This window comes from Lactuca serriola, chromosome 8 (genome assembly GCF_051521515.1).
Source record: "Lactuca serriola cultivar US96UC23 chromosome 8, Lser_US96UC23_V15, whole genome shotgun sequence".
Taxonomy (NCBI): Eukaryota; Viridiplantae; Streptophyta; class Magnoliopsida; order Asterales; family Asteraceae; genus Lactuca; species Lactuca serriola.
Genome location: NC_136415.1, coordinates 145,521,293 through 145,580,853, shown reverse-complemented (window position 1 = coordinate 145,580,853; position 59,561 = coordinate 145,521,293). Strand labels below are relative to the sequence as shown.

At 35.3% G+C, this 59,561-nt stretch overlaps 1 protein-coding gene, 1 long non-coding RNA gene and 1 other non-coding gene across 3 annotated transcripts; 1 reads left to right on the top strand and 2 right to left on the bottom strand.

Moving 5' to 3' along the window:
- Nucleotides 1-9,870: 9,870 nt before the first annotated feature.
- Nucleotides 9,871-9,951, bottom strand: TRNAL-AAG (transfer RNA leucine (anticodon AAG)). The gene has a single exon. It is a non-coding gene; the product is annotated as a tRNA-Leu (tRNA).
- Nucleotides 9,952-20,447: 10,496 nt separating this feature from the next.
- On the bottom strand, nucleotides 20,448-24,551 carry LOC145069757 (uncharacterized). The gene is made up of 3 exons (XR_013689665.1): nucleotides 24,105-24,551; nucleotides 20,627-21,021; nucleotides 20,448-20,546 (listed from the first exon to the last, which is right to left on the bottom strand). It is a non-coding gene; the product is annotated as an uncharacterized LOC145069757 (long non-coding RNA).
- Nucleotides 24,552-25,311: 760 nt separating this feature from the next.
- LOC145070835 (heat stress transcription factor C-1-like) lies at nucleotides 25,312-26,414 on the top strand. The gene is made up of 2 exons (XM_079017793.1): nucleotides 25,312-25,595; nucleotides 25,711-26,414. Exons 1-2 carry the CDS (start codon nucleotides 25,392-25,394, stop codon nucleotides 26,317-26,319), a joined length of 813 nt encoding a protein of 270 aa, XP_078873919.1. The 5' UTR covers nucleotides 25,312-25,391; the 3' UTR covers nucleotides 26,320-26,414.
- Nucleotides 26,415-59,561: the final 33,147 nt, after the last annotated feature.

Below are 59,561 nucleotides of genomic sequence, written 5' to 3'. Positions count from 1 at the left end.
CTACCCACCAAGCAGAATTTGGAAGGAATATGATTAAAAATGGCAAAACTAGCAACACCAAAACTGACCATTACCGCCCCTGCAACAAGATACTCGCAGAAATCAACACCACAAGCATAAGCCCACAGACTTACTAAGATACCAAGATAAACCCAAGGCAGTAACATATTCCTATTATTTTGTCTTGTTTCCAAGTTGAGAAACCTTTTTAGTAATCCATCGATTCATCTTCCACTAATACCTTAGTTGCAAATGAATTTCAATAAGATGCAACCATCACTCCTCTTTAATTTCTTTATTTCTCAATCGAAATTTTGAAGCTACCCATGATGTTACCATTTACCTTACATAAAAAATACAAAATATCAAACAATTACGCTGAAATTAGGTAACCCTAAATTCCATAGTCCAAGAGCTCATAACCCTAGCCAATCAAAGAGAATAAGGATTGCAAGCAGAGTAGACATGATGCAATGATAGATAAGATGAAGATGAAATACAATGGCAAACTATTCATATATCGTGCGAAGACAGGATGTAGAAGACACAAACCTGCAACTTCAATTTTAAGGAGACGAAATACGTCATTAGGAACGGAGAAGGTTGCACTCGCTGTAAAAAACCTGACGTGTAATTTAGTAAATGTGGAATTTCAAGTAATTAATGTAAAGGGAAAAAAAGACAGATGATTGATAGAGAACCCTATACCTGTGAGCTCAGATTAGCTGAATCGATTGCAGATGGCCTTGTGCTTCCAGATAAAGAACCCTATACCTAAAAATTTGAATTATTTGGGGTTTTTAAATTGCATATTGCCGAGGTTACCCCTGAGCAGGAACCACCATTGTTAGAAGAAGTAGAAGAAGATGAAGTGGAAGAAGAAAAGTCGGTTGAGATCGAGAGTATTGAATTAGAATAGAACGGGTCCCGTTCTAATTTCGAAAGTGAACAAAACCCGAAAAGGAATCTGAAAAAATACCCGATGATCCAAAGTTGAAATGGAAGATTGATTGTTTGAATTCACTCAGTTATTCCGAACCCTCGCACGTACTGGGTTGAGAGAAAACGAGAGAAGCGGGAGCTTGAAAGAAAATAAAACCCTAACACGTGCTAGAGAGAAGGGGGGTGGCGATGGCTTAGGGTTTATAGAGAGACGAGAGGTAGAGAATGAAGGGGGATCTAGAGGAGAGAGTATCAGAGAGGGGAGAGTGGATTGCAAGGATGAAAGATAGATAGAAGATAGAAAAAACGAGGCGGGTTTTCAAAATTTTGGGGATTTCGTTTCCCCCCTCGTCTACTAAATGCGTGTTTCATTAAAATTATAAAGCGACAAGTACAGACGACGCGCGTTTAAGATAAAGTGACCTCCGTTTTTTTTTCTTGAGACACTAAATTAAGGGCACGCAATAATGCGTGACGTAAATCCTTAAATTTTTTGGAGAGATAACACTATTTTAAGGGCACGTCCTTTTGCGTATCATTAATCAGTGCGTGTCATAAAAAGCGCGTCATTAAAGGTCTGTTTTCTAGTAGTGAATAAATATAATACTAGGTTGAGCCGTTGAATTATTGGTTTCTTGCGACCTAGGGATGAGTAGTTTTTATCAGATCTTGATCACGTATTGGTACTGTATCGAAACCAGTACCGAACTGAATTAAGTTTGTGAGTTCATAAGGATGTTTGTAACTGAAATCTGATATTTGTTCCTTGTAAATGTAAGTATGTTTTTCCCAGAAAATCCTATATTTTCTGTTGTAATATGTTGTACTCAAATCGTATAAATGTTTTTGTACTCTGAGATAGTAAAATGTAGTTTTAGTTCACATGAAACCATGAAAAGCATGTTTTCTCTGTATTGGAACAGTATTATGTATTTGTACTTGTATGAAAATGGTGTAATTGTAAATGTCTAATTTACCAGCTGTAATTGTAAAGTACTATATTAAACTTTTATTATTAAATAAAACTATGTGAAGTTGTTTACTTATTCATACACTAATCGAATTGTTCAATACCAAATTATGAGTTATCATAACCATGCTTGATGATCTAAGATGGTCTGAACATGACGTTCTTCAGGCGTCGTAATTGGTATGACATTTCTCACCTCAGGCCCGCCGGCCTAACTGTAGCTAACAGTTAAGGTGCGGGATTGTCAGTCTCGTATAGATCTATATACAAGTGTCACGCTCTCCCTCCAAGAGACTCTGGTTATAATTTTCAGGGCTTGGTTGGTACTTTAGATAAGTACTTGAAGTATGTCTCACAAAGCTATATTGACGGTTATGGGTAGAATAATGAAAAGTTACTTTGTATTGATAAAATCGTATGTATGACTCATAAACTATACCTATTATAGTTTATATATTCGTTTTTGTATGAAATTTCGAACTAGTAAAGTAGTATGTTTATTTTAGTAAAACGACAAAGGAAAACTATTTGAATAGTTTTTATATTAACACAAGATTTCCTTATGTTTTACTTGTATTTTCCCCCTTAAAATATGGAAAATAGTGAAAAAGTAGGGGTATGAACTCACTTGAAAAGGTGGTGATTCGAACAACACTTTGTTACTTGAAATTACAAGTTTCTGTTAAATATCAGGTTCTACGCGAGCAGAGCTTCGGACCGAAAAGGCTCTTTTCTCGGGGACTTCGGGGGCTCCGATGGCTTTCTTCGGGTGCTAGGGAGGTTCCCTAAGCTTTAGGGGGGGTTAGGTTGGCTTGAGAAGGTATAGAGAGTGAAAGAGATGGTAAAGTAGTAACCAAAACAAAGAGGGCAAGCTCTCTACTTATAGTCCGAGATTTTGACACTCACGTTGTGAGCCATATAAGCTCACGTCGTGAGCTTGGTCCTGATCAGTACGTAGACTTGCCACATGTGTTTCTAGCTCTGAAAGGTGTCCAAGTGACTTCTCACGTTGTACGGATCACAAGAGTTTGAGATATCTTATGAATCAGCCAAACCTGGACATGAGGAAGCACAGGTGGCTAGACGTGGTCAAGGATTATAACTGTGAGATCCTTTACCATCTGGGTAAAACGAATGTTGTAGCATATGCTTTGAGCCACAATTTAGTCGTGTCTTTGTTCGGGGAGGTGTGTATGAGGATATTCGTTGACTTTCCTCTTTTGAGATTGATCAAAGAGACACAGGCAAAGGGAGTTCGGAAGGAGAACTGGAAACAGGAAAGGATCAAGGGTGAGATCGACAGGTTTGTCACTGATAGTCGAGGGTTATTGACCTGCTGTGTTCGGGTCTGGGTTCCAGTTTCTGGTGGGATTAGGCAGACAATGTTAAAGGAGGCTCATAAGTCTCACTTTTCTATACACCCGGGAGCCACCAAGATGTATCGGGATTTGAGATTGAGTTACTGGTGGCCGTGTATGAAGAGCGAGATAGCCTGATATGTTGAGAGGTGCTTCACCTGTAGGATGGTCAAGGCCGAGCATCAGAGGCCGCATAACAAGTTGTAAGTGTACATTCCCATGTGGAAATGAGAACATATCATCACGGATTTTATCACCAAGTTTCCAAAGAATGCAAAGGGTTTTGATGCTATATGGGTCATCATGGATCAATTGACCAAGGGTGACCACTTTTGGCCATCCACAAGAGCTCTTCAGCCGAAAAGTTGGCTGATGTGTATGTCCGGGAGATTGTTGCTCGTCCTGGGGTTTCGGTATCTATTATTTTCTGACCGAGATGTTCAGTTCACTTCCCGTTTCTGGCAGAGGTTTCATGTGGAACTGGGCACGAGGTTAAATTTCAACACTTCTTATCATCCGCAGACTGATGGGCAGAGTAAGCGGACTATACAGACCTTTAAGGGTATGTTGCAGGCCTGTGTTATTGATTTTGGTAGGAGTTGGGACTCCTACCTACCTCTTGCGGAGTTCTCCTACAACAACAGTTATCACTCCAGCATTGGTGCTCTGCCTTTTGAGCTATTGTATGGGCGGATATGTCGTACCCCGGTTTGTTGGGGAGAGGTTGGTCATAGGGTTATGGGAAGGACCGAAGTAGTCCTTCACACCATGAAGCTTATTCAACAGATCAAACAGAGGTTGCAGACCACTTAGAGTTGGCAGAAGATTTGTGCCGACCGGCGCCGATCTGAGTTGGAGTTTCAAGTCGGCGATATGGCGCTCCTGAAGGGCTCGCCCTGGAAGGGTGTGATACACTTCAGGAAGAGGGGGAAATTGGGTCCCCTGTTTATTGGACCTTTTCGGGTGATTGCCATGGTTAAAAAGGTGGCTTATAGGTTGGATTTTCCGAGTTAGCTCAATCAGATCCACAACACTTTTCATGTCTTTTAGTTGTGGAAGTGTATGTTGGACAGCAAGATAATGGTTCCGTTGGACGGTATTCGGGTCGATGAGTGTCTGAACTATGTTGAGAGACCGATGGCTATATTGGAAAGGAAGATGAAGGTCCTGCGTAGCAAGGATGTACCCTTGGTAAACGTATAGTGGCAACATCGCAGAGGCTCCGAGTGGACCTGGGAGCTGGAGGCTGAGATGCAAGAGCATTATGCGGAGTTATTCGCTGCAACCGACTTTGAGGACGAAGTCTAGTTCAAGTGGAGGAGAATTATAACATCCCGATGATGAGGTGCTTCTAAATTTGACCTTATAATCTTATTATATTGCATTTTTGGTCCCTAAGTGTAAGGAAGAGTGCAACAGGGCACATAGTGGCAATTTGGTAAAAGATGGGACTGGAGGAGTATGTTGTGCGTACGTGGGTACACTAAGCATACTAAGGCGCGCCTTAGTATGCTGGGCGTACACTTCGTACACCGGGCGTACGTGGAAAAGCATGCAAACCCTAATTTTAGGGTTTTGGCTCCTATTTAAGCAACCTTATGGACTCATATCCTCTTCTTACCCAGCCTCCTTTTGTGATTTCGACCCTCAAGCAACCCTATAGCAAGAGAGAGCAAACTTTGAGCTTAAAAGTAAGTTTTGGAGTGGTTTTGAAGAAAGAAGAAGGTGGTGAGAAGATATTGGAGTTGAGTACACTTTGGATCTGGAATTTCTTCTTGGTTTGCAACATCTTGAAGGTATAAAGCTTGCATCTTTCTCACTCTATCTTGTAGATCTAGGTTTTTGCTCTTTAAGTTACCTTTTTTGCCCCAAAATATTGATTCATGAACAAAGAATGTTCTTGACCCATTAAGTTATACTTTCAGACCCTTAGAAGGGTTTTGAGTCATAAAAATGGGTTACAAATGGTTGATTTTGCTCCATGCATCATTTAGAAGGTCTTAATGGATTAAGAAGTTGAGTTAAGCTCTTAATGGACATGCAAAGTCATAAAGTTGGAAATTTTATGACTCTTGAGGGTATTTTAACCATGGATCTGAAAAATGGACGTGAGTGCTTAAGCTATTATGCACTTAATAAGAAGTTTTGGACGTCTGGGATTAGGCCCCGCGTACCTGGAGTACGCCCTGCATACGAGGTCAACCACAATGATGATGGTCAGCATGCGACTACGCCCAACTCACCTTTGAAGAACGCCCCACGTACTCACTTTGAGGTGACTCGACTAGGTTGACTCAGTTGGTTTGACCAGTTTGACTTTGACTTTGACCAAGTTTGACCTTAAGAGTATTTTGGGATTTGGATTGAGACTGGTCATTTGGTTGGAATAGGTGTTGATTGGAGCTGAGATTCAGAGCCGAGACCTCGTCAGCTTTTGTCCAGTTTGCGAGGTGAGTCTTCCTCACTGTACTTGTAGGTCGAAAGACACCAAGGCCGGCCCATCGGATTATATATATATATATATATATATATATATATATATATATATATATATATATGTGTGTGTGTGTGTGTGTGTGTGTGTGTTGAAAATCAAGATTTGGTGATATATGGAAATGTATCCCAAAAGTGGAACAAGTGTTAAAAGTGTATTCAATTGATTCGACATCGATGAATTTCAAAAAGAAAATTGAAGATTTGAAAAAATCTATAACAAGAATTCTTGCAATTCCTTGGGTATTCTTGATTGGTGTTTGAGCTAACTACATATGTGGTTTTCACTTATGACATATGTGACTTGTACATCTTAGCACATTAGATACATTTTTATATGTTTTTTGTGTTTATGTATGTTATTTGGTTAATGAAAAAAAATCATATTTTTTTCAAATATATATGCGTTTTTCGTAGATGACATCTAAGAAAATGTGAGCTATATCAAAGAAAATGTATAGTTTCATACATCAAATTTGTATATTTTCTCATATCCTATATAAGAAAATTATATATATATATATATATATATATATATATATATATATATATATATATATATATATATATTTCAGATTTAGTTTAAGAAAATATACATTTTAATATATGAAAAAAAAATGTACTTTTTTTAATTATTTTAATTATTTTTATTTTTATTTTATTTTTTTGCAGATTGTGTCTAAAAAATATTAGATATAGCTCCAAAATATTGTATTTTCTCAAATAGATCTAACATTTTTGTAGATCCATGTGTAAAAATATAATATTATCATGCATTTCCTTACATGTTCTTTAACACTTCATTTGTTAATGTAGCATGAACAATCATTTAGTGAGTAAATGAATGGTGAAAGCTACTACATATAATGTTAGAAGAAATATATATATATATATATATATATATATATATATATATATATATATATAGGGTTAGGTTCATTTGAGACCACTTATATTTTGTGAGACCGTGAGACGCATTTGTTTATTCTTTTTTATTTTTTTTTATTTTTTTTTAGTTAATTCATGTTCCGAAAATAATATTTAAAAAAAGAATTTTTTGATTTTTCCATTTATTTTGCATTTTAAAATTATTTTTAGAATATGTACAGTGTAATATTCTATTTAGAATATTTCACGTATTTTTCAAAAAAAATAGAATTTTTTTTTTTATTTTTTAAAATTTTTTATTTTTATTTTTTTTAGTTAATTCAAGTTCCGAAAATAATATTTAAAAAAAGAATTTTTAGATTTTTCCATTTATTTTGCATTTTAAAATTATTTTTTAGAATATGTCAGTGAAATATTTTATTTAGAATATTTCACGTATTTTTAAAAAAAAACGGATTTTTTTTTTATTTTTTTTATTTTTTTATATTTTTTTAATATTTTTTTTAGTTAATTCAAGTTCCGAAAATAACATTTAAAAAAAGAATTTTTGGATTTTTCCATTTATTTTGCATTTTAAAATTATTTTTAGATTTGGTCTCACGGTCTCACAAAATTAGAATGGTCTCAAATGAACCTGAACCTATATATATATATATATATATATATATATATATATATATATATATATATATATATATATATATATATATATATATATATATATAGTTTAACAAAAAGAGGGTTGAAGTTATTACGAACCACAACCTTTGGATATTGGGCAAACATACCTAAGACCAAGGGGCCACTCCTTATTTATGGGTTGACGTTATATTGTTGTACGAGCTTTAACCGAATCTTGACTTAATTAAATAGAGTGTTTATGATTTTATTTGGCGACCAATTGATGACCTTTAGACGGGAGGAATTTTGTTCAATAACCAGATTCAATGGATTGACTTATTTATAAGAATTTTTTTCACATATCATGATAACATTGCAAAAGCACGTTACATGTTAATTGGACCACAGATTTTCTTAGAGCACCCTCATTAATGATTTTTTAGGCATAAATTTCTGTGCATTTATAATATCAATAGCTTTTATGATTACTAATTTTTTTTGAAACTCGTATTTATCATTTAATTACTATAAACTTTTTATTTATTATATATTTTATTTTTTTATAATCAAATAATAATATAACATGTCAACGTTTTCTATATATTTTAATATTTTATATATTTTAATATTTATATAAACCAAAAAATAAAAATAAAATGATATTAAATATTTAAATGAAAACTAAGTATTATTATTATATCGTATTTGAAGTCACTTATTATTATGCTTTCATATAAAAATGATTTTAATAAATTGCACTAAAAAACCAAAAGTAAATTAAAATTTTTTGTTTAAAATATTTTATTTTATATATTTGAAAAAAATAAATATAGTTTTATTTAATACTTTTTTATGAAAATAATATTTTTTTTCTATAAACAAATCTTTATATTGAACCATTTTATTATGTAATGATTAGTTTTATTTAAAGTAAAATATAAAATAATCATGGGGATCTAATATTATGTAATGATAATTAATAAAAAGATAATTATTTGGTAATGATTAGCTTATTTTAGTAAAAAAGTTAAAGTAATTATTAAATGGTCCTTTAAGAAAATAAAAAAGGTCCAAATAGTTGAACCCTTTACATTATCCGTTAAGGATTTTTTTAAAAAGTAAAGAAAATTTGTTACGACTGACTTTTAATGGTCGAGTACTTAGAGAAATATAATGGGTATGAAACGTAAGGTTCATATATTTATTGAATTTGTTATCTATATAAATTCTATTTTAATTTTTTGTACCATATATATGCATGATAATTTTTTTGTGGTCGTGCACTTATGGTGAAATGCACAAATATATAAAATTTATAAATACACAAATGATGATAAATCGTTATATAATACACAAAAATTATTATACTCACATGAAAGAGGGATGATACACAAAACAATGATATAGAATTTCCCATACACAAATCGTCTTACATATAGAATTTCCCGTACACCGTCTCTTGTTTTCTTTCCTATTGAAGATTTGATTTAAATAATTTATGAGCATATGCGAAAATAAAATGTAAACAATGAGATTTTTTTTTTTCGCTTTAAATTAGGGGACCACATCAGACCTATTTTCTCGACCTATTTTCTCGACCTATTTGGATAATTTTTACAGCCCACGAAATGATGGAGTGACGTTTTTTGCAGCCCAACAAAACGTACAACTTTTTTGCAGATGGATAAATTTTTTTTTCACATGAATCTATTAGCGAAAAAGATGGCTGTGGGATTTCGACTATTTTTTTTGTTAAAATTTGAAACATAGTAAATAAAATCAGACCTACTTTCTTACTATTTACAATTATTAGGGACTACAAAAATCCAATAAATGACCTGGAATTCTCTTCTCCTATAAATAATAGATTCATAGTTATTAATAAATTATACAAAGTCAAAACAAAACATTTATCATGTGTTTGCTGTAAACCCCATTAAATCGCACTGCAACACATTGGTCCAGCCACTTGCAGGTTTCTTTAATATTTTTTTTGCCGTTTTAGGGAGAGAAAAAAAAACCTAATTAGGTAAATATAACCACATATACATATACAATAAGTTGTCTGCAAATTAAATATCATCAAACATTCCAATAATTATATGAGTATGTATAATAAACATTATTTATATGCATAAAATCACAAAATGTCACATGAAGAAGTTGTACTATAAGTCGATTTTGGAATGTTTTATATGAGTTGAACTAAAAAGATGGACATAGTAAAATATAACAAATTGTTGTTTATCTATTGCTAGTCATTATTTCAATTTGATAATACTGATTTAGTGCATATTTGATTTTAAATTTCTTAAAGTTGATTAATAATGTATCACGTTATATATCACATTATTGCATTATGTTTCTAATTAGATATTATATTTTAATAAACAGGGGGAGTTTGACAAAAAGACAAAAGTTTGACTTGATATGTGTTATGTAACCTAAAGTTGCCATTAATTGGTGATTAGATATTTAAAATATTTATTACTAAAGGTAGAATAAATAATTTATAAACAACGGTCATAATTGTTAATTGAGAGCAATGATCACCTACGAATGAGATGATAACGTATGACAAAATAAAAAATTACAATTTGTTGAGAGTGGGATTTGAACCCACGCCCTTTCGGACCAGAACCTTAATCTGGCGCCTTAGACCAACTCGGCCATCTCAACATTTGCTTGCAAAATCAAAGGACATTTAGATAACACCAAGTAAAACTATTTCATTGAAAGCGTTTAGAGGAAAAGTTAACTATTATAAAACAGCTCAAAAGGAAAAAAATAAATAAATAAACTGAATATTGTTTTTTTTGTCATAAATAAATTTTCATGTCACAAAGTACAAATCACAAGGCCAATATTTCAAAAAGATCAATATTTTCATTTCTATATATGACAAAGGGTGTATGGAGGAGTGCTTTATGGCAATTTTGAGACCGCGCCTCCATTTCGTAGAAGTGTTTCTTCGAAGAATATCAGTTATGACTATCACTGATGTATAGTGATGGTTGTCATATAATGATCAGTAATTACCACTAAATATATAAGATATGAGATACTTATCATTAAACACATAATTTCATCTCATTTTTTTAATTAAATTTTAAAAAAATACATAAAAATCATATAATTTTTTAAATACTAGTTTTTCATTAAATTTAAATACCAAATTACATTAAATAAAAACTACATTAATTAAAATAAAAAAATAAAAAACATTAAAAATAAAAATTATATTAATTAAAAAAACATTAAAAATAAAGAACCTAAAAATACCAAGCATAACTAAAATAAACTACCCTTATTCCTACGTTGGGCTCGAACCAACTCTTTCATTGCGAAAAAAAAAGCTCTAAATCTTCGTCGTCAAAGTCGTCCGCTTTCATTTTCAAGATTTCTATATCAATTTTTGTTTAAGTGTCCTTTGTGCCTCTTGAAATAACGTTCGCGCTTCAATCATTTTTTGTTCCAACCGACTCGGAATCTCGGCCTTGCTCTTTTGAACTTGCACATATCGATCAAATTTCTCTCCAAAATGATCCATAACACTAGATCTCGTAGATGTCGAACTCGATTTTTTTGTTTTATTTCTTCCAACGGGCTGGCGAAGAGGTTGTTCGTTTTCAAGATCGAGCGGATCATCGTTAATGTCGATGTATGTTCGTTTGTCTGATTGTTGGGATGTAAAGTCTGGTTCCTGGTACACATTTAATCATAATTTATTCACTTTTGTAGAGCTACTCGACGAGTTGTGAGCACCAAACTCGTTGAGTAGAAACCAGAATGGCCGCGGGATTTTAAGTCGCCTACTCGACGAGTTGAGAGCCTCAACTCGACGAGTAGGGCTGCCAGGATGAAACCCTAATTTCGAGGTTTTGTACCCTATTTAAGAATCCTAACCCCCACTTGTTGGCCTCATTTCCAGCCTCTAAGTCCCAAACCCTAATCCACGAAACCCTAGTGCCTTGTATGAGCTTGTGAGTTGTTTTTAAGTGAATATTGTGTGTTTTGAATCTTGTTGAAGAAAGGAGAGCTTGAGGATTTAGAAGAAAGCTAGTAGATCCAGAAACAACATCTCATCCTCTTCATTTTGTAATAAGCAAGTCTCAAACTTGCTTAATAGCTTGTTAGATATCCTTGTTATCATTTTATGGGGGGTTTTGGTTCAAGAAACATGATCTTTGGTATATGGACATCCCAAGTGGACATACTTTCAGATCTATGATCTTGAGGGGCTCACATGGTATAAAGGTGCAAAGTTTATGGCCATGGAAGCCCCATGAAAGCTATAAGTTGTCATTTTTGATGGGTTTTAGGTAAAACAAATAAACTAGAAAACAATTCCTAAGTTCACATGCAACCTACTTTGGATCTATGTTTTAACTATTGAACATACAACTTTGAATTGCAAAACAAGAACCCTAGAGGAGAGAGGCTATAATTGAAATTTACAAACTAGGGTTTAGTAATTACATACCTTTTAATTGTTATAGTAAACAATTGATAATTCCCTTGATCTTGATCTTGATCTTCTTGGAAGCTTAGCACCACAAGTGTAATGCCTCTAATGGAATCACACCCAAACTAGCAAGAAGGAAAGTAAAGGAGAGAGGGGAGAGGGAGTATGCAAAATTTCGCCCCTTAGGGTTTCTTCAAAAGAAAGAGTGGCCAAAATGTGAACCAGGAAGCTCCTTATATAGTTGAGGGATCTAGGGTTTAGGAAAAACCCTAATGCTCCTTGCTTAGGGCCTAAGCAAACCCAAGGGCCTTATCTTGGACCCCTTGGACGAATTCTCTAGGGTTTCCCCTAGAGTTTTCGTCCGCCTCCTTCCAAGGGGGTTTTGGATCCTTCCATTTAACTATCAGTTAATTGCAAACTAGTCCCTGCACTTTATAATTAATTCTTTAAACCCCAAAATTAATTCTAATTAATTTCTGGTTAAATATTAATTATGATGGGTTTTAGGCATAAGAACAGTCCTATGTGCTCGTATAAACCCTAATGCTTGGATCTAGGTTTCTCTATTGTACATGCTTTGAATCCAAGACTAATAAACTTAGATCTAACATATTATAAACTGAATTAGGGTTTAGAGAATTACCTTTGATTGTTATATAGCAATAACAATCAATTCCTTGCTTGGATTGACCTTAGAAAGCTTAGTGCCTCAAGTGCTGCACCTCTAATGGAGTCACAAGCACCATATACAACTTGGATGAAGAGGAGAAGAGAGAGGCTGCCCAAAAACGACTAGAAACCCTAGAGAATCAATTGTCCCGTTTTTGGAGCCTAAGGGGTCCTTTATATACTTGTGTGGGCTGCTAGGGTTTCAGTCAAAACCCTAATGGACAGCTTAAACTCTAAGCAGCCCATGGAACCTTCTGGATAAGCCCATGGACGAAAATATGATGGGCTTCCATCATAATTTCGTTCACCTCTTATTCCTTTAGCATTCCTTAGCCCAATAACTCAATTATCCAATAATTGCAGTCAAGACCCCTGAGTTTAATTAATCTCTTTTAGCCACAAAATTAATTATCAATTAATTCTTGACTAATATTAATTAAACAATATGATTTCTCCTTTAATATATTATTCTCATAATATATTAATAAATCATATTTAAACCTCTATCTCCTTAATTCATCCTACATATTGCTATGGTGAAGGCAACCCAAAAGGACCATGCTCATAATCGGGTCAAGTACATACCAAAATAGTTATGGACTTAGACACTAATCCAACAAATTAAACATAATGATTTCTAATTAATATATTAATATTTTAACATATTAATAAATTCATTTATATTAATTTATTAATCTTATAATAAATTAATATCTCTCCTTTCATAATTTCCTTGTCTGGTTGCTAGGTTTGAAGGCAACCCAAAAGGACTGTGCTGCTATCAATTCAAGTACATACCAATTATAGTTATGGGCTTAGACACCTAATCCAACAATTTTAGCCTTTTAAGCCCTAAAAGGACATGCATGGAGGAAAAGGCAAGAACTTTACATGTTCATGGAGTGCTTAGAGTCTAGATCTCAGTGAATATTCCTTAGTTTGGAGTATGGATGGCTTGTGGACCAAGATATAGGTCCTAAAGGTTTAGGGTTTGAGATAAACCCATGAAATAGAAGTATTAACGGGTAAAGTTGTAAACTTTACCATTAAAAAGATGTTTTCAGTATGCATGAGAGATAAGAAGCTTGGATCTGAAGAGTAGGGGCTTAATTCTTTAAGAAAGCCCAAACAGACTGAGGAACTCGTCGAGTCCATAGAGGAACTCGACGAGTTGAGTCGTTTTGTCCCGATTCTGTACTAAGTATAACTCGACGAGTCTGAGGAGGGACTCGACGAGTTGACTCGTTTTATTGTGACTATGAGCAGCAGAGGAACTCGGCGAATCAGGGGGATGACTCGACAAGTTGGATCGCGATTTCAGGATTTCTGATTTATAGAACTCGGCGAGTTGATGGGTCAACTCGGCAAGTTGAGTCAACTCAGAATGTTGACTTTGACTAGAACGTTGACTTTGACCAGGGGTAAAGTAGTCATTTTACCCTAAGAAAGATTTTGGATATTGATTAAGTGTTATTTTGATAATGTTAGATAAGGAGTCGCGGAAGCAGCCGATAGAGATTCCTTACCGAGAGATTCAGCATCCAGCTTTGTGAGGCGAGTTTTCCTCCAGCAGGAACGGGTCGAAGGCACCAATGCCGGCTCGTTTATGTATGTTAGCATATTCCGGACTTCGGTCCGATGTCGGGGGATAGCCCGAGGAATGTTTTGTTTTCTTGATGTCTTCGTGATTCTTGCATGAGTATGTTATATGTTACGGGCTTCGATCCGACGTCGGGGCAAGCTCGAGGAATGTTTAGCTTATATGTTATGTGTTATATGTTCCGGGCTTCGGTCCGATGTCGGGGCAAGCCCGATGAATGTTTATATGTTTATGTTATATGCTTGTTGATATGTTATATGTATACCAGACTTTGGTCCGATGCCGGACGGGGCCCGATGCCAGATTTCGGTTTGATGCCGGGCGGGGCCCGATGTAGTGGGCATGGCCCAATGTATGTTATTATATGATTATTTGTATGATATGTGGTAGTTTGGGGAGACTCACTAAGCTTCGTGCTTATAGTTTTGGTTTCAGGTTTGATGCTCGGGATGACTGCATGACACACACCACAACTTTTAGCATGAGATGATTTACTTTGATGATTTGTCACATGATTTTGATATATTGACAGTTGTTTATGATATTTTTGAGATACACGACTTATGATTTTATATGATGAATGATATTTATGGTTTATCTAATTATTTAAAATGAAATTTTTGGACCATATTTTTGGATGTTTCATGGGAATTTGCATCATGGTTTCTTGAACGCTTTGAACCGGAAGCGGTTTGTGAAGTTCCTTCCGTTTGTTGTATCCATTTCGGAGGGTCTTTCAATTTTAGCCACGTTTTCACATACATAAAAGCTTTGCGGGTTGGCGTTGTTTTTTCAAATTGGTTCAAGGCCGACTTGAAGACATCAAAATCATTTGATCCGCTTTTGCGTATATTTTGGAGTCTGTTATAAATTCCTCCAAATTTCGTGCATTTTAGTTGAATATCGCATCACTTGGAGATAACTTGATCGAAATTTTGAGATTCACTTCCCATTAACGCATAAAACACGCTTCGAACTTTCTCCCAAAAACAATTGAAGGTTTGATTATCTCCTTCAATTGGGTCTTGGGAAGTTGAAACCCATGCATCCGCTAGCTTTTCTTCTTCCTCTTTTGTCCATGACACCCTTTCTTGGGTAGTAGTGGGTCGCGCTAGTTTTTTTCCCTTTCTTGTTTTTTGGTTGAGGTGACGGTGAAGGTTGCGTTTCCGAAATGAAATCCGATGAATGAGGTGGTTGTGATTGTTGTCGTTGTGAAGGTGGTGGTTGTGATGATTGTGGATTGAATTGTTGGAATTGTTGTTGAAAGGCCGAGAAAGGTTGATATTGTTGTTAGAAAAGTGGTGTTTGTTGGATTGGGGAACCAGTTTCAAGCAAATTGACAAAACCACCTTAAGGTGATTCCATGGCCGGGAATTGGTGAAGGGTGGTATCTAACACAAAAACGTTATCGGGTTTGCGATTTCTAAAGTTGGGGGGGGGGGGGGTATTTTGGTTAAGATCCATGGTTTTTTGGTTGTGAAATGTTGTGTGTTTATGTGTATAGAGAAAGAAAAGAATGATATAAGAAATGATGGTTAAAAATTTGGTATTTATAGGTAAAAATTATGGTTGAAAAACATTTTTTTTAAATAGCCGTTCAACGGCTAATCCGGTTCAAAGCCAAGATGCATGCCCTGATTGGGCGTTTGGTTCCACGATACGCACCACAAATGGCAACGAGCACGCCCAACCAAGAATGGCTAGGATAGTGTGCACAAGCACATTTCGTGGCCACATATACCACGCAGGCTTTCGTGGTTGGTTTACGTGACGACCTTAGATGAGGGTTGGATGATATGGTCATCTAGGTTAAAACCAATTTAAGAATTGATTTTTCTTAAAAAAAAATTTGAAACATTAGTAAAATGGGACATGGGTGTATGTTATTGTTCTCCTCTGTGATACTTTCATTTTTGTAAATCACACATCCAAAATGAATTTAAGATAAATAAAAATTTATATGTTAAAGTGAGGTGTTTTGAAGAAATTAACAATGATGTTAATGAGATTTTTAGTTCATCCCACATGAGTGAGAGAATGAAAAGAAAGTGAATATATAAGTACAATTGTTTCTAAGTCTTGTAAGTCTTATGACATAAATGTTATTTCTTACGCCATGCAAAGTTAAATTGGGTTTGGTCTACTGATCTTGTATGCAAACACGCATCCTGTAGGGGTACGAATGCAATATTGGTCGACCAGAAAAGTTAAATGATCTTTTTGCAAATATTCTTTTAATAACTGAAAATTATCTACGATTTCTATTACAAAAACATCTTCATGAAGCCTCTTCCACGTCCAAGATTTATTTTCTTTCATCACAAGCTTCAGGTTGTTATCAACTCACCACTTAGCTTGGGGAGGTTTGGGGTTAAATCTAAGTAATTCACTGTAGTGTTGTTTTATTTACTCCAGTTAGTTATTTTTCCTATATTTTAGTTCGGTTACATTTGTGTTTTAATCATTGTAACTTCATTAGAATCACACATGTTATTTGGCGTGGAGGAAATTAGCTTCCCCTATCAATTAATGCTTAATGCCGGTTACATAGTTTTAGTGTATAAATACATCATTATGATAATAAGTGAGACACAACTAAAACAACAATCGCTTCTTTCTTCATCTACTTTCTACTTTCGTCTTTTTCTTGAGTCAAGATACAATTCATGCCTAATATAGGTTTGCATGTTCTCGAAGAACCATTTTAAATTGTTGTATCCTGGAAAACAAATACATGTAGCAGACAAATTTGCATTAAGGAAATTATGTTAAACACAAACCTCATGGTTTTGTGTTTTCTTGTTTGATTTGTATATTTTCGTAATATAATTTCTACAACCTGTTCTAACCCATAAGAATTTAAACCCATAAGAATATAGTCGTTGAATGACTTTTAAATTTTTTTCCATATGTAAACTACCCTCCACCATTTCAAAAACCACATCAACTTTCTACACTCTATTTAATTTCCAACTCTCTACCCTCCACCATTTCAAAAACCACATCAACTTTCTACACTCTATTTAATTTCCAACTCTCTTATTCTATTCCAACATTTTTTTCTCTTTAATTTCAAATGGATTATATCCGTGACAAATCCAAAAAATGGGTTTTGTCCAAATAAGAAACCGTTAAGATGAAGACAGTTTGCAAGATTACCCAAACTCAATTCCTGAAACCCAAATCTCAAATTATTTCAAATACCCACAACATCAATAAATGTTAGTGCAACAATCTTATAACCAATTTGGATTCTCTCAAGACTACCCACAAATCAAACTCCATGCTTCATCCCAAAACCGCTGTCGTATTACATTACAGAGACATCTTATTTATATAAACCCCAAAAACGATGAATCATCCGACGAAACACAACCCATCCATCAAAAGTTGAAAACCAAAACGACGAATCAAAAGACGACACCAAAAACTAGAACCAAACTCACAAATTTTTTTACAAAACAGGTAAAACGATAACCATAGTCCTAAAAGAGAAGAAGTGGCATTGTCCAAGGTGTTTATCAACGTTTCGGAAGACAGAGAACTTGGAAATCATCAACGAGCAAAGTCATTTTGGCACGATATCTTGAGCACTTCATTATGCAACCTTAACCAAGACAACCTCTTGGGATGCCTGATTTTCGTCTCACTTCAATCAAAAGGTCATTGAGTTTCATCTTGAAGAACCATATATGCAACCGTGACCAAGACAACCAAAATGGAAGAATGCGGTATCCACATCCGCATCAATGATGATATCAAAACCCTCGTGAATTAAATTGCTCATCTCACCCAAACAAATGACAAAAGGTGGAAAACATATAAAAAAACCAAACTAGTAAATTGTGTATATAGGAGGAGTCGATAAAGAAAAAACTAATATTGGAGGAGAGTTATGCATTCCGAAAGAAAAGATTATTTGAAAATATTTACAATTCTTTCTTCAATCACATGAACATTTACGCCTTGTTCCCGAGTTCTACTTAAGGAGAGAAATGGGAGGATATGGAGAGAAAGTGAGGGGTGGCGAAGGAAAACTGTGTTCCCGAGTTTCATTAATGGAAGGAAAGTGAGGGGAGGGAAAGGATTTTGGAGCCATATTTTCCTTCCAAATTTTCCTCCCAAATTGGACGGATTTGGAAAGAAAGTGAGGGGAAGGAAAATTTCAAGTTTTTTTTTTTTCCTCCTAACTCGGAAACACAAAACTTAAAATTTTCCTTTCATTTCCTCCGAATTCGGGAACACGGAATAATTAATATTTTCCTTCACCTTCCTATCTTTCTGTCAAAATTTTTCTTTCCTTTCCTTTAATGAATCTGCGAAAAAACTCGAGAACAAGGCGATAATAACTATAAGGATTTCATATTCGAAAATCATAATCCTTTTCGAAGATACCTTTTTTCCGAAAACTTCTAATGAAGTTTGAAAAGTTTGACTTTCCAAACCTACTTTATGAAGTCAAATTTTGAAAACCATAATTTTCTAGCATTATTGTTATAAGTGGGTATTTTAGAAAAAAAAATATTATTATTATCATATGATATGAGTTGGAAAATTTTGGTTATTACGGTGAATATTCATTGTTTTTAACGTAATTAACATTAGAAACTTTTATATGAATGGTTCATATGTTTTGCCAAACTTAGAATGCTGATGCCAACTATCAATACATTTACCTGTTTGCTCATATGCTTTTTAATTTCTTCGTGCTTTGTCAATGAACGTAAAATGACTTTTGTATATTATTTATTTATTTTATATAATTTTTAAAAATAATTTTAATAACAACAAAAAAGAAAATAAACACCCCTTCCCCTCCCTCACCCATTTCGTCTCCATACTTCTACCAACCTACCACAGTCCCAGTATTATTGCAAGAGATTTGTTAGACAATCTTATCATTGTAGCTTCTAAAAACAACAATAATCCTCATTGAAAGAGATATCGAAACACCTACATATACTGGAGCCTCTAAAACAACATAGACCTACAAACAACAACAAAGAAAATGGCTAGATGGTAACGACGACACTAACCATTTATGGAGGAGAAAGACGGTGGCAACAATTTTCCCGATTTTTGTTTGTCATTAAACTCATAAACCCCATATTCTAATCATTTAAAAAATTTTAAACACAACTTTTAAATTTTGGAGCAAGAAAAACTCATCATCCACTTGTTTGCTTAAAAGGCCATGAAATTAGGTTTGATGGATGGGGATATGAAGTTAGGTTCCTTCCATCCTTAAAGGATGCACATTCCATTTGTCGGACAACCACAATGAAAAAACATCGTGAACTCATCTACATAGAGATAAATGACGACTTGTAGTTGTAGGTGATCGAAGTGGCTTCGATTCAATAAAAAAAAAAAGTTGGCATAAATTGATTTGTTTCCAACTGACATAAAGAAAAGGAGGAGATATACAGGGGGTGTTTAGCTTAGTTTTGAGATGTCAAAAATCATTTTAGGAAAAAATCAAAGGTAAAAGATGTTTGGCAAAAGAGTTTTAAAAGCTACTTTTGAATTTTGGATAGAAGGAAAAAAAAGTCAGAAAAACTTGACTTTTTGCAATTTTTCCAAAAAAAAACTTTTGGCCTCTAAAAAGCTAAGTCAAACACCTCCATAGTTTACGATAAGAGGGGAGTAGAGTGGATAGGGTTACGGTGGTATTTCTTATATTTTAAACTATTAGTTTAATTTGAAAATGAAAATAATAATTAGACAAAACTGCAAAAATGGTCCCTGTGGTATGCATTTTTTTAGGGTTTTAGTCTAAACAGTGACTTTTTTGGTTTCGTAGTCCTTTTGGAGTGGTTTGTATGTGAAAATGGTCCCTCCGAAAATTAAAATGACTATAATACCCTTGGGGTATTTATTTTTCATTTTTCTTTCATTATTCTTAAAATTTAATATTTATTTATTTATTTTAACAATTAAAAAAATAAAAAAGGTCCCACCTCTCTCTCTCTCTCTCTCTCTCTCTCTCCGGTGATCTAGAGCCAGCCACCACACCCCGTCGGCCACTAAAATGCCACCGTAAATCCCACACACTACACCACCCCTGTTGCCACCACCTTCTCTCCACCGGAAACAACCATCCCAACCTCACTCGACTGCTGGAGCAACCTCCGACCACCAAACCACCTCCTTTCCCTCCCCCCTCTCTTTCATGTTCGTTACCAGCATAATAAAAACAGGGCAGCAAGGTCGCCTCCTGATTGCTATAGGAAATAACCATCCTAACCCCACTCGAGTGTCGGAGCAACCTCCGCCTACAATCTCGATGCAATCTAAATGAAAGTAATTAAATACCATCTAATACCCAAACTATACCAACCTAAATTAAGGGGCGTCAACCTTCATAATCCGAAATTAAGCCACCAAACTGAGAAAAAGGTTGTTGATTGGAATACGTAGAACAAACATCAACCAAATACGGTCCCTGTGGTATCGCTGCTGATAGGAAGTCGGAAATTGCAGAGGGAAACATGGGTTCATCGCTTCCCGTGGTTTAAAGAACCCCAACTCCAGTATACCCTAAAACAATCACACAACAATAAATTCAAAATTTCGATCCAACACAAAATCTGATCATCGGGGATAAAATAAAATGTTACCTGAAGCCGATTAAGAACGCAAGTGTATTTCCCCCAAAGCTCCAGCCGACGGGATTCGACAGATCGGGAAGAAAGGAACGAAGGCAGCTAACGGGAAGCTCTGATGATGGCTGAGAAATCACGAGGAAAGGATGGGCAGTCGATCTATGGTGAGCCCTCCATGGTTCATTTGCTTCCCAGTAGCAACACACGACAACACACGAAGGGGAGGAGGAGCAAAGCAGTCGCCAATCAAGGTGGTGTTTTTGGATCTTTAGGAGAGAATGACGATCTTTAGGGGTGTTTGGGTGGCATTGCTCGGCCGGAAGAGGAAGGAAAAAGCAGCTCCAGTGGCCGACAACCTTCCTTGGTCGGTGGTGAAGAAAAATGGGAAGGAATGAAGGAATGTCTTCTACCTGATGAATGAAGGAATAAGAGAGAGAGAGAGAGAGAGAGAGAGAGAGATATGGGCCCAAATTAGTTATTTATTTTCTTTTTCTTTTAAATTAAATAGAAAAAATATAAAAAATATATCAGTAAGGGCATTTTAGTCTTTTCAGTTTTCCGAGGGACCAAAATCACAAACAAACATGGTCAAAAGGACCACCAATCCAAAAAAGTCACTGTTTGGACTAAAACCCCAAAAAAATGCATACCACAGGGACTATTTTTGCAATTTTGTCTAATAATTAATAAAAAATTAAGAAACTAGCAGGGGGTGTTTGGCTTAGTTTTTTAGAGGCCAAAAGATCTTTTTGGAAAAGTTACAAAAAGTCAGGTTTTTCTGACTTTTCCAAAAAGTTAATTTTCCTTCTTTGCAAAATCTAAAAATAGCTTTTAGAAGTCTTTTGTCAAACATCTTTTGTCTATGATCTTTTTCTAAAAGAACTTTTGGCTATTTAAAAGCTAAGCCAAACACCGCTAAAGATAAAATGGAAATTTAAAATGAAACTCACGGGAACAACCGTATAAAAGTTTTGATAGTTGTATTTGTCATGTTTCAACAAATTACAAAGAACAATCATGCATATTTGTCTTAAAAACTAAATTGCTATTTTTTCATTTTACGACTTCCTAATTATTTTATGACAACAAAATTTCATAATTGGTGCATGTGATTTTTTAAAAATGGCAAGTAGTTGATAACTTTAAAAAACACTTCAAATATGCTCATGTGGTTTCAATAAATGGCATGGTTGGTCCTTTTTTAACATTTCATCTAATTGTGGTCATTACCCCCCACCCACACCCCAAGGCTTGTTTTTGTCTTTTTGGACATAATCATTCTCCAACTACATGCATTAATAAATCCATATAAAGGTTGCGACTTCAGGTTTTTTCTTATCATCATTTAGATGAAAAAAAACATTCATCATCGCAAACGAACCACAAGTACCAAAGCTATGACTATGTCCAACAAATATCCAAAAGAATAAGAAGAATACACTCATGTTTATCCCCTCCAGTGATTACATAGATATTAAAAATCATTAGGATTATTAATTACCATATCTAAATCATTGATTTGTAGGTTTGAAATCCCAATAATAATCGAAATATTATTATAAAAAATGAGTAACAAAAACAAATGAATGTTCCTAAAATGTCATTACCATATATGAATCACTTCATAAATGCATGAGCGATTAGTTAAGTGAAACTATAAATGAAGATATGAGAGTAACTTCAAAGTGTCTAGAAGCCATTGATGGTGATGGTGTAAAATTCAAGAAGATGTTAGATTATTTACGAGACGATTAGCCATGATTGGAAGTAATTTGACAATAATTTGAATTTAATTTGAAGATTTAGTCAACTATCCATTGTCAGATAAAGAGTCGGCCACCAAAACCGTTTCAAAGATGGTACGCCCAATCCCCAGTTCATATATTTGAAATTAGGGATGTCAACGGGGACAAACAGTACGAGAATTTTAGAAATAAAAAAGTTATGACATCTTAAAAAACATTATATTAACAACTTAAAAACATGTTTTTTGATGAATTTTAAAAACTCAAAATCATGTTATTTTTTATTATATTTATATAATTAATGTATGTAAGTATATGTATAATTTATTAACGGGGTCCACATGGGGGTTTCGGGACGAGATTGTCTATCCCCGTCCCTGCCTCCGAAATTAAAACGGGGGTTAACCTTGCCCCCGCACCCGTTTTTTTTTTTTTTTTTTTTTTTTTTTTTTTTTAAATTCCCCCAAACGGGACGAGACATCGCAGGAATGAGGTCTCACGAGACTTTTTAACATCCCTATTTGAAATCAAGATTAAGAATTCACAAATGGTTTAAAGGTAAAATAGTCTTTTTACTATTGATTTAATAGAAATTCAAGCTTTTTACTATTGATTAGACAGAAATTCAAACGAACCGTTTAAAAAGGGACCATCCATGTTAATTTTTTATTTTTTAAACCACAAAGATAGATTTAAAGCGTATTTAAAAGTTATCCTTAACTTGATACTTTTTAAAAAGATCAAGGACTAATCTTGTAAATTTTGTCTTGTTTTATTATAGTTTTGTATTGGATTTGATTTTCAAGGCCTGACCAATGAGATAAGCTATCGAATACCTTGGACCCCCTTCTGGGCCCATGGCATGAATATCCTGACAGCCACGCTTTCGCAACTTGTGTTCCTTTGTTTATATTCTACACTTCAACCTTTAATTGTGTAAATTCTTTTTCCTTTATTTTTTTTAAATTACATTTAAGGATTCAAATGAGGGGTTAATATTATAATTACATAATAGATTATATTTTTTATACAATATTATTATGTTTAAAAAGTATTATACAGAAGGTAACGACATGAACTTTTTTTGTTCGTAAAAGTATTATTTTTATGATATTTTATGAATATAATGTTTCATTCATTTGAACTTATGATTATTTTCTTAAATGTTTGCTTGTGTAAAAATATAAATAGACCGTTACCTATTTGTGAAATTAATTATTAAAAAATAAATATTTTTATTGTTAAATTATGGACGTGTTCGGTATGAAATTTTTTAAGAATATTTTGTTGTTAGCTAATAAAAAAACTTGAAAAAAAAGTTTAGATAGTAAGAATTTTTTACTTTTACTTTAAACAAAAAACTACTAATACAAAAATTATTTCAAATAGCTTTTCAGAACTTTTAGCTTTTGATTTTTTTAATTTATTTTTATTTAAAAGTTAACAACTACTTTTGCCAAAAACTTTTGTACAGATAAAATCTACAACTTGTAGTTACTAATTGCCAACTTTTATCTATAAACTTTCAGCTTCCAACTTTCTACACCAACTAATAAAGTTAATAATGATTTATCTTTAAGTATACTTTACTTTTTACATAAAAAAAGTTGTTAGGTTTCTAAAGCATCATATACATTAAGGTAGCGAAAACAATTATAAGATTACCTAAGTATACATGCACCATAGAATCTAGGTTTACTAGTTTTAGCAACACATTTTAAAAACCAACAAAAGATAGAATTACTAACCTCTTGATTGCTTGATTGTGATCTTGTGACTATCAATTTGTCGTTATTGATGAAGGATCCAACATAGCACATCTCTAATGAAGTCAGATCCACAACACCAAAAGCAAAAGGAATAAACCCTAGTTTAGGGTTTATGCGAAATTCACTAACCCTAAGTTATGAATTTCATATACTAGGAGAGAAAAGAGAGAGATTGACGATTTCTAGGAGAATAATCAGCTCTAGGGTTTAACCCATAACAATATATTTATAGGCTATAGATAGAATCCTAAAAGGATTTAAACTCTAAGGTTAAACTTTATCTAATTCAAATTTGCCATATCCCTATGGAGTCTTCAAAACCATCCCCAACAAGCTCTCCAGGAGCTTCTGAGATATTCCAATTAATCCATTGGATTAATTAATAGTCAACCTCTTTAATTAATTATAAAAATAATTTCTAATTAATTTATTCACTCTTTAATAAACTAACAACTTATTTATCTCCAATTTCTTATGTTATTTAGGTCATGAGGCCAATCCAAAAGGACTATGTTATTATTAAAAATATTATCAAAACAGTTAAACTTGGACATTATTTCCGATAATATTCAAAATATTTTTTCTTCACTTTTCAGATTTTTATAAATACCCTTCAATTTAGAAAGTTTTATTTATTTATTTATTATTATTTTTGTAAATTGTCTAAAATATTTTTGTTACAAGAACTTTAACATTTATATTATTAAATAAATATAACTAAAAATATAATTACAATAAAAACAATTCAAATTAATTGTGATATTAAAAAAACAAATATTTTATTAAACAAATGATTTCATTTATAATTTATAAATACATTTGCAACAGTTATTATATTAAAATATACCAATATAATTAATAAAACTTAAAATATATAAACTCAATAAAACAAATTAAATATGTTAGATATATATAAACTCACAATTGAAATATCAAAGATACATAATGAAGCTTAGACTCTATTTATAATGTAAATAAATAGTATCATTTCAAATTAGGAATAATACTCTTCGTTAGTCTATTTTTAGATTTAAAAATACAATTAGATTCGAGACATTTATTTTGCTTTTTACTCTATAAACAGAGATACATTAACAATATATTTATGAAATTAAATTTTGTTCCTAAATTATATTATTTTAGTAGTATTTTAGATATTTAAATAAAATAATAACCTTGGCTCTAGTATACCAAGTGTCCACGAAGTATGTTTTTCAAGCACACATCTCCCTCTCTTTTTAGCTCCGCAGCAAAAAGAATCAAAAAATGGAGGTGAACGACGCAATTGCGCCGTTTGTTTTGAAGACTTACCAAATGGTAAACGATCCGTCGTCGGATTATCTCATCCGGTGGGGGAAAGCCGACAACAGCTTCATCGTCGTCGACTCATCACGTTTCTCTCAATGCCTCTTGCCTGCATTCTTCAAGCACAGCAATTTCTCCAGTTTCATACGCCAATTAAATACTTATGTAAGCAATCCCAACTTTATCTCAAATTAGGTTGAATGTTGTTTTTGTTGGAGGTGTTTACAGTTTTGGTTTGTGGATTAATGGATTAATGAATTAATGATGATTTGCTTTTTAGGGATTCAGAAAAGTGGATCCTGATAAATGTGAATTCGCGAATGAGTGGTTTTTGAGAGGACAGGTGCATTTACTGAAGAACATAGGGAGGAAAAAGCAGAGTAACAGCAGAGGAAATGTTAACGATGAGGAAGATGGAATGGTGGTGGAGATTGCGAGATTAAAGGAGGAGCAGAAGGTATTGGAGAAGGAGATGGTAGGGATGAGAAAGCGGCTCGAGGCGACGGAGCGGCGGCCGAAGCAAATCATGGCGTTATTGTGTCAAGTGGCTGAAGATCCGCAGATCTTGACGCGTATGATGCTCGAAACGAAACAAAAACGGTTGGTGGAGAAGAAAAAGCAACGGACGTCGCCGGCATCGTCGAGTGGCGTTGCGAATTCGGTTAAATCTGATGAATGTGAGGAGTCACGGGTTGACGAATCGTTTGCTAAGGGAGCGTTGTTTTGGCGGTCGTCGACGGTGGCAGATGCACCGTTGATAAGGTTTCCGACGAACAAGGCCGGTGGTGGCGGTGGTAGCTTTGATACTGACCATGGAAGCGGGCCGGTAGGTTCAGATGTAAGACCACCCCCACCTTATCCTTTTTCGCTGTTGGGCGGCGGCTTTTAGATTTTAGTTTGATATATTTAATTAAATGATTGTTATTTGTTTTCATTTATTTTTGTCCAATTTTGTTATTAATTTATGAAAATAAATTACATGCACATAGTTCTAAATGATTTTGGTATTTGTCAATAAAAACATGAGAGGTAGTATTCACCATTAAACTCATGTTTATTTATGGTTTCAAAGTAAATATTATTTTAAAATTTTTGACTACCTATTATAAATCTAAGGAGTTTTATTTTTCAATAAATATTATTAAATTTATATTGGGTAAATGGCACAAAAAACACGTTTTTTACACACAAATTCGATTGTGATACAGTGTTTTGTTTTTTTTGTGTCAATTTTAATACTGTGTTTTCTAATTTGTTACAATTCTGACCATTTGACCGGTTAACCAGGTTACATGCTGACGTGACATGATGATGTGTCAGTTTTGATGACGTGACATGCTGACGTGTCAAAATTGATTTTTTTTCCACAAAAAACACTAAGTTTTCATTTTTTTTCGATTTTGACACTAATTTTAATTTTTTATTTCAATTTTGACACTATGTTTTTTTTTGTTCCAATCGAACATCATTTATCAAATTTTATTCACTTTTGTTTATTTTCCATTTGAAACCGTATAAATATATTTTTTATTACATTTTAAACCGTATAAACATATTTTTTTCGTTTAAAACCCACATTTTATTTAAATACAATGTGTTTTTTTTTTCTTACATTCAAAACATTAGTTATATCATGAGAATCAAACTAACCATAAGCTTCTAATAAGATGTAAAAATTTGATGGGTTGCAAACTTGATATCCGAGTTTTGATCGACTACATGCCTCCAAACCTCCAAACACATTTTAAAGTTGCATATTTAATATAAAATACAATTTTTATATAACTAATACATATTTATACATAAAAATATGGTTTGAGTGTAAAATAATAATAATAATAAAAATATGTATTTATACAAAACTATGGTTTTGAAATGAAAAAAAAACATATTTATACGGTTTAAATGTATTAAAAAAATATTTATACGGTTTCAAATAGAAAATTATCAACACTGAACAAAATTGGAAAAAAATAATGTTCAATTTGGAACAAAAAACATAGTGTCAAAGTTGAAAGAAAAAATTAAACTTAGTGTCAAAATCGAAAAAAATAAAAACTTAGTGTTTTTTGTGAGAAAAAAATTCAATTTTGACACGTCGGCATATCATGTCAGCATGCCACGTCATCAAAACTGACACGTCATCATGTAACCTGGTTAACCGGTCAAGTGGTCAGAATTGTAACAAATTAAAAAACACAGTGTCAAAATTGACACAATAAAAAAACACGGTGTCAAAATCGAATTTTTGTGTAAAAAGAGTGTTTTTTGTGTCATTTACCCATTTATATTTGATGTTGAAAAGCACTGTTAAACTTGTATTTTTGTATGAAATTTACTATTAAATTAATTTTTATATATATTTAATTTTTTTTTTATATATTTTCGAACGATGATTAATTTGTCAATTTATATTTTCAGCTAAGATAATTCCAAAGAAAAATGATAATATCATTTTACATGTTTATTTTATAAAACATTCAAAAGTGCACAATCTCATCATTATTCTCTCTAATATAAACACTTCTATCCATTCCGTGTATGGTATCCCTCGTAACGTTGCCCACACATTTTCATACTCTTCCCCTCTCATGCTACTTTGCAAAATCCATCTTACCCACAATCCATTTGTATTCGTTTTCTTCTTGAATCATGAAACAACTATAAACAATTTGTTTAAAAATTTTAAATTAATATTTTTATTGACGGTGGAGATGGGTGTGGTTTAGTGCAAATGGTGACGATAAAAAGCCGATGTTTGTTGTTGAAGATGCATGATATAAGAGTGGATGGTGTTTACTATAAAAGATAACCAAGAGATAGTTTAATATGTATTAATTATTTTCTTAAAATAACTAAAATAATTGGTCCATAATCAATCATACAAACACACAATAGATAGTACAAACATTTGAATATCTCTCTCTTTGTATGTATATGTATATATATACGTCAAAATAATAGGTTTTGAACGGGTTGAATTAATTTAATAATAAATAGTATAGAACTTTTTTATTGTTTTTACTAAATGCATATAAAAATATTTAATTTCTCAAAAATAATAATTCATTACCCTACACAATTATTTTTGTTTATTGATTAAAAAAAACTTTATTATAACAACGCATTATTGAATATTGTAAAATCATGTATTTTAATTTTTGAAAGGTTTAATTGTATTTTAGACCTAATTTTGATTATTTCGTTTTAATCAAATCGGTGTGATTTATCCTTGTCCAACATATCATATCTTATATTTTTTTGGTAATATATATAGCACTAGTTTATAACCCGTGAGAACTATGAGTATAAAATTAATTAAATTCTTTTGGTAAAAACTCAAAATTATTAATCAGTTATTTTAAATGAATTATTAATTAAGAATATTTTTTTAGTTATATAAAATTATAATCGTTGATTTAAATAAATACATGAAATTACATCATCTTATAATATATATTAATTTTATTTTATTTTTATTCTAATGTTATTAATTTAATGTAATTAGAGTGTAAAATTTAAAATTTGAAATGAATAATTTAATGTAATTAGAATGGAAAACTTAAAATTTAAAATTTTAAATGGAGAATTAATAGGTTGACATGTGACATGATAGGTAATATATAATATTAATGATGATTTCTAATATTATGACACTTGTCAATAGGAGAATAAACTTATTTATTTATTAGAATATAGAGATAGATATTTAAATAAAATACAGTACAAATTTAGATAAAAAAACAATAACAATAATAATAATAATAATAATAATAATAATAATAATAATAATAATAATTTCCAAATGTGATTATGTTCAATATCAAGGATAACTCATATTAAGTAACTTACTGTTTATTTAATTTAATAAACTTTTTTTTGATAGTTTGAACTTTTTAAAAAATTATTTGGATTAACTTATAAAATGATAAAAAACCTATGAATTTATAAGTTTTATTATATATATATATATATATATATATACCGACAAAAAAAATGCTTATATATTTAGAACTATTTAGTATTTTTATAAATAATATTTTATGTAAAAACATTAAGCTCTAAGCTAAAAGTGTTAGGTTTTAACGAATGTATCATAGTATTTTTCATCTTTTTAAGTCATAAATTATTTTAACAAGACATTCTCAAGCCCAAACACCTTGTAGATGTGTCAAGCTTCTCTTTACGAACACTTTTGTTGTAAAAAAAATCATAACAAGACAAGCCTTCGGTAAAGTATCTTAAAAAACAAAATAATAATACAAACAACAAGTATGAGAAAATAAGACAAACCTCTAATAAAGTATATTAAGAAACAAAATAATAATACCAACAACAAGTATAAGAAAACACTTATGAAAAACAAAAAAGTAAAGTTAAGGGACATGTCTTAAAACTCTAATCTATACAACTAGTGAAGACAAAAGAAAAATGATAATACCTACAACTAAAGCTTAACATACAAAAGAAACATCATCATTCCTTATCAACCCACTCAGAGTTAGGCCTTGTGTGAGAGCTCTCTTAATAGGTCTGATAAGAGGTCATCTCTGACTCGGTCCGAGTCAGAGCGTTTGATAACACCCCTTTAAGCTCTTACTCGGCCCACCTTGCTCTCACCGAGTCATTCTAAAAAAATGCTAATTGAGGAAAGAAACGTCATTTCACTTCTACTCTTCTCCTTATGTCTCCTTGGACAGGGCTTTACTGCATCCTTTCCCTCTCGATCTGCTTCAGCCTCCGGCCACTTCCTCCTTCGTCTTCATATCCCATGCCCTCCATCGCCTTCCTCTACAACGTCGACCAAGAATTTCAATTGACAACATCTTCACAAGTTCACCTCCCCTACCGCCTTTCAGTACTTGTCTATGAGATGCCCGGTTGTTCTTCTATAGTTTTTGAATTGCTACCACTGTTGCTAGGGTTCTCACCAAAGGTAAAGATCTTCCAAGGTTCAACAATTTCATTGTTCTAATATTTGCTTCTAATCCTTTTCTTAATTGTTTAATTGGATATGTATATTTACTCTGTTTTTGTCTTGGGTTTCATGGAATTTTGATTACTTTGTATCCAGCTTTTGTATTTTTCTTGAAAAAATGTTTAGGAAGAGAATGAGGGTTTACGCTTGTTTCAATTTTCAGAGATTTAATATTATATATTTTTGCTTAATTTCATCAGATCTTTTGAAGGGGGTTTTTCTTGGTCACTTTGTGTTCCTTTTTTTTTCTGGAATTTAATGTGATTGTGTAACACCCGTTTACATCCATTTATAAATGTTCAACTTTTATTTTGGGGCCACGACATAATGGAGCTTTACCACGGCATGGTAGTAGTGTTTTGATTGCAGATTTAAATGACCCGCCACAACGTGGCCTTAGGTGCCATGACGTGGCAAATGTTTTTGGGAGAAAACCCTAATTCTTGGGCTTTAGACTTTATTTAACAAACATTAAGGCTAGGGTTTCGTGGTCTTTTAGCCTCCATCACCCTCTCAAGCTTAGAAACCCTAACCCTAGCCTTCATTGCATTTATGAACTCATTTTGGTGTTTTGGTGATCTTTGAAGGAAAAAGAAGCCTTTGGTGTGGTAATCTTCATTGCAAGCATCATCTACATCATTTATCACATCTTCTAGACTTTGGTGAGTGTCCAAGACCTAACCTCTTCCTTGCTAAGTTGCTAGATCTTAAATTTTGTCTATTTTCTTCATGTCTTAATGGGTTTGAGTGGTGAGATTTCAGAAAGTTTGCAACTTTATGAATCTCCAGGCCATTTGGAGTATTTGGTGTTGTTGGGTATTTGAGATATTGAAATTGATTTGGCATCTTTGGTTATTTAGGGAAGCTTTTTTAGGGTTAATCATTTTATGATTCCGTACAGTGCCTTTATAGTAGAAGTTCTTAATCGAGCTCTTCTAAGGCATTGGTTTTTTATTAAGGCATTGGTTTTATATTTATGGTAGATATTTTATGTTCCCTATAAATAATCATTAGGTTAGATTTTGAGAGTAGCATTTTACCAGATTAGGTTTTTCTCTGTACATTCATATCATAATTAATATACACAAAAACCTTTATCAGACTACTTGAATATGAAGGTGATTGATTTTAGATTGCTATTGATATTCCATATTCGCCATCTTAGATTTATTCTCAACAAGTGGTATCAGAGCGGGTTCTTGTAGATCTCACTGATTATTGCAAGAATCGATATTGTTTATGGAGATATTTTATCATGACTCTCACATTGTTCTTCAAGTTGTGTAAGTTTTCTGAAAAGAAAAAGTTTATATATACCTCGTTTTATTGCAAAATCTTTTTCAGATCTATTATCTTCTACTCAATATTTCATCTGATTTGTTATTGAATCGTGTTCTGGAAGAGAATTAGAAGAAAAAAATTCATGTTTATTCAAATTTTCATGTTCAGATCTACTTTATCTCTCTAAAAATCGTCCTGGATTTGTTATCTCTCTCTAGAAACCATCTGTAACGCCCGTAGATCAGGGCTAGTCAATTTAGAGACGATAAGCATCAAAAAATGACTTTTTGATAGAAGATTATTTATAATGAATAATCTTAACTAAGTTGTAGTATATGTTACAAGGATTCCGTACATATAAAGAACGCCGAAATCCGAGTTATAACGAAGAAGTTATGACCTGTCGAAGTTTCGTAACAGAACCGGCACGACACAGCGCGACGTAAAAAGTGAATTTACGTTAGAGCGATATTTAGCCTTAGCAATCTAAATGAAAGTCGTAGAATATGTAAACCGTGAGCGTGCATAAAAAGAACGTCCAAATCTGACTTCGTATGAGGAAGTTATGATTTTTCTAAGTTTCGACTTAGCGGTATGCAGCCTGAATACTCGATTTGAGATCGAGCGGTTTTTAGCCAAAACAATCTAAACGAGAATCGAAGATCTCATTAATTGTAGTGAAACGATAAAAAGATAGACGAAAACGGACGTCAGATGAAGAAGTTATGAATTTATAACGGAGTTTTCCTGTCCCGGCCTACTAAAATAATATAATAAAAATAAAGTCAAAATTTGCCAATGGAGTCTAAACGAAAGTTGTAGAGCGTAGTCTCACCTACGCGTGGTTATAAAGAACGTCGAAAACGGAGTTCGTATGAGGAAGATATAAATTTTTGAAGTTTATTAAATATTTTCGATATTAAATTTAATTATAAATTTTCGATATTATCCAAGGGGGGAGTCACCAGGCTTATCCAGGTTACGCCCAGCGTAATTCGAAGTTCCAGACCCTATAAAAGGGATTCGAGTGCAGCCGATTCATTTGCTCATTTCAATTCTTTCTCTCGCGATTTTACATCGTTTTTCGTGCAAGAATTATCCCGAAGCCCCGGTATCCCGAGCCCCGAAGCAAGTCCCGAGGCCCCGAAGATCCCGAGAAGTGAAATTCCCGAGCCGAAGCTCTGCCCGCGAGGAGCCCGGTTTTTGTGAATATCTTCCAGATCTACCGAAGAATACTATGTTTACAAGCCGTAGTGCTGTCCGATCATCTTCTGATCAAGTGAGTGTATAGTCCCTTTCATAAACACGATTTTAATACAAGTATTGTTTGAATGTATCAAGTATATGTTTGGTGTGACTGTGTAGTTACTTTCTTCTAATACATAAATACGAAGTATTTACTATGAAATATGTGTTATGTGTTTATATATATAATGGTGTTGATTTGAAGGGGGTACCTAATCTCTTTCAAATGCACGATTTTATACAAGTATCGATTTAACGTACTAAGTATATGTGTTATGTGAGTGTATCGATGTTATCTTCTAATCTCATAGATATGATTTATTCTCTATGAAATATGTGTTATGTTTATGTGCCTCATCTTTTATCTGGAATGTGTTTTGAATGAGCATACTATACAGGTTTTAAACTATGTCTAAAAATGTATATTTTATATAATAAAATATTGGGTAGAACATGGGTAGATAGTTGTCTTGTGATAAAAGGATGAGAGGCATCGATGTCATTGTAATCCAGTCATCTAGCGGAATTTAGATGACGACCATAGACTTTTCTAGACAGACCAGTGGAACACTAACAAGCTCATAACCTGTAGGTGTTAATGAACTTGGGTGTTCATTCGCTGTATTCCATCCCCCTCAGGGTTGCCTTATTTGACTTATATTGCTGAGGAACCCCCGAAGCATGTGTTGTCGCCCCGATGAAATATTCTTAGACTAGGTCCCTTGTGTTAGTTGTCTTAGGGACGTAAGGTGAGAATAACGGGAATGGGTAATTGGGTTATTATTGGTTGATGAAATTAAATTAATTATTTATTGTGGATTGAAAACCCTTTATGCTCACCAGGCTCCCAAGCCTGACCCACTCAGTCACTACTAGAAAAACAGCCTTTTACGACGCTCATTGCGCGTCGTAAAACTCTCAGACGACGCGCAAATGCGCGTCAAGGAAGGCCCTATCATAAAGAGAGACGACGCGCTTTTGCGCGTCATCTATAGACGACACACATTTATGACGTGCATTTACGACGCGCGGTTATGACACGCAATGCGTATCAAGGAAGGCCCTGTCATAAAGGAAGACGACACGCATTTACGCGTCGTAACCTTACGACGCGCGTGTTTATGACACGCAATGCGTATCAAGGAAGCCCCTGTCAAGAAAGGCCATGTCATGAATGAAGATGACATACATTTTTGCGTATCATAATTTTAAATGTTAAAAAAAATATTATTTACAGATTTACTAATTTTGAAATTAAATTTGCATTTAATGTCTCATAACAGAAAATAAAATACCGTATACAAAAAATAAAAACCATTGCATAAAATTTATTGTCATGCAAATAACAAAATTTATTTCATATTCATACATATTCATTAAAAAAATATACACCTACATCTTCCCTTAAAATGTTATTACATGATGTTGGCCACTTCATTGACAGATCACCAAGTGGAAAACCAACAGTTGCCCTAAAATATTCTATGATGTGCCCATACTCATGTCCTGTAACTTTAAACATTTAATAAAGTAAAATACCTCCTAAAAATAAAATTGCACAAGAAACAACACATCATAACGAGAAATTACTAACATGAATGGAAGAAGTACACTATAAATTTGTTTTACCAAGAGTGGCATGGACGATCAGGTGCTACAAAGTTTGTCCAAGCTGTCAAAAAAAGACTGCATGCAAACCAAAACATACATACACTATAATTTTAATTACCATACAAATCATATTCATACATACGAGTTTGTTTTACCTTTTTTGCCTCATATCTTTATTTTTATATTCTTATTAGCCATGGAGTGTTGGTGTTTTCTTTTCTCTCGTTCAATCAACCCTTTGTTTTACTTTGAAAAATTAACAATTTCCCTACCAGTTGACTCTGCATCAAACAGAAAAAAGTAAGTCAATCAATAGTCAATGGTCAATACCAACTACAAGTTTTTACTGAAGTAACCTGACACCATAAATACTTTGGTTTAATGAATAGGAACATGTATGTATAAAAATCGCAATTGAAGTACTTTGGTCTAATACCTCCATTTCTACTAAGTGTCTAATCATTGTCTGTGAAGGTTGAAGACCTTCAAACAAAAAACTCCCAACAATGTCATTAATGTGCATCTTAAGAACAATGTCAGCCCTATTACAATATTACCCTTGTGAGACAGCAAGGTCTTCTTCTATGATGACAAATTGTGTCCCAGTGGATATTCTTAAAGAAATGGTGCGTCTTTACCTGTTTGTTTATCATTAATAAGTCACACACATTATTTATCAATTAACTTCCTACCTCTTTTCCTTTTCTTTATATATATATATATATATATATAATGGAGAGAGAAAATGTTAATTGTACAGCTCCTATGGCACCAAGGCGTTGAGCTGGATTTTAGTCAGCAACCTGAAATTAAAATAAACATAAGCATAGTTATAATTATGTATGAATATGCGATGATTGGATTGATTGATAAACAAGTAGAAACTTATTAATCAGATCATATCATATCATACTATTATTAATTAATAGGAACATACAAAAGAATAAAAAAATACAAAATACTTACCACCGTGAAATTAAGATCTTATTCTTAGGAAACTTATAGTTCCAATGAGAACTCATCATCTTTTGGTTTCTCCAGTGAACGAAAGCGTACAACCTAGATACACGGAATATGTTGTATACTTATTATACGTATGCTAAACATAAAAAGGGAAAAAGTGAAAAAAATATAAATTTAAGTTTCACAGTATACCTGATGATTATGAACATATTCCAGAAAAGATGGAACATCTTGATAGCGGTTTTTTACAGTTCCGCCCTTGAGAGGTTTTTGGAAGCAGATAATGTCCCCATCGTCAAGCTATAAAACCAAAAATGTATTGATTAAATTAAATCAAGAAACTGTCATAAATATATGAAAAAAAGAAAAAACTTGAAAATTTACTTAATCTATGCAAAATCACTTAATGGGTTAAGCCGAAATCACCCACAAGCCTATATCCTGATTTTTTGGTAGCATCATCGACCACATTCGTCCCCACATCAATAACCACAACCCCACTTTTTATCCAACTACCCTTTATATAATAATAAAACAATTCAACAAACCAAAGTGTAAACTAACCAACCTATAATCCAAATAAATAAAATCATTATAAGCAATGAATTAAGTATAAATGTAAACTGTATAAGTCTGGTTATGGTTACCATCATGGGTTGTCCAATAGCAGCAATAAAAATGTCTGCCTCATGAATCATACTTTCTAGATCCTCTGTACGCGGATGAACAACAGTAACTATTACATCTTCCTTCAATAGAAGTATTGAAACTGGTAACCCAACAATGTTACTTCTACCAACAACTGCACGTTTTCAGAAGTTCTATACATCCGTGTTTCAGAAAAAAAATTCATTTATCTGTTTTGTTTATTATATTTATACCCTATCCTAAATGGTAAATAAAAATGGGATTGATTGGCTTGCCTTTGGGGTGCAAGGAAGAAAAAAGGGTTCTCTTCCTTTCATAGCAAGTTTACTAATGTTGAGAGGTGAAACTCATCCACATGACATCCTTGTCACTGTTGATTTCTGTTAACACTTTTTCTTCATTTATTTGTTTTTGGCAAAGGAAGCTGACCAATATGCCTGGATGCTTATCAATGATGGTGGCCTTATGATCTACGAGCAATGCCATATATACGACAACTTGAGATATCAAGGTTCCACTCGAACTGGCAAATCTGCCCCGAAAAATCCTTGATCAAACCATGATATGATGTCTACCCCAAGAAATGGTCCCTGAATCTCCCCTTGAGGATCACGATAGTAAAGACTTAACTGCTCAGGCATGATGCCACTTGTTAACTGTTCACTTATATTATCCTGTATATTTCTTGTCCAATATTGCTCAGAAGATGGATTAATGCTTGCATACAATAAGTTCACATTAAACTGACCTCTTATGTTTCACCAGGCTTGGGTTCATGCTTGCATATCTAGCTGTCCCTGTCAAATTCTTGTTCTCTCTGCAATTTATAAGATATAAAATATAGATTGATTAGGGGTCACTTTTTTATGAATAAAAGATTGCTGATGAAAGGTTTAAAAAATATTCACTCACCTATATGGAATGTGCCGATGAGTTGAAGAGTCTCTATATTTCTTGGCTAGCCCGAAATCAATAGCATAGACCTGTAACGTGTAGGTTTATATATATGTTTTATGTATAAAACTATAAAAAACAGAATGTACAATGGACATATGGAACAAATTATGGAATGAAACCTGATTAGCACGCCTCCCTAAACCCATAAGGAAGTTGTCTGGCTTTATATCCCTATACAGAAATGATTCACAGTGAATAAATTCAACTCGGTTGATCTGCAACATATATAATCACATAAAAAACTTTTCCACTTACCAAGAGAAGGTGGCTTCAGTTCCACAAATCCTACAAGCTCCACACATGATTGAGCTACAAGCAGCCTGCCTTCCTCATACATGTGACTAATCTGAATAAAATTAAATAAAAATAAATAAATAAAGAAAATGACAAAACAATAAAACAATAAAATGAAATCTTTTATCCTCACTTGCTCCCAACATTGGGGAAGCAACTTTGTTTCTGTTCGCATCTCTCCAACATTCCTAGCAAGTGTGACACATACCTGAATTGAAAAGAATATGTTATATATAAGAATGTCTAGTAGACAAAAAGGGGTGTAATTAAGGTCACCTATGAGGCCAAGTCTTCAAATAGCCAAAAAATGACAAGGAGGCACACATAGATACATGCATACATGTATCTATATGCATACATATATGTATTTCTATCTATATATGTATGTATACATATGCATGTATGTATAGCTATATTTGTGTACAATTGCAAACTAAAAAACAACGGGAAAACCAAACAAGATACCATCTATGTACATGTATTATGTGTGTACATGTATTATCTGGCACTAACCATGGAAGTACGGTCAAAGGTGGGTCAACAGAAACAAGATACCATCTGATGGCTTTTAGTTCAAACCAAAACTCGTCTCCTGACATTTCATCGAACAACTTGCCTACATAATCTTCATGAAATGCATCAGAGAATTTGTTAGAAGGGAAGAACAAATCCTTGTGTAGAAATTTTTCTAACTCAGGTATACGAGGATCATATAGCCTGTAAAAGATAGAAGATAAATCATCTTTACACTAGAATCAAACACTAAACGAACCTGGATGCGAAGTTGGAGAACACATACACATCCTCCTTGGTTTATCCAACTGCTTTTTTGACGCTTGATTACTATTATTACTCCTCGGAATTACAGAGATCGAACAACTTGGAGAAATTTGACGATTGTTGAGAGAAAATCGTATATTCGATGCCGATGGAGATGATTGTAGGTGACATAGATCGACTCTGAAAGAACGACGACGGGCTCGACGAGAAGGCAGAGGTGGAGGAAGCAAACGAGTTTGACGATGGCGAGGTGTAGAATCTTCCGGAAGGAGAGTGAGCTCGAAGTATGGTACCGGTCTTCAGGTCGGATTCGCAATTGATTTACAGCTAACGAAATTTGGGGTTTTTGAGAAGATAAGGAAGGGAGAAGTAGCCATGGTTATCTGATTGAGGGTTTTTGCGTTTTTAATTGAGAGAAATAGTATGAGGGCAGAGAGTAGGTGGAGACATTTTGCCGGTGGGAGATCGGAGATTTGGTGATGACTTAGAGTTTTTTTTGGGTATTTGAGTAAGAGAGAGAAGAACGGTGGAAAGAAGGTAATAGCACGGCGGGCCTTTCAAACTTTTCAGAATTTCATTTCCCCCCCAGAGAAGAGACCCCGCGTTTCATTAAGAAAATATAAAGCGACATGGTTACACGACGCCCATTTTATGTTATGTGCCATCCATGTTTTTTTTTCTTTCAATGTGGCACTTATTTTAGGGCACGCAAAAGTACGTGCCCTAAATCCTTCTAATTTTTGGAGAGATAACATTATTTTTAGGGCACACACATTTGCGTATCATAAAATAGCGCGTGTCATGGTTCGCGCGTCATTAAAGGGTATTTTTCTAGTAGTGAGTTTTCTTTGCATTACAGGTAATGATACAAAATTACAAGTTGGTGGACTTGATGAGAGATTTTGGAATATAGATCAGTAGTTATAAATAACTGTTGAAAGGTCTATTTTATACTGTTTATGCTTTTGGTCTGTATCGGAACATGACATCCCGAGGTTTTATTATTTAATGAAAATACATTCTCTTTGAGAAATGTTTTGATAAATTTTATCATATTTTGTTTGGGAACAAATTCCACAACTCTTTAAATCAAAGGATTACTCTGAAATCATTTTAAAAGCATAAATTAAACTGGTCTTTTCTGGCCGTAAAATTAGGGATGTCACAGTTGGTATCAGAGCATTAGTTTAAGCGAACTAGGATTTTGTAGGAAATTTCTAGACTTAAACTTAGGATGCTAAGCGATGATTGTGAGTTGAGTGTGTCTTTTATATTTTAGGCAGTACACCTAAATTGATACGAGCACTAGTATGATTTAGTAAAGATGCCTAAAATGCTTTTATGTGCTAAATGCTATATGTTTGCCATATATGATATTTTTTGTTCGGATCTATGGTCTGTTGCCGACTGGATCTGGAAACCTTATGTGTTTAGGATTCTAATCGTACGAATACGGTATTAGAACTAGCAGGTAAACGTTTCGGAGTGAAAAGGATGATTTGAACGTCTATCGAAATATAGATCTAAATTCACCTAATTTGGTGTATAGATCGAAATAGAAAACACACAAAATGGATTGGGAAACGATAACCCGCAGTCTGAGCCACACGTGATTGGGAGTGCACCAGAGCTATCAGCTGCACCTGAGCCAATCACGATGGCGGGAGTATATGCAATGGTGCGAATGATGTTGGATCATTAGATGGAGGAAACAAGGCGTTTACTTCAACAGAGTAAGGATGAACATACTGTGCCAGTACGCCAGGAACCTACTCTTGAGACAACTATCAGGGTTGCTAAGTCAGTCGAAGAAGTGATCAATGGTTGTATCGCCAACAAGGTTGAAGTTGGCAAGAAGAGGAAATTTGAGGGGTCTTCAAAGTCTGACAAGAGCAACATGTTCTCGAAGTCTAGAAAAAGAGGAGATGAAGAAAAATGGTGCGGGAAATGCAAAAAGAAAAACTCGAGAAAAAGTGGTGAGGAGGTGACATGTTTTAAGTGTGGAAAACATGGACATTATGCCAATGAATGTACATTCAATGAAAAGGTATGTTACGGGTGTAATGAGGAAGGGCACTTCAAACAGGACTGCCGAAAGAGGGAAGAAGCTACAAAGCCAAATATTCCACTGAAACATTTTGAGAGATGCGACGAAGAGGTGACTTGCTACAAGTGTGGAAAGACAGGGCATTATGCCAACAAGTGTGTATCCAAAAAGAGGGTGTGTTATGAATGCTGAGGAGAAGGGCATTTATCTAGGGACTGCCCGAAGAAGAATGAGGGAGAAAAACCAAATGCACTGCCACAGCCAAAGGCATAAGCATTTTAAATGATCCTTGACAAATCAGATGATAAAGCGAGGAATCAAGGATGAAGACTTCGTATCAAGGTATAACTAGTATCAGGAAGTGTAGCCTATTAGGGGCATAGTATAGGGTGAACTTGAACTTTTGTGTAATAGTTTCAAGAATTAATATAAACACTGGTTTTGTTATCTGATGTGTTGGATGACACCTATCGAAGGATATGGTAAGAGTGGTATCCTGCCTTTAGAATATGTCTGATAAAATAACGGAACGTTAAGAGGAGTGCAATACGTTTGAAGTACACCTGCGATTGGCAGGATGATGAAACGGTTGGTGTAATTCTTGAAGTTGTCCCATCGTCTGGAGTTTCCATCACCAATCGATTTGAAGTAGAATTAATGATTGAAGATACGCATGGAAGAAGTCCCAGTAGAGTCTAGGGGAATTTTTATGACTAATTGGACACATTAGTATGTGTTAATTTTTTTTTTGTGATTTTAGGACTTGGGGAATGCGAGACAATACTTGGGACGAGTATGAGTAGGTGTGAATAGTAGTAGAGATCTATACTACTGGAAGCATATGACTCACGCTTGGATCAGGGAAAGACGCAAGATTACCAAGAAACTAGTAATTGATTTTGTTTTATTCATGTATGTCATTACCATTGTTTTGGTAATGAATAGTAAGAGGGTTGTTATTCTGACCCTAGCGGTCATGACAAATTGAGTCCGACTGCAATGAGTTTGTTACGTGTTTTTGAGAACCGAGTTTGATGTAGCATCTGACTTAAGTCAGAAGATTGAAATAAATGCGATCGATAGCATCACGCTCGTTGTTAAAAAAGTTAGTAGCTAGAAATGCTACATGCTAAAATACGATTATATCACATTAGAATATGAAGGAAGGTATAATCCATTCTGGAATTTGACTCTAAGAGGCTTGAGTCTAAGCGTTGCATCATACGATGAGAGGTCATTAGAACATGACCCATCTGTCTGTTACAATAGATAAAGGAAAGTACTTATCCTAAGAAGAAGAAGGAGTCACAATAAGGATTTATTTTGTAAACTCGAAGGTTACAATTGAAAGTACAACATAGTACGAAGAGCAGATGCAGGATTGAGCACTACCTGCTATCGAGAAGTCCAAGAGTTAGATACTCTTTTGAGGAAATATAGAACTTACGGTTATTACCTAGGATGAAGAAATAATGTGTGGAATCATTATGTAAGCCCTATTTCGTTGATGATTTCGGGACTTAATCATCCTAAGGGGGAGATAATTGTAACGCCCGCAGATTAGGGCTAGTCATTTTAGAGACGATAAGCATCAAAAAATGACTTTTTGATAAAATATTATTTAGAATGAATAATCTTAACTAAGTTTTAGTATATGTTACAAGGATTCCGTACATATAAAGAACGCCGAAATCCGAGTTATAACGAAGAAGTTATGACCTGTCGAAGTTTCGCGACAGAACCGGCACGACACAACGCGACGTAAAAAGTGAATTTACGTTAGAGCGATATTTAGCCTTAGGAATCTAAATGAAAGTCGTAGAATATGTTAAACCGTGAGCGTGCATAAAAAGAACGCCCAAATCTGACTTCGTATGAGGAAGTTATGGTTTTTCTAAGTTTCGACTTAGCGGTATGCAACCCGAATACTCGATTTGAGATCGAGCGGTTTTTAGCCGAAACAATCTAAACGAGAATCGAAGATCTCGTTAATTGTAGTGAAACGATAAAAAGATAGCGAAAACGGACGTCGGATGAAGAAGTTATGAATTTATAACGAAGTTTTCCTGTCCCGGCCTACTAAAATAATATAATAAAAATAAATTCAAAATTTGCCAATGGAGTCTAAACGAAAGTTGTAGAGCGTAGTCTCACCTACGCGTGGATATAAAGAACGTCGAAAACGGAGTTCGTATGAGGAAGATATGAATTTTTGAAGTTTATTAAATATTTTCGATATTAAATTTAATTATAAATTTTCAATATTATCCAAGGGGGGGGGGGGGGGGGGAGTCACCGGGCTTATCCAGGTTACGCCCAGCGTAACCTAAGATTACGCCCAGCGTAATTCGAAGTTCCAGACCCTATAAAAGGGAGTCGAGTGCAGCCGATTCATTTGCTCATTTCTCTTCTTTCTCTCGCGATTTTACATCGTTTTTCGTGCAAGAATTATCCCGAAGCTCTGGTATCATTCTCGAGCCCCGAAGCAAGTCCCGAGGCCCCGAAGATCCCAAGAAGTGAAATTCCCGAGCCGAAGCTTTGCCCGCGAGGAGCCCGGTTTTTGTGAATATCTTCCAGATCTACCGAAGAATACTACGTTTACAAGCCGTAGTGCTGTCCGATCATCTTCTGATCAAGTGAGTGTATAGTCCCTTTCATAAACACGATTTTAATACAAGTATTGTTTGAATGTATTAAGTATATGTTTGGTGTGAGTGTGTAGTTACTTTCTTCTAATACATAAATACGAAGTATTTACTATGAAATATGTGTTATGTGTTTATATATATAATGGTGTTGATTTGAAGGGGGTACCTAATCTCTTTCAAATGCACGATTTTATACAAGTATCGATTTAACGTACTAAGTATATGTGTTATGTGAGTGTATCGATGTTATCTTCTAATCTCATAGATATGATTTATTCTCTATGAAATATGTGTTATGTTTATGTGCCTCATCTTTTATCTGGAATGTGTTTTGAATGAGCATACTATACAGGTTTTAAACTATGTCTAAAAATGTATATTTTATCTAATAAAATATTGGGTAGAACATGGGTAGATAGTTGTCTTGTGATAAAAGGATGAGAGGCATCGATGTCATTATAATCCAGTCATCTAGCGGAATTTAGATGACGACCACAGACTTTTCTAGACAGACCAGTGGAACACTAACAGGCTCATAACCTGTAGGTGTTAATGAACTTGGGTGTTCATTCGCTGTATTCCATCCCCCTCATGGTTGCCTTATTTGACTTATATTGCTGAGGAACCCCCGAAGCATGTGTTGTCGCCCCGATGAAATATTCTTAGACTAGGTCCCTTGTGTTAGTTGTCTTAGGGACGTAAGGTGAGAATAACGGGAATGGGTAATTGGGTTATTATTGGTTGATGAAATTAAATTAATTATTTATTGTGGGTTGAAAACCCTATATGCTCACCAGGCTCCCAAGTCTGACCCACTCAGTTTTCTTTGCATTACTGGTAATGACACAAAATTACAAGTTGGTGGACTTGACGAGAGATTTTGGAATATAGATCAGTAGTTATAAATAACTGTTGAAAGGTCTATTTTATACTGTTTATGCTTTTGGTCTGTATCGGAACATGACATCCCGAGGTTTTATTATTTAATGAAAATACGTTCTCTTTGAGAAACGTTTTGATAAATTTTATCATATTTTGTTTGGGAACAAATTCCGCAACTCTTTAAATCAAAGGATTACTCTGAAATCATTTTAAAAGCATAAATTAAACCGGTCTTTTCTGGCCGTGAAATTGGGGATGTCACACCATCTCAGATCCGTTTTCTCTCTCTAGAATTCTTAACATATCTACTTTCTCTCTCTTTCTCTTCAAGTTTTGTCACTTGTTGAAGATCTAATGGATCTTTTATTCTGTAACTCCATTTTAGAACTTGGATTAAAATTTACTAAGCCAATCTATGCTGTCGACAAAGGGACCGTGTATCATGTTCTTGGTGATTTTACGTTGAGGGATGTTACTGAATTATATAATTTTTTTGTTGATGGGAAAATAATTGAATACTCACGTGTTAATGAACGTAAATTACAAAAGAATGAGATAATAGTAGAGCAATTTCATATTATATGTGGACATTTAGATCGAGAAAATAAACAGATGTTGGAGATGAAAAGAGTTGAAAAGGAAAAGGAAGATGTTCTTGTTGAGGGGGGAGTCAAGTGGTTCATGTTTTTCAGAAGTGTTACATTCCGAATCTGGTACTTCAGAAGATGAATCTCAAAGAAATTCATCCGAAATCGTGAAAGTGAAGACGTTTTGTTCAATTGGAGCTCAAACATATGACTTTATTTTCTGATGATGTTTTTGAAGGAATGATTCGTTATAGAAAGCCAATACTTCAAGAAATTAAGATTTATCAAACTCCAAAAGTTTGTGTACCAAAGGTTTCTAATGTTCAGATTTAGAAAGATGATGAGGTTTTTCAGATCTGAAATTCGTTTATGAAGCCTAGAAATCAGAAAAGAAAGAAGAAGAAGAAGAAGAAGAACAAGAGTAAAATAACGAAAGTTTGGATGCCCAAGGTAATGCATGTGAAAAGGTTTAGAAAGCTAAAGTCAAGAATGTTCAAAGGAAATTCCATTCACATTTTTCTTCAGATGAATATGTTAAAAGTTGGAGAAAAGAGAAAAGAGTATTTGGTTGGTTTTATGAATTTTTTGGAAATTTTTGTTTTCCAACTAAAAAGCGGGTATTCTTTTCAGAAGATGATAGATTTTCTTCAAATAAATAGGTATGCAAGAAACCAACTTCAGTGTTGAATCTTAAATGGGTACCAAAAGTCTCATAAAATTTTTATCATTTATTAAAAAAAGGACAAAATCTGGTGAAATCTGGTCAAATATATGAAATTATGTTGAAGGAATCAATTTTCATTGATTTTAATTGTTGGAAATGATAAAAAGTTGATAAAGTGGGTGAAAAATGATATTTTCTGCAACAAGAAAGCTGCTATCTAACACTTTTCAGCAAAAAGGTTGCAAGCTGTCAGTTCACTACAATCAGGAGGGTCAGATTCGTATTTATAGAAATAAAGGTGTTAGATTCGGAAGTTATTGACCAAAATTGGTTAGTATCGCATTTATGGGCAAATTCTGTCAATGTATTAAAGTATGAGGGATGTTTGCGCACTTAGCCATCTTATCATAATTCATTCCTTTGTTCGTTCCTTGAAACGACATTGATGAACAACATAAGATGTGAACGTCAAGATGCGAATGTCTCAAACGAAGAAGGTTCACAATTAGCAATCGATCGATATTTACTGTCAAACCACGCTCCGAATGTTCGGAGGCATTCGTAGGTTAGTGTTCATCTATGAACATTATCAGTTATAGATTCGAAGTTCTAGGAGACTGAAATTGGAATCGGAGTTAAGGCATTCACTGTTCAAGGTTCGCAGTCCTCCATTCGTAGTCATCGTTTCGCAGTTTATAGATTCGGAGCTTGCAAGTTTTCTTAGTTCTAGCTTTCAGATGTTACAATGGATTCAGGGTTCTGGCATTCAGAGTTTCAATCTCAATATTGCAATTGAAATCGGAATTGAATATACTGTCGGAGTCGGCCTTGATTCAATCAGAGAAACTGCAATAATAAATCGAAATTGGAGTTCTGGACTCGATATTGAATCGAAAATTTACAGTTTGAAATCAGAACAGTCATCTTGTTGATTTTGGAGATTGAAACTCGCGATAAATCTTTGAAATCGGTTTCAGAACTGTCTTTATAAGATTGCTCGGAATTGGTATTGCAAAGGAATCGGATTTATCTGTTGATTTCAGAGTTTGAAAATGGCATCGGAATTTTATGTTCTTCAATTTTGACTTTCAGAAGTCAACGAATGGATTTACGGGTGTTGTTATTCCCACCCGAATAATAGTCAAAACCATTTGTAAAACCATTTACGGCCTTTGAGTGTCATCATTAATTCAAACCGTATGATATAAACAAAATTTATATTTATAGTCCCCTATATTATATATTATTATATCTAGTGTCCCTTATGCTATATATCATTACCTATTACCCATTACGATCCTTTGTATTTTTGAATATAACCAATCAATCACTTATAAACAAATTTTACATGTGGTCCTTCATTTTACAAATAATTTTCTATTATAGTCCTTTATATTATCTACATATTATTTTTAATATATATTACATATTCATAGTTAGAGTTAGTAATGGATCGATCTGGGTTGGGGTTGGGTTCAACCTATTTATTAATTGGGTTGAAGTTTTCAACCCAACCCAACCCAACCCAACCTGTTTACTTAAATGGGTTGATACTTCCAACCTAACTCAACATTTTAGATAAATTATTGTCATCGGGTTGACATATTTATATAGTTCATGTCTTCCCAACCCAACGTACTATATAAATTGGTTACAGTTGGGTTAACTCATTTAAAATAATAAAAAATTAACTAAAGATTGTATCATTTAAATTAGTTCCAAACGTAAATAAAGTTTCAAAGTATGACAAAAGCACAATCTGTAACGACCAAATTTCCACATCCAAAAATTTCATTTTTGATTAACTGATTTGCAAAACATTTGTAACAAAATATCAACCGATCATATCATTTCATAAAAACATGTCTCGTGTCTGAAAACTGGATCGTAAAAACATAATGATGTCAGAGTACAAATTCCAAAATAACTCATAGTGCGAAAAACAATGTGTGTGTCTGATGTGCCGCTACCGCGCCAGCTTCTTCCCCTTCGCTGAAGATGTACCTGAAACCAAAACTGAAACTGTAAGCACGAAGCTTAGTGAGTTCCCCCATCGTACCACATACCATACAATCACATAACATACATACTGCCAGACAATTCTAGGGTGCCCGACCTATCCGGTACGACCATTCTGGGGCACCGACCTACCCATGAGGCCATTCTGGGGTGTCGTCCTACCCATGCGGCCATTCTGGGGAGCCGTCCTACCCGTGTCAAGTCATTCTGGGGTGCTGACCTGCCCTTCGGTCCTAACAACCGACCCTCGGGGACTATTCCACCCCCTACTGTTGCTATCACTTATATCATAACATAAACATATTATCAGACATATCTGGGGTGTCCGAACTACCCTTCGGTCCTAACAACCGAACTTGGGACTATTCCCCTCCTACTACCACTATCACATATAACATATCATGCCAGCATATAAACATATCATCACGTACTATCAGACATATCTGGGGTGTCTGACCTACCCTTCGGTCCTAACAACCGAACTCTACTACTAGCACATATAACATATCATGCCAACATATAACATATCAGGTAGTAGCAAACCTAGATGAATATCACAAAGACAATCCTCTAACATACGAATCCTACTGGTGGGTCGACATTGTGGCCGTAGACCCACCGCTACTGGACCTAGATCTGAAACATCCACCCCTAACCATGCTTGCAATCATGGTTGGTGACCAAAGTGGCTTAGAAAAGCCCTAAAACTCCACAAAATGGGATCTATCAAAAGAACAAACAAGGTATAGACTTTATACCTTCTGTAGATTGCAAATGATGCTCAAAATCGGATCCCTCTAGCCTCCTCTTGATCCTTCAAGCTTTTCCTTCCTTCCTTGGATCACAAAAGCACCAAAATCACTCCAAATGCCTTAGATTGCTTCAATAACTGCTAGGGTTTGCTATGGGGGTCTTCTGGGAGCAAATGGGACGAAGGAGGCTGAGTTAAGGTGTTTAAATAGGTTGTAAACCATCAGATTAGGGTTTTTGTCCACACAGGGCCTACTCGTCGAGTTCGGGACTCGACTCGTCGAGTCCACTGCTTAAACCCCGCGTCTCATCCCGCTTCTACTCGGCGAGTTGGTCCTTCAACTCGCCGAGTCCAAGGCCAAAATGCAAAATATTTTAAAGAATTAGTAAAAGAATACGTACCAAGAACCAGGTGCTACACAATCTTAATTAAAAAAATATAAATTATTCAAATAACATTAAAAATGTTATTCGAAGTGATTTTGGAGAGTAATTAATATTGTCAGTGTTAAGAAAAAGAATGACATTTATGATTGATATTTTTTTAAACATAAATAATAGTATAACATTATAATTTATAAATCAATACCTTAACTAATATATGATAAAATTCAAATAATTATTAAATTAAATAGATAAAATTTAAATGGGTTGGCGGGTTGAAAACGTGTTGATAACTTTACCTAACTCAACCTATTTAATTAATTGGGTTAAGTGGGTTGACCCGTTTGACTTAAATTGGTTGTAAATCTCAACCCAACCTGCTAATTTTGGATTGGGTTTTGGTTAGGTTAGTGGGTTGAATCGTTTTTGCCCGTTTTATTCATAGTGGGTTGGGTTACATTTGACAATGTTCATAACTGAACATTCAGATTCATATGTACATCTCGATCTGACACAATCGAGATCGGTACTCCATGCCGCGATACCACCCCCCTTACATACAACTCTGCTAGTCTCTCTGAAGAAGAGCTCTCACTAATAGCAAGGAAGTGAGCGCTCTTCGTCAGCCGGTCGATGATCACCCAAATTGCATCGACACCCCTCACAGTCCTCGACAATTTGGTGAAAAAATCCATAGAAATTTGTTCCCACTTCCACTGGGGAACCTCAAGTGGCTGCAACTTGCCATGCAGACGCTAGTGCTCGGCCTTGACCCTGCGACAGGTCAAGCACCTCTCAATGAACCACACAACATCCCTCTTCATACAGGGCCGCCGATAGTCTCTCTTCAGGTCCAAATACATCTTAATGGCCCCGGGATCGATCGAGAACCTCGAATTGAGCGCCTCCTCCGTCAGAATGGTACATGCCCCGCCCACAAACGACACCCAAATCCGACCCTGAAAGGTCATGAGCCCTCGACTATCGGTAACTAACTCAGATACCTGCCCGATCACCCGCTCCCTCTTATGATTCTCTGGTCTCACGGCCTCTGCCTGGGCCTCCCGAATGGTGTCCAACATCGGAGTCATCACCGTCAACCTCATACACACGTCTCGTATCGGGGCACTCTCCGCCCTCCGGATCAGGGCATCGGCTACAACGTTAGCCTTGCCCGGCTAGTACAGGATCTTACAATCATAATCCATTACCACATCCAACCATCTCCTCTGGCGCATATTCAGGTTGGGCTGATCCATCAAATACTTCAAGCTCTTGTGGTCTGTGTATATGGTACACCGAACCCCATACAAATAGTGACGCCAGATCTTAAGGGCGAACACCACTGCCCCCAACTCCAGATCGTGGGTGGGATACCTCGTCTCATGAGGCTTCAGCTGCCTCGATGCGTATGCTATCACGTGCCCTCTCTGCATAAGCACCGCACCCAATCCCGATATCGATGAGTCACCATACACCACAAAATCCTCCATCCCCTCTGGAAGGGCTAACACTGGGGCTTCGCAAAATCTTTGGCGAAGTGTCTTGAATGAGTCCTGCTGCTCAGGACCCCAACAAAAAGCCACGCCATTCCGGGTCAACCTGGTGAGAGGAACGACAATCTTGGAGAAATCCTTGATAAATCTTCGATAATAACCGGCCAACCCCAGAAAACTCCTGATCTCGGTGGGGGATCTCGGCACCTCCCAACTCATCACAACCTCAATCTTGACCGGATCGACCAATATCCTATTCTGGTTGACGAGATGCCCCAAGAACTGGACCTCTCGCAACCAGAAATCGCACTTGGAGAATTTGGCGTAAAGCCTCTCCGATCTCAAGACTCCGAGAATCTCCCTCAAATGCTCCTCATGCTGCTCTCTGGACTTCGAATACACTAATATATCGTTGATGAACATGATCACCGATCGATCCAACATCGTCCTGCACACCCTGTTCATGAGATCCATGAACGCTACCGGTGCATTGGTGAGCCCAAAAGGCATCACCACGAACTCATAATGCACATAACGAGTCCTGAACGCCGTCTTCTAGATATCCTCATCACACACTCTTATTTTGTGACAACCCGAAATTTTCCATTCTAATCAAACCACTTCAATCCAATAGAAGTAGAGCAGTTATAGTAAAATTTCAGACTTATGGAATAAGTTTGGCAGTTTTAGGGTTTTACATCTAAGGAGTTATTAGGAGAGTGGTTGCACTAGGATTTTGTGCAACACTGTAATTCCATTACTCTAGGTCATAAGAATCCATTCCGAGAATAGAAATATTTTCTGCCAAAAATCTCAGGACTATAAATAGAATTCTGAACCAAATTGGTTCATTATTTGATTTCCAATTAGAGAAAAGCCAAATACTCTCTCACGGATCTTCGGGTTTTCATCCCAGATTGTGAGTCTACTTTCATAGATGTGTTTTAATACTTGTTATATGCTTAATAACATTATTTACATGTCCAAAGTACAAGATCCGGGAGTTTACAGCCCAAGAACGTTCTTGGGGAGTAAACTCCAAAATCAAGCCTAAAGGCCACCTAGTCCCATTTTCGTGTTAGGCATCCAACTAAAGACCTTATGTATGAACATTAGAGGCTTGAAACAAATCAAAACCATGTAGTTTGAGGAGTTTACGGCCAAGGAACCTATCTTGGGCCGTAAACTCCAAGTAAAGGGCACAAATGAGTGCCTAGTGATCCTTTAACCTTAGAACAAGAACCTAGAAGCCTTAAACTCATGTGTTAGACCAACAAAACAATTAGAAATCAACTTTGGAAGGGATTTTACGGCCAAGATGCTCCTTGGGCCGTAAACTCCAAGATTAAGTGCCAAAACCACTTCAAACTCTTCCTAGGGCTTAGTCTTCATTTTAGGCAAATACCTTAAAGTGTTTAGGACCTAGAAAACTCATTAAAAGAATAAGTGTTGAAGAGTTTACGGCCAAGAGTATTTCTTGGGCCGTAAACTCCCATAAAGGGGTCAAAGGACACCCTAGACACTTCCTTAGGCCAAGAGACTTTTAGGGCAAGTACCTAGATGAGTTTTGGGCTAGTTAAAATTCTTAGAACCTCATGTGTGAGGGAGTTTACGGCCCAAAGAGTTCTATGGCCGTAAACTCCATCAAATGGTCCCATTTAGTGCCATAAACCTTCCTTAAGCAAATGGTTGAAGCCTAGACTTGTTCCTAGAAATGTTGGAGACTTGAAGGAACAATAAGAACCCTCCCAAGGGAGTTTACGGCCGTAAACTCCAAGGGAAAGTGGTCTTTGGGCCGTAAACTCCCCAAAGGAGTCATTATAGTGCCCAAACACTTGTATAGGCCTTGAAACAATTCCTACTAGAGTTGTAGTAATTCAAAGTACCATTCCAAGCCTTGATTGAGAGTTTACGGCCAGGAGCTTACTCCCCTGGGCCGTAAACTCTAATGAATGTGGTCTTTTGACCTTAAACTTCCATTAGGGGCATTGCACTTCTTTGTTGCAACCCATTAGCCTCCTAGCACTTGACCAAAAGTGTTGTCCTCGCGCTTAAATGTTATACTTGTATAGTTAGTGATTAAATCTCTAATTATTTATATACATATGTCTTCATATGTAATTAGGATCATTGTGTGTGTCTAAGTCATCACTTGACACCAAGCACTTGTCCGATCCATCCGTACGATAACAGCACGTTCAATTCCAGTCATATACTGCAGGTGAGTTCATACCCCTTAACTAATGTTTTAAACTATTTTAAATGTTTTATGGGGGGGGATACAAGTAGGATCATGCTACTTATTATGTCAATCACATGTGATTAGTAAGTAGGGTTATATTACTTATTACATCAATCACATGTGATTAATATGCAACATTCAATAGTTTTGGCTACTCATTAGCCGTTTTACCAAACAGTTTCCTTCAAATGATTTGTATAAACATTTTATATGTTTCAAACTACTTATTACACTGTACATCTTACTCTGTACATTTCCTTTCAAACTTATTTACAACTGTGTTTCAAACTACTTATTACACTGTACTTCTTACTCTGTATACTACCTTTCAAACTTATTTACAACTGTGTTTCAAACAAATGTTTCCTTACTCAAAACTGTTTTATCATACTTATGCCTTCAAATTGTTTTATAGATTGACATCAAGTCGATCTTTCCTTAAAACTAATATTTATGTTTCAAATGTTTTACCAAACTTATTTATGTTTTTATATTATAAATTGCATGCCTCTATATGTATAGTTATATAAGAAATGTTTAAAAGACTTAGGAAGACTATCCACCCTATTTCCTTTTCGCGCCTTGAGATGTGGTCTGGTGGGACAATGGGTATTCGTCCGCAAATCCTTTGGCGCAATCCTTGGCCATGTGCCCCTCCTTGCCACACTTGTATCAAGACCCTGCTCGACAAATCCCCTCATGAATCTTGCCACACTTACCACAGGTACGACCCTTCTGGTCCCCCGACCTCGAATCGGTGGCTTTGCCCGCTCGGCTACCGACTGGGACTGTGCCGGTCGTCGATCCCTCCCCTGAGACTCCGCCTCCTCCCTGGCCTGAGTCTCAAGGTCAATCTCCCTATTCCGAGCATTTTCCTGGAGCTCGGAAAATGTCCGGTAGGACGAATTCGCCACAAACTCGCGTATATCTCTCCTCAGAATGCCCATATATCGACTATTATGTGCCTACTCGTAAGACACATGCTCAGGGCAGAACATCTCCCTCTCATGAAACTTCCTGGTGATCACAGTAACAGACTCGGTACCCTGCTTGAGGGTCAAGAGCTCCTGGGCCAACCGTTCCCTCTCCACCGGGGGAACGTACTCATGAAGAAACAGAGCGGTGAACCTCTCCTAGGTCACCGCGACAAGCTCCTCAGAAGTGAAGTGCGCTGTCACAAACTTCCACCAATCCTTCGCTCCCAAGCGAAGCTGGTTCAGCGCGAACAGTACCCTCAGATGCTCTGGACATGAACACGTATAGAAAAATCCCTCGATGTCAGAAATCCATCTCATCGCAGCAATCGGGTCCTGTGTCCCATCAAACTCCGGTGGCTTCGTGTTGTTGAACTCTCGGAACAGCAACGAATCGCCACCCTGAGGTCTAGCAGCAACAACATCTGTAGTAGCTGTAGCCTCAGTAACTGCTGCTTATTTCTCGTCAAACGTCTCAATCAGGGTGGTCTTGATAGACCCAAACATCTCCGGTATCTCTGTGTGAATAGTCGCAGCCACCTCATCGTGGATCATCTGACGAAGCTTCTCAACACTCACTCCGTTGGCCTTTGGTCTGTGGCGTGTCCCAACCATGATGTCTCTGAAATATAACTTAAAAATATCAGAGACTCACTCAAGTCTTCTTGCACTCGATAACTCAACCCTACTTGCTCCCTATTACCCTAAGGATTCTTACTTGGACTGCGCACTGATCCGGTGTCTCCAGTAGTACGGGCCCTATACTACCTTCCACACCGCATCAGTATTCACCCCAAGTCCTCCTCATAGGATCCCAAATCACAAGTACTCTAATCTCGCTATGCATAGGCTACTCTCCAGCAGACATCTCGTAAGTTCCTCGCTGCTACCTATTCACTCTCAAGCATCTCATAGTAGCGGTAATCTCCTAGGCTAAGGCATCACAAATCAAGCCACTCTAGTCCTAATATGAATACCTAGCCTACACTAGCATGCATAACATATCATATCATTTCTCATAACACATAATGTAAGGGTATTTTGGGAAATCACCGTTCGGGCACTGGCTGATCGTATACACTGCTCTGCTCTGCTCGTTTCAAAACCTTTTACTCTTTTTAGAAAAATTGTTTTATTTGCGAAATTTTTTCTCAAATCCTCAGTTTGAGTTCAGATACGCCCGAAGGTACATCCGAATCCCTCAAACCAAGGCTCTGATACCAACTTGTAACGATGTAAATTTTCGAAATAATTTTTCATTTTAAATACATAATTTCATTCATAAGAAATTCTCAAATCAATGTTTCACATATTATCCAAATAAAACAAATCCCAAGATCCGAATACATAAAGACTCCAGAAGTGTGTACTGATCATGCCGGCGCCTTCCCATGATCCTCACTGGTACCTGAAACACATAACACATAACACGGTAAGTATAAATGCTTAGTGAGTTCCCCAAAATACCATATACAACACATATTAGCCACTCAAGGCTATAACTCTGTGGACCCTCTGGTCCTAACTCTGTGGACCTCCCGGTCCTAACTCTGTAAACTCTGGAACACACACTGAATAAATCATACAGAAATAATGCAGTGCTACATCACATAATAACATACAAGATACTCTATCACGTAACTCTAATTACCACTCTCGGTAAAGTATAGTGAGAAGACTCACCTCGAGTAACTTGGTAAATCTCGAACTTGGAAATACTGGTTTAGCCTCCGCTTAACCACATAGAATAATTACTCTAATCAATACGACTCTCAAAGGCTAGGCTAATCTTCCTCTAGGTTCTCTTAGAAGGGTAAAAGACCATTTTACCCCTCCTATGGCTCAAAGGTCCAAACATTGGCTAAACCCTAAAAGTCAACATAAGTCAACACTCCGGGTTACGCGCGCGTACCAAATCTGTACGTTGAGTGTACCCGGCAACTTCACAGAATCGGGGAACGCGACCCCCTACGCTGCGCGTACTGGGATTACGCCCCGCGTAAGTCCCAGTCTCATACTCTTTTTGATTTTGGGTCTTAAACGGTTAAGACACACGTTCAACTTCCAGATCTGACTATTCTAAAGCCACTTAATCCATAAAGTCGGTGACTTTAAGCCTTTGCATGGCTGTAGAAGTCACCAACACCCAAATCATTCCATTTCCAACCTTTAGGAGCCCATAACTCAAGCATGGTCAACTCTTAATGACCAAGAATGGATTTTTATGACCTAACAACCCAAAATAAGCTAACATGGGACAGATCTCGGGTCCTAGGAGCTTATCATACTACAAGAAAACAACCCTTTAATGACGCGCAAACAATGACACGCACCGATTTACGACACGCATTCTTGCGTGCCTTAAAAATAATGTCAGATTTCCAAAATTTTAAAGATAGAGGACACGCATTTAGGTGTGCGCTAAAATTAGTGTCCAATAAAAAAATTACAAACATGGAAGGCACTTTTATCTTAAGTGTGTGTCCTCTTCAAATGTCGCTTTATAATTTTATCTCAAACGCGCGTTTTCTCTCCAAAATCACAGGGAGTATTAATTTCTAGGGCTTTTTTGCAGAACACTCGAAATACTCAATCACTCATTATGTTATCTCTACAATCGATCCGGCGCCGATCGACAACCTCAGGCTCACTTCTTCTCCTTCTCCGACGACCTTAAGAAAATAGAGAACATTTCATAGCTATCACCGGAACACGAAAGTTGGGAGAAGGAGGGGAACAAAAAAGTAAAAAATCGACTCTCTTCTCTCCCCTCTTGTCTCTCTATTTTGTTCTCTAGTATCTCCCTTCCATTCATGCCTCCATCTAGACATCCGACATCCACATCCATAGCCTCCAACCCTCACCGCCAAAGCCGACAAAGAAGATGAAGAAACGGATGCCCTAACTTTTATGCATTTGGGTGTGAGCAAAGAAAGGTGGCAATTAGGGAAAAAGAAATGCAATGGGTTCTTACTCCAAGGTGACCATCATTCACGTAGCTAGTGCGATTTCTAGGGCTCAAAGGCTTGAACTTCTTGATTTCCCTAATCTCTCATCTTCCTCACAAAGTTATGAAGAGCAATCATTGACATGGCGTTCTTAAGGTTGATTAGGCACATGAAGTCTGATGTTTTTGTTTAGACTATAGTGAATGGATCTTACAGTTCTCTATTTTCTGTGACTCGTTTCCAGGAGTCTCTTTTTCATTCTCTTTAGTATTCAATATGTTTGATGCTACTTTAGATCGTGCAATACCCTCACTTGTGGCAACAACATCTTGATAATTTGGTTCATCTTTTTAGTGTGGGAAGGCTAAAGGTTTCATTTTTTTATAACTTTTTCAACATCTTTCTTGAAGAAGTCCAATTTTTAATAGATTCTTTTTTGTTAAATTATCAGGTTGCAATAGACCCTAAAAGCTTTGTGGGTGTACAATTTGTTGCTGATGCAGTTGAATATCTTCATTTTGGTAAAAGTGTAGGCAAGGTACGTGCATAAATTGTGAAGATGGGATGCCTATGGCTATTTCTATTTTGAAGGGACGTGTATAGTAGGTGTTGTTTCTGCCATTACGTTTATCCAAGGCATAGTTCTGTTTTTTGTATCTCTTAAATGTTTTTGTGTTTATATCAATTAAATAAATATATTTGAGATATGTTTTGGATATGAAATATACAGGTTATCTGATGATGGTAGTTGTAGGACATGGGATGCAAGCTACTCCCTGTGTCAACAATGCATTTATGGCCCTAAGCAAACTAATCTTGTTGTTGATTAGTAATAAAATCATTGTCTTCCTAAAAAAAACTTTAAACTTTTAAATCATTCAACTTTTTGTAGGGAGTACCAACACTTAACAATGACATTACCTGATGCTGACAATTTTTATTATTTATAAAAACTGTACAGGTTCTGATGGACTTTCCTCAATTGACAATGACATTACCTGATCAGCGTAAATAGTCTGTGATGAAACGTACAACATAACAACACTTGTGGCCAACACTTCTAACATGCATGTTGCTACTAATGAGGCTTCAATTTATACAGGTAAAATGAATTCTTAAAGTAACAGATTTATGATGTATGTTGTTTTATTTTTTACATCATTTCTTTTGTCTATTATCTTTCTTCTTAATTTATTTTGACAATAGTTAAAGTCAAAGAAGAATAGTTAGTATTGGTCACACCATGGACAAACTCTAAAGTGTTCAATATAAATTTAGCATTATATTCTCATTTCAACAATGTGAAAAAGAATCTTAACAGCCAACAATTTGGCAAATCTTACATAAAACATAAAATAACTACAATCATATATAAATTCCTATTAGTTTACTCAAAATTAAGATCAAATCTACTACTCTTTTCTTTTCCTTTCTTTTTTCAACCCACTGTATTTGTATCAACATCACCCTATTCATATAAGGTAATTATAAGATTATTACATGAACGCTTTTGATTGTGGGTAATGATGACATTAATGATATGTTTTTGTTCAATTCTGCAGATAGATATGCACACTATCTGTTTGAAAACCATAGCTATTAATAAGCATGTCGAAATGAATTTCAATGATGTATGGATCGAGTAGTTGATACTTATAACAATACTGCATTACTAAGAAAAGACTACAACCTTTGTCCCTACCGTTTTGATTTTTAGAAGTGCTACCTTCTGCAGTTCGAATTCTAAGATTGGCACAGATGGTTGAGATTTTTAGTTTTATCTGTTGTCTTTTATTATGGTGATATATAGTTGATGATTGGTTGATGTAATCATCATGTTTATCTGTAATCAAAATAGTTCTTAATAAGTCTGGAAGTTGCTTATTGTTATTATCTTAATGTCACTCCATATTTTCTACCCTTTAATTGGTGATCCTATTATTGGTTTATCAAGATGCTTTCTGGATTCCTGCCAAAATATTGTGTAAGATCTAGATTCTTGTCACATTTTTGGTCATATATTCACATTTACAGATTTCATTCGATTAAAAATGAAACAGATGATGTGTATACAACACTTGATGAAAAAAAACATGCCATTAGTGATATACAACAAACACTTGTTATTATTACATTTGGTGTTTAGGCACAACTTCAACAAAGTTGCACAATACAAGCAACTTACACTTGAGGAAGCAGAAGAAAAGATAAAAAACAGAAGGAAAACTGCAGATGGCCTGGTATGAAAGATGGATATGATGAAAGCTGCAAACAACTATGCAGCTGCTTTTGGTGCATTCTGCTCAATCAGCTAAAAATGATTCATTCTATTAAAAGTTGTATATTTTTTTTCTATATTTAGGCACAAAAGTTGATAAGCCTTTGTGGGTGGGAGCCAAGGTGGCTTCCAAATGTTCAAGATTGTGAAGAACATTCTACTCAATCAGCTAAAATTGGTGCTTCTTTTAATCCTAATAAACATCATAACCCTAACAAGAAAACAATATCTGAAGATTCTTCAAAGAAGGAAACTAGATCCCCCTTATTGGATTGCAGCTTACAGGAATGGATTTAAATCTTACAATGGGAAGTGGATTATCTCAAAAAAGACCTGTATCAGACTTATACCAAGACCCAAATCTCGGGCAGGCTGCGGGCAGTGAGGTCGGGGGTCGGGCAGCTTCGTATAAAGTCAACGATATTCCCCATACATATAACATTGAAGGTGTTGTCATTAACCGAGATGCTAATGAAGTCAACGATAGTAAACGGGCATGTGGGTCCGGGACTACTCATCTGGTGCGGGTCCCAGCCGGGTTTCATATTTTGATATTGACATAAATGCCCTTCCTCATTCCACTAAAGATTCAGCAAGAGCTTCATCTGTTATAGCAATGGACTCTTTTTTGTCATAGTGATGATGATAATGATTCAATCGAGAGTGTTGAAAATCATCCTGGATATGTAGGAGGAGATGAGGTTAATTACCCTTCGGTGTCTGGTGTTAAAAGCCCGGATAACCAGGGGCAAAATAGTACAAATGATGAAGAGGTTTTGAATGTTATGGGTCATGGAAAAGACGGTTTTACCCTTGCGATTAGTGGAGGAGGGAGTGTGGGAATAGGGGTCGGATGGGTTGACTCATAGAAGTGGAAGTGTTGTTGGGAATGTTGCTGCAGCAGGGGTTGAGGTGGCACCATGTGTGTTTTCATGACTATTACCTTTTCTTACTTAATTAACATATGTAGGTGTGGGGGTGTTATGGGAAAATACGCTGCAGGGGAAGTGAAGCCACCTTCTCTTGGTAAGTGGAAATGTTCTTTTTTTTTTTAATAAAACTTTTGAAAGAAGGATAATAACAATTAACACAGTAGTAAAATTTTGTGTTTAGTAATGGCTTCTTCATGTGGATCTGGAAAGCATCCACAATTAATGCCATCTACACCAAGGTGGGCTGTTGCTGATGACGCAGGTGTAATTTTAAGTTTATGTGATGAGGAAGTTGCTCGTTATGAAACCGCTACTCTAACTGCAGCTGCTGTTCCTGCTCTATTACTTCCTCCTCCAACAACAGCCATGGATGAGCATCTTGTTGCAGGGCTTCCTGCTTTAGAGACTTATGCAAGGCTATTCCATAGGTACTATGCTATTGCTAGTCCATGTGCTACTCAAAGACTTCTTCTTGGATTATTAGAAGCACCACCTTCATGGGCTCCAGATGCTCTTGATGCTG

Bases quoted from the DNA above. Each gene is read 5' to 3' on its own strand.
- LOC145070835 (XM_079017793.1), top strand. From the start codon at position 25,392: ATGGAGGTGAACGACGCAATTGCGCCGTTTGTTTTGAAGACTTACCAA. The intron at 25,596-25,710 runs GTAAGCAATCCC...TTTGCTTTTTAG, and splicing joins TACGCCAATTAAATACTTAT to GGATTCAGAAAAGTGGATCC.